Source organism: Dendrobates tinctorius, unplaced genomic scaffold (assembly GCF_039654945.1).
Source record: "Dendrobates tinctorius isolate UK_male_01 unplaced genomic scaffold, ASM3965494v1 ptg000020l, whole genome shotgun sequence".
NCBI classification, from domain to species: Eukaryota; Metazoa; Chordata; class Amphibia; order Anura; family Dendrobatidae; genus Dendrobates; species Dendrobates tinctorius.
Window position 1 is genome coordinate 5,218,161 of NW_027361688.1, and position 72,089 is coordinate 5,290,249.

Sequence of the window (72,089 nt, forward strand, 5' to 3'; positions counted from 1 at the left end):
GTGCCACCTAGTGTCCAGATAACAGCTCATACAGCCACCAGATAAACAGTGCCACCTAGTGTCCAGATAACTGCTCACACAGCAGCCAGATAAACACTGCCACCTAGTGTCCAGATAACTGTTCATACAGCAGCCAGATAAACAGTGCCACCTAGTGTCCAGATAACTGCTCATACAGCAGCCAGATAAACAGTGCCACCTCGTGTCCAGATAAATGTTCATACAGCAGCCAGATAAACAGTGCCACCTAGTGTCCAGATAACAGCTCATACAGCCACCACATAAACACTGCCACCTAGTGTCCAGATAACAGCTCATACAGCCACCAGATAAACAGTGCCACCTAGTGTCCAGATAACTGCTCATACAGCAGCCAGATAAACAGTGCCACCTAGTGTCCAGATAACTGTTCATACAGCAGCCAGATAAACAGTGCCACCTAGTGTTCAGATAACAGCTCATACAGCCACCAGATAAACAGTGCCACCTAGTGTCCAGATAACTGTTCATACAGCAGCCAGATAAACAGTGCCACCTAGTGTCCAGATAACAGCTCATACAGCCACCAGATAAACAGTGCCACCAAGTGTCCAGATAACAGCTCATACAGCCGCCAGATAAACACTGCCACCTAGTGTCCAGATAACTGCTCATACAGCAGCCAGATAAACAGTGCCACCTAGTGTCCAGATAAATGTTCATACAGCAGCCAGATAAACAGTGCCACCTAGTGTTCAAATAACAGCTCATACAGCCACCAGATAAACAGTGCCACCTAGTATCCAGATAACTGTTCATACAGCAGCCAGATAAACAGTGCCACCTAGTGTTCAGATAACAGCTCATACAGCCGCCAGATAAACAGTGCCACCTAGTGTCCAGATAACTGCTCATGCAGCAGCCAGATAAACAGTGCCACCTAGTGTCCAGATAACAGCTCATACAGCCACCAGATAGACACTGCCACCTAGTGTCCAGATAACTGCTCATACAGCAACCAGATAAACAGTGCCACCTAGTGTCCAGATAACAGCTCATACAGTCACCAGATAAACACTGCCACCTAGTGTCCAGATAACTGTTCATACAGCAGCCAGATAAACAGTGCCACCTAGTGTCCAGATAACAGCTCATACAGCAGCCAGATAAACAGTGCCACCTAGTGTCCAGATAACTGCTCATACAGCAGCCAAATAAACAGTGCCACCTAGTGTCCAGATAACAGTTCATACAGCAGCCAGATAAACAGTGCCACCTGGTGTTCAGATAACAGCTCATACAGCCACCAGATAAACACTGCCACCTAGTGTCCAGATGACAGCTCATACAGCCACCAGATAAACAGTGCCACCTACAGTCCAGATAACAGCTCATACAGCCACCAGATAAACAGTGCCACCTACAGTCCAGATAACAGCTCATATAGCAGCCAGATAAACAGTGCCACCTAGTGTCCAGATAACTGCTCATACAGCCGCCAGATAAACAGTGCCACCTAGTGTCCAGATAACAGCTCATACAGCAGCCAGATAAACACTGCACCTAGTGTCCAGATAACAGCTCATACAGCAGCCAGATAAACAGTGCCACCTAGTGTCCAGATAACTGTTCATACAGCAGCCAGATAAACAGTCCCACCTAGTTTCCAGAAAACTGCTCATACAGCAGCAAGATAAACAGTGCCACCTAGTGTCCAGAAAACAGCTCATACAGCAGCCTGATAAACAGTGCCACCTAGTGTCCAGATAACTGTTCATACAGCCACCAGATAAACAGTGCCACCTAGTGTCCAGATAACAGCTCATACAGCCACCAGATAAACAGTGCCACCAAGTGTCCAGATAACTGCTCATACAGCAGCTAGATAAACAGTGACACCTAGTGTTCAGATAACAGCTCATACAGCCACCAGATAAACAGTGCCACCTAGTGTCCAGATAACTGTTCATACAGCAGCCAGATAAACAGTGCCACCTAGTGTCCAGATAACAGCTCATAGAGCCATCAGATAAACAGTGCCACCTAGTGTCCAGATAACTGCTCATACAGCAGCCAGATAAACACTGCCACCTAGTGTCCAGATAACAGCTCATACAGCCGCCAGACAAACAGTGCCACCAAGTGTCCAGATAACAGCTCAAACAGCCACCAGATAAACAGTGCCACCTAGTGTCCAGATAACAGCTCATAGAGCCACCAGATAAACAGTGCCACCTAGTGTCCAGATAACTGCTCATACAGCAGCCAGATAAACACTGCCACCTAGTGTCCAGATAACTGCTCATACAGCAGCCAGATAAACACTGCCACCTAGTGTCCAGATAACTGCTCATACAGCCACCAGATAAACACTGCCACCTAGTGTCCAGATAACTGCTCATACAGCAGCCAGATAAACACTGCACCTAGTGTCCAGATAACAGCTGATACAGCCACCAGATAAACAGTGCCACCTAGTGTCCAGATAACTGCTCATACAGCAGCCAGCTAAACAGTGCCACCTAGTGTCCAGATAACAGCTCATAGAGCCACCAGATAAACAGTGCCACCTAGTGTCCAGATAACTGCTCATACAGCAGCCAGATAAACACTGCCACCTAGTGTCCAGATAACAGCTCATACAGCCACCAGATAAACACTGCCACCTAGTGTCCAGATAACTGCTCATACAGCAGCCAGATAAACACTGCACCTAGTGTCCAGATAACAGCTGATACAGCCACCAGATAAACAGTGCCACCTAGTGTCCAGATAACTGCTCATACAGCAGCCAGCTAAACAGTGCCACCTAGTGTCCAGATAACTGTCCATACAGCAGCCAGATAAACACTGCCACCTAGTGTCCAGATAACTGTTCATACAGGAGCCAGATAAACAGTGCCACCTAGTGTCCAGATAACAGCTCATACAGCAGCCAGATAAACAGTGCCACCTAGTGTCCAGATAACTGTTCATACAGCAGCCAGATAAACAGTGCCACCTAGTGTCCAGATAACTGTTCATACAGCAGCCAGATAAACACTGCCACCTAGTGTCCAGATAACTGTCCATACAGCAGCCAGATAAACACTGCCACCTAGTGTCCAGATAACAGCTCATACAGGAGCCAGATAAACAGTGCCACCTAGTGTCCAGATAACAGCTCACACAGCAGCCAGATAAACACTGCCACCTAGTGTCCAGATAACTGCTCATACAGCAGCCAGATAAACAGTGCCACCTAGTGTCCAGATAACAGCTCATACAGCCACCAGATAAACAGTGCCACCTAGTGTCCAGATAACTGCTCACACAGCAGCCAGATAAACACTGCCACCTAGTGTCCAGATAACTGTTCATACAGCAGCCAGATAAACAGTGCCACCTAGTGTCCAGATAACTGCTCATACAGCAGCCAGATAAACAGTGCCACCTCGTGTCCAGATAAATGTTCATACAGCAGCCAGATAAACAGTGCCACCTAGTGTCCAGATAACAGCTCATACAGCCACCACATAAACACTGCCACCTAGTGTCCAGATAACAGCTCATACAGCCACCAGATAAACAGTGCCACCTAGTGTCCAGATAACTGCTCATACAGCAGCCAGATAAACAGTGCCACCTAGTGTCCAGATAACTGTTCATACAGCAGCCAGATAAACAGTGCCACCTAGTGTTCAGATAACAGCTCATACATCCACCAGATAAACAGTGCCACCTAGTGTCCAGATAACTGTTCATACAGCAGCCAGATAAACAGTGCCACCTAGTGTCCAGATAACAGCTCATACAGCCACCAGATAAACAGTGCCACCAAGTGTCCAGATAACAGCTCATACAGCCGCCAGATAAACACTGCCACCTAGTGTCCAGATAACTGCTCATACAGCAGCCAGATAAACAGTGCCACCTAGTGTCCAGATAAATGTTCATACAGCAGCCAGATAAACAGTGCCACCTAGTGTTCAAATAACAGCTCATACAGCCACCAGATAAACAGTGCCACCTAGTATCCAGATAACTGTTCATACAGCAGCCAGATAAACAGTGCCACCTAGTGTTCAGATAACAGCTCATACAGCCGCCAGATAAACAGTGCCACCTAGTGTCCAGATAACTGCTCATGCAGCAGCCAGATAAACAGTGCCACCTAGTGTCCAGATAACAGCTCATACAGCCACCAGATAAACAGTGCCACCTAGTGTCCAGATAACAGCTCATACAGTCACCAGATAAACACTGCCACCTAGTGTCCAGATAACTGTTCATACAGCAGCCAGATAAACAGTGCCACCTAGTGTCCAGATAACAGCTCATACAGCAGCCAGATAAACAGTGCCACCTAGTGTCCAGATAACTGCTCATACAGCAGCCAGATAAACAGTGCCACCTAGTGTCCAGATAACAGTTCATACAGCAGCCAGATAAACAGTGCCACCTGGTGTTCAGATAACAGCTCATACAGCCACCAGATAAACACTGCCACCTAGTGTCCAGATGACAGCTCATACAGCCACCAGATAAACAGTGCCACCTACAGTCCAGATAACAGCTCATACAGCCACCAGATAAACAGTGCCACCTACAGTCCAGATAACAGCTCATACAGCCACCAGATAAACAGTGCCACCTACAGTCCAGATAACAGCTCATATAGCAGCCAGATAAACAGTGCCACCTAGTGTCCAGATAACTGCTCATACAGCCGCCAGATAAACAGTGCCACCTAGTGTCCAGATAACAGCTCATACAGCAGCCAGATAAACACTGCACCTAGTGTCCAGATAACAGCTCATACAGCAGCCAGATAAACAGTGCCACCTAGTGTCCAGATAACTGTTCATACAGCAGCCAGATAAACAGTCCCACCTAGTTTCCAGAAAACTGCTCATACAGCAGCAAGATAAACAGTGCCACCTAGTGTCCAGAAAACAGCTCATACAGCAGCCTGATAAACACTGCCACCTAGTGTCCAGATAACTGTTCATACAGCAGCCAGATAAACAGTGCCACCTAGTGTCCAGATAACTGTTCATACAGCCACCAGATAAACAGTGCCACCTAGTGTCCAGATAACAGCTCATACAGCCACCAGATAAACAGTGCCACCAAGTGTCCAGATAACTGCTCATACAGCAGCTAGATAAACAGTGACACCTATGGCCAGATAACAGCTCATAGAGCCATCAGATAAACAGTGCCACCTAGTGTCCAGATAACTGCTCATACAGCAGCCAGATAAACACTGCCACCTAGTGTCCAGATAACAGCTCATACAGCCGCCAGACAAACAGTGCCACCAAGTGTCCAGATAACAGCTCAAACAGCCACCAGATAAACAGTGCCACCTAGTGTCCAGATAACAGCTCATAGAGCCACCAGATAAACAGTGCCACCTAGTGTCCAGATAACTGCTCATACAGCAGCCAGATAAACACTGCCACCTAGTGTCCAGATAACTGCTCATACAGCAGCCAGATAAACACTGCCACCTAGTGTCCAGATAACTGCTCATACAGCCACCAGATAAACACTGCCACCTAGTGTCCAGATAACTGCTCATACAGCAGCCAGATAAACACTGCACCTAGTGTCCAGATAACAGCTGATACAGCCACCAGATAAACAGTGCCACCTAGTGTCCAGATAACTGCTCATACAGCAGCCAGCTAAACAGTGCCACCTAGTGTCCAGATAACAGCTCATAGAGCCACCAGATAAACAGTGCCACCTAGTGTCCAGATAACTGCTCATACAGCAGCCAGATAAACACTGCCACCTAGTGTCCAGATAACAGCTCATACAGCCACCAGATAAACACTGCCACCTAGTGTCCAGATAACTGCTCATACAGCAGCCAGATAAACACTGCACCTAGTGTCCAGATAACAGCTGATACAGCCACCAGATAAACAGTGCCACCTAGTGTCCAGATAACTGCTCATACAGCAGCCAGCTAAACAGTGCCACCTAGTGTCCAGATAATTGCTCATACAGCCGCCAGATAAATACTGCCACCTAGTGTCCAGATAACTGCTCATACAGCCGCCAGATAAACAGTGCCACCTAGTGTCCAGATAACTGCTCATACAGCCGCCAGATAAACAGTGCCACCTAGTGTCCAGATAACTGCTCATACAGCAGCCAGATAAACAGTGCCACCTAGTGTTCAGATAACAGACTCATACAGCAGCCAGATAAACAGTGCCTCCTAGTGTCCAGTTAACAGACTCATACAGCCGCCAGATAAACAGTGCCACCTAGTGTCCAGATAACTGCTCATACAGTAGCCAGATAAACAGTGCCACCTAGTGTCCAGATAACTGCTCATACAGCCGCCAAATAAACAGCGCCACCTAGTGTAAAAGTTTAGACATGTAGGTGTTAAATTAAGGGGTTAATTTGTTGAAAAAAATTGCATGGGCTCCCGCGGTAATTTCTCCACCAGAGAGGGAAAGCCAGTGAGTGAGGGCAGATATTAATAACCTACAGAGGGACCATTGTTTTGCCCCCTCTCCAACCAAAAAAAATCTGCCCCCACCACCCCAGAAAAGGCGCATCTATAAGATGGCCTTTTCAGGCACTTAACCTCTGTATTCCCATGGCCTTTAGAGGTGGCTCATGGTTTAATAATAATGGTTTAATGTCACCTTTCTATTGAAAGGTGACATTAAGCCAGATTAATAATGGAGAGGTGTCAACAAAGGGTTAAAAAAAGACACACACACACACACACACACACACAGACACACACACACACACACACACTAATTAAAAATTCTTTTAATGAAATAATCACACAAAGTTTTTGGACCACATTTATTAATCTGCTAAATGAAAAAAAGCCCTTGTTCTGTAAAAAAAATAAAATAAAAAAACAACAATATACATACCTCTCTGCTGGTCTGTCAGGTCCTCCGCTGCAATCCATCACAAGGGGTTAACTGGTTTCCAGCGGGGACCAGCGCTGATGCGACCAGCCCCACTGTAAACTACTGGTGAATGAATCAATTCATCTCTGCGCAGCCTCCCCGGCTGACCGGAGATGAACTAATAAGCGTGGGAAAGTTTCTGAACTTTTTCCCACGCTCATCAATTCACCTCAGGTCAGCCAGGGACTCCGCGCAGCCTCAGTGACCTGGGGGTCCGGTCCGGCGCCTCCCATCTTCATACGATGCTGTCCTCTTCTTTCCTTCCTCTCCCGGCGCCTGTGCACTGCAGGACTCTGCTCTCCCCTCAACAGGGCAGAGCAGTGCGCCTGCGCAGGAGCCACGACAGGAAGGAAAGAAGAAGACGGCATCGTATGATGATGGGAGGATCCGGACCGGACCCCAGGGTGAGTATAATATAACTCTTTTTTCTTATCTTTCAGGTTTTCGGGGCCTTATCTACAGCATTGCAGAATGCTGTAGATAAGCCCCTGATGGCAGTGCTGGCAGCTCATATTCGAAAAAAAGGGTGACAGATTCCCATTAAACCTAAAGTAAATGCACTAGGCTGATAAGGTCCCCCCTAGTGGACAATTACAATAATGCAACGATGAATGTAATAAGTTTAAAAACACCGCCTATTGGATATCTACATAGGAAGCTGATCAACTCCCCCTAGTGGACATTTACGTAATAGGTTCATAAGCTCCCCATAGTGGTCATTTCATAGCAACCTCATAAGCTCCCCCTAGTGGAAATTTCATTGAAAGCTTATAAGCTTCCCCAGTGGTGATTTACATAATAGGCTCATTAGCTCCCCCTTGTGGACACTTACATAGTAGGCTCATAAGCTCCCCCTAGTGGACATTTACATAGGAAGCTCATAAGCTCCCCTTAGGGGACACATACATAGTAGGCTCAAAAGCATTCCATAATGGGTACTTTTAGGAATGCAGTGATGAATGTAGTACGCTCATAGGTTCTTACGTAAATGCTATCAGGCATTCAAAAATATATATAAAAAAATTCTGATCTCTCTAGCCACCACTAAGGGGAGCTCACTGTTCTCAGTGAAGAAAGCTCATAAGCTCCATCTAGTGGTGACCTACAATAATGCAGCGATAAATGTAATAAGCTAATAAGCTCCCTCTAGTGGTCATGTACAGTAATGCAGTAATGAATGTAAAAGGCTAAAGGTCTCCCCTTAGTGGACACTTACGGTAGTGGAGTGATGAGCGTAATAAGTTCATGGTTTCGTCATTCACAGCTTTTTTTCCACCCCGGCAATTCCCATTCAATGAGTAAAATGAGTAAATCACTCCTTACATGTCTAGAAAAAAAGAAGTAACTATAAATCTATTTAGCAGAATAGTTGAAAAACCTAAAAAAAGTTCCCGTCCTCTATCATTTCCGCACATTTACCATCATTATTTGCCAGATTGTGCAATCAGCGCCACCTAGTGGTTGATTGCAGTTTTCAGTGGTGTTATTACCAGGGAGAACCGAGGACCCAATTTTCTGGCCATTAGGCGGCTTTTGTCTCGAGGTCTCTGAGTGAAGCCAATACGTTTTCCCTTTTTAGAAGGAAAATGAAAACACATTTATCTGTCCTGGCGCCTTCCCCTGCGGCCGGAATACTAATCGGGCTGCTTAATGCACATCGCGGAATCATTGTATGGCGGTATTTTTTATTTTGCACATCTTAATGCATTCCCCTTGTCACCGCGCCCCGTGTGTGAGAGTCCGGGATAATATGTATGTATGACAGATGTGACTCGATTTCCTCCCCGGCCGGAATGTTAAATAACGAGGCATAGGGAGCCGCTCTACTCGTCTCATTTCCCACCAATAAATAATAGCGGTACATTTTATCTACATGCAGAATCCATAGGGCGGTGTTATAGATTTTTTTTCTGTTCAGGGCGTCAGTATTAGTTGAGTACAAGTATTACCGTATATTGGATGTACTATTATTACTATTATTATTTGGCACTATATGGCGGTATTATGGGGGACGGTATATGGTACTGATATCTTAGCACTATGGCGGTGTTACCTGTGGGCTGTATATGTAGGTACGTCACCTTAAGCCACTATCAGCACTATTTTGGCGGCATAGTACGGTATTACGTGGCGACCATATGGCGCTGTATTTGCAGTATACTGTATGACAGCAGCACAGTATGGCGGCTTGTCTTAACTGCTCCATGGAGCTATAATGTGGGGGCAATACAGTACTGATTCCAGGCTCTGTATACTGCTATTATCTGTGCACTGTATGGCAGTATAATGTGAGCATTGTACTATACTGTTACACGGCACTTTAAGGTGGTGTTATGTGGGCGCTATATGATCATGTTCCTTAGCTGTATGATGCCATTATGCCAGTATGAGTAGGGCACTATATAATACTACTGCATAACTTGACTTTTTGTATTGGTATTTATCAGTTCTTATTTGGTACTGTTTGCTCTGTATGATGCTATTATTTGTGCACACTTCGGCACTATATTGTGGGCAATGCATATTACTGGGACTCAGCTCTTTATGGAGAGATTATTTGTGCACTGTATGGCAGTATGTTGTTGGTATTGTGCAGTACTCTTACTCAGCTCTTTATGGAGGTGTTATATGTGCACTGTATGGCAGTATGTTGGGGGTATTGTGCAGTACTCTTACTCGGCTCTTTATGGTGGTTTTATTTGTGCACTGTATGGCAGTATGTTGTGAGTATTGTGCAGTACTCTTACTCTGCTCTTTATGGAGGTATTATTTGTGCACTGTATGGCAGTATGTTGTGGGTATTGTGCAGTACTCTTACTCAGCTCTTTATGGAGGTGTTATATGTGCACTGTATGGCAGTATGTTGGGGGTATTGTGCAGTACTCTTACTCGGCTCTGTATGGAGGTGTTATATGTGCACTGTATGGCAGTATGTTGTGAGTATTGTGCAGTACTCTTACTCAGCTCTTTATGGAGGTGTTATATGTGCACTGTATGGCAGTATGTTGTGGGTATTGTGCAGTACTCTTACTCGGCTCTTTATGGAGGTGTTATATGTGCACTGTATGGCAGTATGTTGGGGGTATTGTGCAGTACTCTTACTCGGCTCTTTATGGTGGTATTACTTGTGCACTGTATGGCAGTATGTTGTGAGTAATGTGCAGTACTCTTACTCAGCTCTTTATGGAGGTGTTATATGTGCACTGTATGGCAGTATGTTGGGGGTATTGTGCAGTACTCTTACTCGGCTCTTTATGGAGGTGTTATATGTGCACTGTATGGCAGTATGTTGGGGGTATTGTGCAGTACTCTTACTCGGCTCTTTATGGTGGTATTATATGTGCACTTTATGGCAGTATGTTGTGAGTATTGTGCAGTACTCTTACTCGGCTCTTTATGGAGGTGTTATATGTGCACTGTATGGCAGTATGTTGTGGGTATTGTGCAGTACTCTTACTCAGCTCTTTATGGAGGTGTTATATGTGCACTGTATGGCAGTATGTTGGAGGTATTGTGCAGTACTCTTACTCGGCTCTTTATGGTGGTATTACTTGTGCACTGTATGGCAGTATGTTGTGAGTAATGTGCAGTACTCTTACTCAGCTCTTTATGGAGGTGTTATATGTGCACTGTATGGCAGTATGTTGGGGGTATTGTGCAGTACTCTTACTCGGCTCTTTATGGAGGTGTTATATGTGCACTGTATGGCAGTATGTTGGTGGTATTGTGCAGTACTCTTACTCGGCTCTTTATGGTGGTATTATTTGTGCACTGTATGGCAGTATGTTGTAGGTATTGTGCAGTACTCTTACTCAGCTCTTTATGGAGGTGTTATATGTGCACTGTATGGCAGTATGTTGGGGGTATTGTGCAGTACTCTTACTCAGCTCTTTATGGAGGTGTTATATGTGCACTGTATGGCAGTATGTTGGGGGTATTGTGCAGTACTCTTACTCGGCTCTTTATGGAGGTGTTATATGTGCACTGTATGGCAGTATGTTGGGGGTATTGTGCAGTACTCTTACTCGGCTCTTTATGGTGGTATTATTTGTGCACTGTATGGCAGTATGTTGTGGGTATTGTGCAGTACTCTTACTTGGCTCTTTATGGAGGTATTATTTGTGCACTGTATGGCAGTATGTAGTGAGTATTGTGCAGTACTCTTACTCAGCTCTTTATGGAGGTGTTATATGTGCACTGTATGGCAGTATGTTGTGGGTATTGTGCAGTACTCTTACTCGGCTCTTTATGGTGGTATTATATGTGCACTGTATGGCAGTATGTTGTGAGTATTGTGCAGTACTCTTACTCGGCTCTTTATGGAGGTGTTATATGTGCACTGTATGGCAGTATGTTGGGGGTATTGTGCAGTACTCTTACTCGGCTCTTTATGGAGGTATTATTTGTGCACGGTATGGCGGTATGTTGTGGGTATTGTGCAGTATTCTTACTTGCCTATTTATGGAGGTTTTAGTTGTGCACTGTATGGCGGTATGTTGTGAGTATTGTGCAGTACTGTTACTCGGCTCTTTATGGTGGTATTATATGTGCACTATATGGCAGTATGTTGTGGGTATTGTGCAGTACTCTTACTCTGCTCTTTATGGAGGTATTAGTTGTGCACTGTATGGCAGTATGTTATGGGTATTGTGCAGTACTGTTACTCGGCTCTTTATGGAGGTATTATTTGTGCACTGTATGGCGGTATGTTGTGGGTATTGTGCAGTACTCTTACCCGGCTCTTTATGGAGGTATTATTTGTGCACTGTATGGCAGTATGTTGTGGGTATTGTGCAGTACTCTTACTTGGCTCTTTATGGTGGTATTCTATGTGCACTGTAAGGCGGTATGTTGTGGGTATTGTGCAGTACTCTTACTCGGCTCTTTATGGAGGTATTATTTGTGCACTGTATGGCAGTATGTTGTGGGTATTGAGCAGTATTCTTACTTGCCTCTTTATGGAGGTATTAGTTGTGCACTATATGGCGGTATGTTGTGGGCATTGTGCAGTACTCTTACTCGGCTCTTTATGGAGGTATTATATGTGCACTGTATGGCAGTATGTTGTGGGTATTGTGCAGTACTCTTACTCGGCTCTTTATGGAGGTATTATTTGTGCACTGTATGGCAGTATGTTGTGGGTATTGAGCAGTATTCTTACTTGCCTCTTTATGGAGGTATTAGTTGTGCACTATATGGCGGTATGTTGTGGGCATTGTGCAGTACTCTTACTCGGCTCTTTATGGAGGTATTATATGTGCACTGTATGGCGGTATGTTGTGGGCATTGTGCAGTACTCTTACTCGGCTCTTTATGGAGGTATTATATGTGCACTGTATGGCAGTATGTTGTGGGTATTGTGCAGTACTGTTACTTGGCTCTTTATGGCGGTATTATATCTGCACTGTATGGCAGTATGTTGTGGGTATTGTGCAGTACTCTTCCGCGGCTCTTTATGGCGGTATTATATGTGCACTGCATGGCAGTATTTTGTGGGTATTGTGCAGTACTCTTACTTGGCTCTTTATGGTGGTATTATATGTGCACGGTATGGCAGTATGTTGTGGGTATTGTGCAGTACTCTTACTTGGCTCTTTATGGAGGTATTAGTTGTGCACTGTATGGCAGTATGTTGTGGGTATTGTGCAGTACTGTTAGGCCGGGGTCACACTGGCGAGGAATACGGCCGAGTGAGAGGCGCTAAAACCACGCATTAGACACGGACCAATGATTCTCTATGGGGTCCCTCGCACCAGCCGTGTATTTCTCATCCGTATTCTACACTCCGTGCCAATCGCAGCATGCTGGGACTGTCAGCGTACTACGCCCGTAATACGCCAATGCCAGTCTATGGGTGCGCAAAAAATACGGATTACACACGGACCACACATGTGACTTGCGAGAAATACGCACCCGGTGTCTTTTAGAAAAGCCGGCAATTCAGTGCACGATACAGTAAACTCACACTGACAGGTTTAATAAAGACACGAAAGAATAGCTATATACACATAGAATACATATATATATATCTATACACACACACACATATATATATGCATTCTATGTGTCTATATCTAGTCTTTGGTTTCTGTTATAAACCCTGTCATAGGGCTCCATTATATTTATATGTCCATTTTGCAAGCCTGCGAGAAAATGTCGCCATACGGATTACATACGGATGCTGACATGCGCAAAATACGCGACCACACCTTGATTACGGATGACATACGGAGCACTGTTTAGGGCCATTCATCCGTATTACGCATGTAAAATAATGACCGTATTTGGCGTTGGTTAGTGTGACCCCGGCCTTACTCGGCTCTTTATGGCGGTATTATATGTGCACTGTATGGCAGTATTTTGTGGGTATTGTGCAGTACTCTTACGCGGCTCTTTATGGCGGTATTATATGTGCACTGCATGGCAGTATTTTGTGGGTATTGTGCAGTACTCTTACTTGGCTCTTTATGGTGGTATTATATGTACACTGTAAGGCAGTATGTTGTGAGTATTGTGCAGTACTATTACTCAGCTCTTTATGGCGGTATTATATGTGCACTGTATGGCAGTATGTTGTGGGTATTGTGCAGTACTGTTCCTTGGCTCTTTATGGTGGTATTATATGTGCACTATATGGCAGTATGTTGTGGGTATTGTGCAGTACTGTTCCTTGGCTCTTTATGGTGGAATTATATGTGCACTGTATGGCGGTATGTTGTGGGTATTGTGCAGTACTGTTCCTCGGCTCTTTATGGCGGTATTAAATGTGCACTGTATGGCAGTATGTTGTGGGCATTGTGCAGTACTCTAACCTTGGCTCTTTATGGCGGTATTATATGTGCACTGTGGGGCAGTATGTTGTGGGTATTGTGCAGTACTATTACTCAGCTCTTTATGGCGGTATTATATGTGCACTGTATGGCAGTATGTTGTGGGCATTGTGCAGTACTCTTACTCAGCACTTTATAGTGGCATTATTTGGGCACGATCTAGGCGGTATTACACTCCGGTTTTGCCTAGACGCCACAGACTTGACTCCATGTGTAATTGCAGCTCAGGAGATAAATCGGGGGCAATTTCCTTTTCGATTTCATTTCTTCATTCCCATGGGATGAAAGAAGAAAGAAAAAAAACAAGCACCATTCCTGTGATAATGGAGCGGTGGTTATTGCGGTGCAGGCTCTGCCGTATTGTCTCCATACATCACTGCCATTACCGCCCTGGCCCCACACACCGCCATCCCCATAGGCGGCTTTGCAGCGGGACACCTACATCTTGTTTAATAGGAAGAGGTCGGGGCCGCATGGGGCGGACATCGCTGACCTCCCTTTGTTCCTACCTTGCAGAACTCGATAAAATCAGAACTTTCTCTGGGTTTTCATTTCCTTTTGCCCAGGCGGACCTCGTCTCATTGTTTGGTTTTCATACATTTGCACTTGTTTATACTTAAAGGGCCGGCGCCATTTAAATCCAAACAAGCATCAACTAGGTTTTTCATCCTCAATTTACCTTAATAATTGGCCAATTCCATGAGAAAACTTACATCCTGATCTTCCCGCAGCATTTATTTTACTTAAATAAGTCTACTGATCATTAGAGATCTCATCGATCAGCTGTAATTGCTGCTCTATTTGCCAGCAGCGCCCCCACAGGAGAAAAAAGGTATTACACCTTTCTGATTGAAATGCATGGAGGGGTTGAGCCCTCCAGAGCTGCCCTGCATTCTAGATAACAGACGAGGAACCTAAATGGGGTATTCAAGGGTGCACGGGCCATAAACCGGGACAAGTGGTCCACTTTGCAAACTTTAGGGGGAAGCATTTTTGCAATTTTGGCCAGAAGAATCTTTTTTTCTCTTAAAAGGGGTTACCTGATAATTAGAAATCACATCGATCAGCTGTAATTCCTGCTCAATTTTCCTACACTGCCTCCACAGGAGAAATAAGGTATTACACCTCTCTCTCTCTGTCAATAAGCAGGGCTGAATAGGGGTGACAGCACCTTGGAGCGAGGAATAGCAGAGATGAATGGGTGGATGGCACCTTGGGTGAGGAATAGCAGAGCTAAATAGGATGGACGACACCTTGAAATGCAGAATAGCAGAGCTGGATATGCAGGATGGTACCTTGGTTGTGGATCTGCGGCAGAGCTGAGTATGCAAAATGACACCTTGGATTCGAATGTGTAGACAGGCACTTGGAACAGTAGAGGCGAATATGAGGACTGGCATCTTGGAACAGCACGGTATCACAATAAGCGCCTTGGAAAGGCAGAGCCGAGTATGTATACAGGTGCCTTGAAACAGCAGAGCTGAGAATGCAGACTGGCAAGGATAAGTTTATCAGGAGATTCACTTTGGGAAATATGAAGCAGATCACAGCAGAAAAGCAGAGCTGGGTTTGTCTTGTGACACTCAGAACAAAGTTCAGAGAATTGATGCCGGACTACCTGAATACTCAGGCTGCGCGCCGCTGCATGCGCCTCTGAAATTGACATCAAAGGGGCTGGCACAGAATGGGGAAGAAGGCTGAATGCTGGACCCAGGCAGGTCAGTAATGGCACCTGGGAGAGAGGAATAGTAGAGCTGAGTGGGCTGGATGGCACCTTGGAACGAGGAATAGCAGAGGTGAATGTGTGGATAGCACCATGCATGAGGAACAGCAGAGCTGGATAGGCTGGACAGCACATTGGTATGAGGAACAGCAGAGCTGGATAGGCTGGACAGCACATTGGTATGAGGAATAGCAGAGCTGAATATGCGGATGACACTATTGCTCCTCATCCGAACCACTATGGCCTGGACTCTGCCATATGTGAGCTCCTATTTTACACCCATCACCATTAATGGCTGTCATTCTGGCAGTAAGGAGCAGGCGGTATACGCGGCTCGTGATGTGTCGCCCATACGCCGATTGTAATTGCTGCCAATTCTGTCATTTACGTAAACTGCTAACCGGTGATCGATCGCGAGTCCGCCTGATCCGTCACTGATGAGATGTCAATCTAGAGGCAGTAAAAAGCCACAGACGGCGCCTCCGATCACTGGATCCGAGGACTACACTAGACCACCAGGGATGTCAACATTAACATATTACTCATTATTCAATCTAGACTACCAGGGATGTCTACCAAATATACTAGACTACTAGGGATATCTCCAATAATCAATTCATCACCCTAGACCACCAGGGATGTATCCAATGATCCCTTCATTATCCTAGACCACCAGAGATGTTTCCAATTATGCCTTCATTACCAGAGAAGTCTCCAATAATACCTTCATTAAGTAATTTATTCATTACCTTAGACCACCAAGGATGTGTCAAGTAATCCTTTTCTTACCCTAGACCACCAGGGATATCTACAATAATCCCCTAGACCTATGGATATTGCCAAAAATCCTTTCTTTACAAAATATCTCTGAAAAATCTCTTAATTACTCTAGACCATCAGGAATATCACCAATAATCCCTTAAACCACCAGGGATATCTCCTATAATAACTTCATTACCCTAGATTACCAGGGAAGTCTCTAATAATCAATTTATCACCCTAGACCACCAGGGATGTCTATAATAATCCACTAGACCACCAGGGATATCTCAAATAATCTCTTCATTTGCCTAGATCATCGGGGGAGGGAGCGTATGTGTCTCCAAAAATATCTTCATTGCCCCTAGATCACCAGGGAATGCCACAATTATCAATTATTCACCATATACCACCAGAGATGTCTCTAGTAATCCCTTCATTACTATAGATTACCAGGGAGGGAGGTCTCCAATAATCCGCTAGACTACTGGCGATGTCTCCTATAATTTCTTAATCACCATAGACCACCAGGGAGATCTTCTATAATCCCTTAATTACCCTAGACCAGTAGTGGTGTCTCCAAAAATCAATTCATAACCCTAGATAACCAGGGAAGTTTTCAATAATTCATTCATCTCCCTTGAACACCAGGGATGTCTACAGTAATCCATTCATTACCCTAGACCACCAGGGACATCTCTATTAAGCCCTTCAGTGCCCTAAATCATAATTGATGTCTTATTAACCCATTCAATGCTTTAAAAATAAAGATAAAAAAACCTCTAATAACCACCTTGTCACCAGGGATATCTCCATCCTTCATACATTCACCACCATGGATGACCAAGAATCTCTTGTCTAACCATTTTAGTGGCAGAGACCACATGTGATACTTTCATTGATCTCCATGATTCAATCTAGACCACCAGGGACTGCGGATCACTTGAAATGTCTCCATGAACGCATTATTGCTCACCCTAGACCACCAGGGGTGTCACCATTAACCGTAATGTGGTATTATGTCGCGCACAGCTGGATCTTTTGAATATTATGTGGTGTGAGCACTCTATGGTAGTATATATCATGTATACTGTGAGGCAGTATTAAATCAGTGGTCTATATCTTTTGGATATTATGTGGTGTGAGCACTCTATGGCAGTGTATATCATGTATACTATAAGGTGGTACTATGCGAGTGCTGCACAGATGGATCTTTTGGACTTTTTTCTTTTATGGGCACTATATGGAAGTATACTGGTGACACGGTATGGCGGTATTATTCAGGCAGTTGTGTGCTTATGGGTTTTACCTTTTGCCCCAAGTCCATTTACTCCTTAATCCTCCCCCCCCATGTTACAGGTGGAAGCCTCCTCTTTGGTGTGTGACCGCTATGAGCCGCGTATACCGCCATTGCGTGCCCTGCAGTCGGCAGGGATGCGGCCGTGTATCTTTTATGAATTATTATGTCTCATTGAGCTTTCTTTTGCCGGCGTCCCTATTCCATTCTTGCAGTGACATTAATCCCGGCCGCCGCTCCGGCGATGTTTGCGCACGCAGTCCATTAGATGGTACCTTGCGGTAATAAAGCCGCGTTGCCACATGCCGCTATACTGCCGCTCTGCTTCCCTACAATCATTAATCATGATCAGAGAAGCCCAGGAGCAGCAGCAATCTCCGGCTGGCCTCCTCCCGCGCTCCCCTGAGCCTCGCCACCGCTGTGAGAATGAGCCCGCTGTTTGGTATGCCAGCGCCGACCGCCGCCGACCGCCGTGCACCTCTGGAGAAGACGAGGTATGTGCAGAACAAGAACAGGAGAAAAAGGGGACGAAGGGGACAATATGGCAGCGCGGCTCCAGAACGGTGGGGGTCCGACCGCTAAGACCCCCGCCCAACAAGAAAATAGTGACCCCATATCCTCCTTGGTAAAGAGCAATGTGTGACCTCCGGGGTCAACGTAAGCATTAGCGCTCCCATAGAAGCTAAAGGGAGGTGGTCATACATACACCAACAATCCCAGAGAGCGGTAATGCGCATGTGTGACCACCGCCCCATTCACTTCTATGAAAGAAGCAATGTGCATGTGACCACCGCCCCATTCACTTCTATGATAGTAGTGAGCATGCGTGACATCCCCATTCACTTCTATGAAAGTAGTAATGAGCACGCGTGACCAACTCCACATTCACTTCTATGATAGTAGTAATGAGCATGCGCGACCACCTCCCCATTCACTTTTACGAAAGTAGTAATGAGCATGCATGACATCCCCAATCACTTCTATGATAGTAATGCGCATGCGTGACCACCTCCCTGTTCACTTCTATGGTAGTAGTGAGCGTGTATAACCACCTCCCCATTCACTTTTATGGGGGATAATACAAGTTCGTTACAGTGTGTCAGTGCACCTGAAGTGTATCAGTTGCATTTTTCAGCTTTTTTATTACCTCTGCTTACAGTCCAAAAGGCAGAAAATAAAAACAGACTTCTCACAGCTGAGAATTTGCTACAATTGAATCCATTCTAGCTATTATTCAGACTCAAGCGACAAGTTGCAGTTTCACTACTTTGGACTTTACCTGTGAGGCAAAAACCACGATACATCGGCATCACCATGTTTTTGCTATTTAATGCGAGAGCAGCATAATATAGGCCAAGAGACACTGATTCCGGCAATGTGTCACTTATTAGGCTGAGTGCTGCAGTTTTAATACAATCAGTGTTTTATCAGCAGGAGATTATCACTAGAAGACTAGGTCTCAGGTGCAGGAAAGTCTAGCTAATCTATAACTCCACGCCCACCACTGATTGGTAGCTTTCTGTGGACACTTCCAATCAGTGATGTGGGCGGGGTCATACAGAACTCAACATTCCGTTCATTGATACATTTACAGCAGAAAAAACAGGGATTCTATCAAAACTACAGCAAGCAGCCCAGTAAGTGACACATCGCTGGAATCAGTGTCTCTTGACCTATTTTATGCTACTGTCGTATCCCTTTACCCTAAGTAATCCAGTGCCACCATGTTATGAACCCTTCTAGAACACCCCTGCTGACCGGCGGGCTGATTGGGGACGAAATGTCAAAAGAAAACCCCGCCAAGTGTGACCAGCCCCCGATACGGCTCGCACACGTCTGTCCGCCCTCCATCTACCTGGCTCCTTATCTCATCGGCGGCCGCTCCACAATCCCAAGATCTGAGCGCCTGCAATTTACACTTTCTATTCAGGGTCTGGAGCATCCGCCGGAACAACGCAGGACACGTTATATCTAGGCAAATAGAAAGACAAAAAAAAGGGATTTTCACTACGGGCTCAAAAGAGATAAAGGAAATCTATGGCTTCAGATCAATCCGGTGACAAGGAGACAAAATGCAATTACCCCGTTAGTTACTCGTACATGTCAGTGCTCAGGAAATCCGAGACACACGGCCGGCTAGGCATCTGCTATAATCAGTGTCCATAGTGCAGCACAACTCTGCGGCCCCGAACTGACAATCTGCCATAAAATCCCCTGCCTAAAATCCTGGTCGCCAAGATAAGAGACGAGGCCCGGACTCCGGCCACCCTCATTAAGAGTCCGGGGAGATCCTGCCAGTTGGTCGGTGTGGCCGCTATGGATTGGTCTGGATTTCCAGCTCATTCTCTCGATCGATCGGGTTGAGACTTGAGGAATTAAGAGACAAAGCCGTCACCTTGATATTTGTCATGTTCTGATTTCCCGACCAAACATCCTGGAGAGAAGTGCTGCCATTAGAAGATCCCACCGCCACGAAGAGGGCAAAGAAAGTCTGTGCGATGAAAGGAGTCATCACCTCCATGGCAGGACACAAGGATCCCAGCAAACCATCTCACCACACTGCCCCGCCAGACCGTGCTTTCCATAGGATGCTCCGCATGTGCTGACACCTTTCTATCATACAGTTGTGGCCAAAAGTATTGACACCCCTGCAATTCTGTCAGATAATACTCAGTTTCTTCCTGAAAATGATTGCAAACACAAATTCTTTGTTATTATTATCTTCATTTAATTTGTCTTAAATGCAAAAACACAAAAAGAATTGTCCTAAAGCCAAAAAGGATATAATTCCACACCAAACATAAAAAAGAGGGTGGACACAAGTATTGGCACTGTTTGAAAAATCATGTGATGCTTCTCTAATTTGTGTAATTAACAGCACCTGTAACTTACCTGTGGTACCTAACAGGTGTTGGCAATAACTAAATCACACTTGCAGCCAGTTGACATGGATTAAAGTTGACTCAACCTCTGTCCTGTGTCCTTGTGTGTACCACATTGAGCATGGAGAAAAGAAAGAAGACCAAAGAACTGTCTGAGGACTTGAGAAACCAAATTGTGAGGAAGCATGAGCAATCTCAAGGCTACAAGTCCTTCTCCAAAGACCTGAATGTTCCTGTGTCTACCGTGCGCAGTGTCATCAAGAAGTGTAAAGCCCATGGCACTGTGGCTAACCTCCCTAGATGTGGGCGGAAAAGAAAAATTGACAAGAGATTTCAACGCAAGATTGTGCGGATGTTGGATAAAGAACCTCGACTAACATCCAAACAAGTTCAAGCTGCCCTGCAGTCCGAGGGTACAACAGTGTCAACCCGTACTATCCGTCGGCGTCTGAATGAAAATGGACTGTATGGTAGGAGACCTAAGAAGACCCCACTTCTTACCCCAAGACATAAAAAAGCCAGGCTGGAGTTTGCCAAAACTTACCTGAAAAAGCCTAAAATGTTTTGGAAGAATGTTCTCTGGTCAGATGAGACAAAAGTAGAGCTTTTTGGGCAAAGGCATCAACATAGAGTTTACAGGAGAAAAAAAAGAGGCATTCAAAGAAAAGAACACGGTCCCTACAGTCAAACATGGCGGAGGTTTCCTGATGTTTTGGGGTTGCTTTGCTGCCTCTGGCACTGGACTGCTTGATCGTGTGCATGGCATTATGAAGTCTGAAGACTACCAACAAATTTTGCAGCATAATGTAGGGCCCAGTGTGAGAAAGCTGGGTCTCCCTCAGAGGTCATGGGTCTTCCAGCAGGACAATGACCCAAAACACACTTCAAAAAGCACTAGAAAATGGTTTGAGAGAAAGCACTGGAGACTTCTAAGGTGGCCAGCAATGAGTCCAGACCTGAATCCCATAGAACACCTGTGGAGAGATCTAAAAATGGCAGTTTGGAGAAGGCACCCTTCAAATACCAGGGACCTGGAGCAGTTTGCCAAAGAAGAATGGTCTAAAATTCCAGCAGAGCATTGTAAGAAACTCATTGATGGTTACCGGAAGCGGTTGGTCGCAGTTATTATGGCTAAAGGTTGTGCAATGTAAAACAGCAAAAAGGTTTACCCGTACAGGCCTCCAGACAAATGCACTATCAGGAAAATATCAGCTAATACTCCACATTTTTTAATGTGTTTTTAGCAGTTTTTTTCAGGGTGCAGTTGGGCCCATTTGGTCTTGTAAACTGCGGTGTCTGTTCACATGGCATGCATTTTGATACCGCTGGGCAGCCCGCCTGAGCTAATAGAAGGGTGTCACTACTAGGCTGGCCTGGATGCTGTGCATGGCCATAGTGTGAACAGCGCCGCATACAAGTGTTTTGTTGTGCATTAATATATCAGGCAGCCGCCCCCTCCATGTATTGGTCGGCTGCGAGCGGTTGTTTCATCGGTATTTTTGCACCTGTGTTGTCATCGTAATTATATGGGTCCACTGCCTCCTGATAGTGCATTTGTCTGGAGGCCTGGACGGGTAAACCTTTTTGCTCTGTTGCGGTTTTATATTATTGGTGGACTTTCAAGTCCTCTTTCTGTGCTCTATCAGTGTAAAGGTTGTGCAACCAAGTATTAGGCTGAGGGTGCCAATACTTTTGTCTGGCCCATTTTTGGAGTTTTGTGTGAAATGATCAATGTTTTGCTTCATTCTCTTTTGTGTTTTTTCATTTAATACAAATTAAATGAAGATAATAATACCAAAGAATTTGTGTTTGCAATCATTTTCAGGAAGAAACTGAGTATTATCTGACAAAATTGCGGGGGTGTCAATACTTTTGGTCACAACTGTAGCTGCGATGCTGTGTCCTGACATCTTTCTATCATAGCCGCGATGCTGTGTCCTGACCCTTCTATCATAGCCGCAAAGCTGTGTCCTGACACCTATCATAGCCGTGATGCTGTGTCCTGACCCTTCTATCATAGCCGCAAAGCTGTGTCCTGACACCTATCATAGCTGCGATGCTGTGTCCTGACCGCTTTCTATTATAGCTGCAATGCTGTGTGTTCTGAACGCTTTCTACCATAGCTGCGATGCTGTGTGTTCTGACCCCTTTCTATCATAGCTGCGATGCTCTGCATTTTCTGACCCCTTTCTATTACACCAGCGATGCTGTGTCCTGACCCTTCTATCATAGCCGCGATGCTGTGTCCTGACCCTTCTATCATAGCCGCAAAGCTGTGTCCTGACACCTATCATAGCCATGATGCTGTGTCCTGACCCTTCTATCATAGCCGCAAAGCTGTGTCCTGACACCTATCATAGCTGCGATGCTGTGTCCTGACCGCTTTCTATTATAGCTGCAATGCTGTGTGTTCTGAACGCTTTCTACCATAGCTGCGATGCTGTGTGTTCTGACCCTTCTATCATAGCTGCGATGCTGTGTGTTCTGACCCTTCTATCATAGCTGCGATGCTCTGCATTTTCTGACCCCTTTCTATTACACCAGCGATGCTGTGTCCTGACCTCTTTCTATCATAGCTGCGATGCTGGTGTCCTGACCCTTCTATCATAGCCGCATGACCCTTCTATCATAGCCGCGATGCTGGTGTCCTGACCCTTCTATCATAGCCGCGATGCTGGTGTCCTGACCCTTCTATCATAGCTGCGATGCTGTGTCCTGACACCTATCATAGCTGCGATGCTGTGTCCTGACCGCTTTCTATTATAGCTGCAATGCTGTGTGTTCTGAACCCTTTCTACCATAGCTGCGATGCTGTGTCCTGACCTCTATCATAGCTGCGATGCTGTGTTCTGACCCCTTTTTATTACACCAGCGATGCTGTGTCCTGACCTCTATCATAGCTGCGATGCTGTGTCCTGACCTCTTTCTATCATAGCTGCGATGCTGTGAGTTCTGACCCCTTTCTATTACACCAGTGATGCTGTGTCCTGACCTCTTTCTATCATAGCTGCGATGCTGTGTCCTGACCTCTTTCTATCATAGCTGCGATGCTGTGTCCTGACCTCTTTCTATCATAGCTGCGATGCTGTGTCCTGACCTCTTTCTATCATAGCTGCGATGCTGTGTGTTCTGACCCCTTTCGATCTGAGCTGCGATGCTCTGCATTTTCTGACCCCTATTACACCAGCGATGCTGTGTCCTGACACCTTTCTAACATGGTTGCAATGGTCTGCATGTCCCAACACCTCTTTTATATCTGCGATGCTCACCCTTGAACAGGACTACACTGCAATAGCAGACACAGCCCCGGACAAGAGTGGCGCTAGAATACCTAATACACAGCCATAAAGTCACCACTAGGGGGAGCGGAAGATTAAAGGCTGCTGTGTATCACGTGTAGATTAGCTCCCCCTAGTGGTGACTGCATACAGCCAGAAATTAATATTTCAATACAGTGTATGTTGACAGGGAAGATTCAATGAGGCTAGGCTGCAATACTAGAAGTATCCATATGGACAAGGACGGCGCTACTTTAACCTGTTAATCACAATTAAATCTTACAAGTGTTTTTCCAGGCTTACTATATTGATATATAACGTTGGATAGGGCATCAAAATCAGATCAGTGGGGTCCAACAACCCCTATCAAGCAGCTGTTTAAAGCTAGGGACCCCTGTAAACCGTGAATGGAGCTGATCACTGTATAGTGGCCATTCACAGGTACTGCAGCTCAGCGCCTATTCACTTCGACAGGAGCCGAGCTGCAGTACCAGTAAATGGCCACTCCTCGGTGAATGGCGCTCAGCTCCATTTTTTGCCTGATGGGTGGAAACGCCACTTGTCAGAATCCCACTGTGGACAGCTCTTCAATGTATTAAATCCCTTTAATTTTTTTTTTTTTTTTTTTTTTTTTTAAACCCCTCCTTATACATTAAGACACCACATAGATATTAATATTTATTGTACTTTTTTCCTTCGAACTTCCAGATGAAGGTAAAAGTTTTACAAACAGAATAGAACCACAGAACCAAAAAGTAGTGTAAAGAGACAGAAGAAATGAAGTTATTAGTGAGAAGGTTGGGGAGAGGGGAAGAAATAGGAAACGAAAAGTCACCGGCTTAAAGCAAGCAAAGCAAAATGAGAACCCAAAAAAAAGTTGGGGGTCAAGAAGGAAGCTGCAACTCTTGAATCCAGTCTCTTACTATGAAGCTTTTTTTCTCTTTGGGGGTCTAAGGCCTCGTAAGAATGACCCTGCGTAAATCCGGCAACACATCGATGACAGGCCCCCTGCATTCACCAGGGGGGGCCCCACGCACATAATACATTCATCACTTAGAATCAACATCAGACATCATATAGAAAAGTACTAGGCGTCATTCGCTGGGAGGTATTTTAAGCAGCTAAAGTCCTGGAGCGACAGGAAGTTTGTGCCATTTAGAAGTGCAAAGTCGTCTTCCGAGGGGTGGGAATGGTCTAAATAAACATTGCTGGTTTTAGAGAAATCTGCAAAGTCAATGACGCGAACCGTCAACGCTGCCCCCACCGGATCGTAAAAAGTGCTTAAGTGGAAAGGAGGCCGAGGCCTCGTCGCTGGTAACGATCATGACGAACCAAAAAAAAAAAAAAAAAAAAAAAAAAATAAAAAAAAGGGGGAAAGGCCCACTACAGCATAGAGATCAGGCAGCAAGTCACTAGCCGTGAAGTAGAACAAGATCCCAACACTCCCACAATGCAATACCATGCAAGAGTTTAGAACATACGGAGGCAGTTTCTGGGATTTCCTTCTACTCGTGTCTTGGCTCCTGCTGCAGGCTGTAGGTTTAGTGAGCTTCACCCTGTGAAAAAATCTCTTGGCTTTCTACCTACACACACTCCCTCTGCCACGCAAGCAGCTATCTGAAGACTATTCCCCTGCCCTCCTAGGGGATGTGCACACGTTGCGGATTCGTGTGCGGAATTTTCCATGCGGAATCTGCTTATTTTGGCAGAATCCGCAGGTAAAAATCTGCATGTTTTTCCTGTGGATTTCCCCTGCGTCTTTACACCTGCGGATTCCTATATTGGAATGGGTGCAAAATCGCTGCGGAATCCGCACAAAGAATTGACATGCCGCGGAAAATAAACTGCTGCGTTTCTGCGCGGATTTTTCTGCAGCATGTGCAGTGGTTTTTTTTACCCCCCATAGAATCTGCAGCGGATCCGCAGCGTGCACGGGGGTCAGTAAGGATCTCTCGCTCTACCAACGTGTGAATCGGAGAATCTGCGCGCTCAACTTTTGAAACCTTCTACTAAAAGTGGTACAGTTTGTCAACTAATTAAATCAGCCTGTCCCAGTTTATTTTAATCACCCAGGGGGAGGCAGGGCATGCTGGGAATTGTAGTTTTACCTGCTAAGAATAGGAACTGGTTAACAAAGAAAAAAAAAAAAAAAAAAGAAAAAGTGGATTTAGCAGTTCGGAAAATAAAAGCAAAAAAATAAAAATGGTACATTCAATGAATTTTAAGAGTCATTGGGCAAAAAAAAAAAAAAAAGGATTACGCATACATACAGAAGCATGTGTCCCGTCTCTGTGAGGAGACATTACTACAGTCCTAATGCTGATGAGGTCCCCTCCAGATCACAGATACCAAAATACACTATAAAAAAAAAAAAAAAAAAAGCAGCCAACGACGATCACTGCAGGATTTAATGCAAGTTCTAAGTCAGCGGAAGCAAAGGAGGGGTGAAAAAAAAAAAAAATGAAAGTTCCCACCAACTGTAGCATATAAAGGAAAGTTTCACGACTACAGAAAGTGCTTTAAAGGAAAACTTCACTTTTGACCATTATTTGTGGTACAGATATTCAGCCCAGATCTTAAAGGGGTTGTCCGATACCAAAACATTTTTTTTTTTCACCCTCTCAAGGTATTAATATTTTGAAACCAATTGGAGGCATATTTTACCTTTAAGTACCCTCCCCGACGAAGATCCAGCTCTTGAATCTTTGCTCTGCTTGAAAGTTACCAGGACCGCTGCGGCCTGCGATTGCCTGCAGAGTTCAGATGACTAAATGAGTATAGAAACCTGACCGCTGCCACCAGTCAGTGGCTGCAGCCGTCTTGGTAACTTCTAAACAGAGCAGACTTTGCTAACGGATGAGCGAATATATATATTTATTTTAAAGCCATCAATGCCTAGGAAAAAAAAAAAAAAAAAAAAAAAAAAAGTCAAAATCCGGACAAGAAAGCTAAAATACCTGCAAATCCTGTGGATTTTATCTGCAATATGGTTATAAAAAAGGATTTTTTAAGCACATTTTGGGGTTTTGCTGGTATTTCTGCCGTTCTATGCTCTGCGGCATGGAGCGCGGTTTCGCGCCTTTGGGTCAGGAAATCGTCTAAAAAAGATACAAAAACTTTATTAACCCGCGTGGGATGAAACGTTTTATTAAACAGTATAGAACAATGTGTTAATCCCAGGGTGAACGTCCCCGAGCACAATCCCTACGGATGGGGAACTTGGGGATTGGTACTAGGTCTAACCCCGGGCGACACGCCGCCCGTCACAGCGGTACATTCACTAATCTTCGAAAAAAAAAGCATAAACCTAGCGCTTGGGTATTTGGTGGAGCGGAGACGGCTGACAATCCCCTCGGATTTAAAAGATGGCAGAAAAAAAAAAAACAGAAAAATAGGAAAAAAAATAAACTAAAATAAAAATAAGACAGCAGTGAGAGGCAAATGTCGCAGACAAGCTCCAGTCCCATCAATGAAGCAGGTCCTTAATAGACTGGTTGTCTGTGGATTCCAAGGCACTCAGTCCGTCGGGTCCTTTTACGTTCTTGTCAGCTCCCTGCCGAAAATAAAAAAAAACAAACAGTAAGTGACGACGATACGTGGGTGAGGAGGCTTGTAATAAGGAGTGCAAACAAAAGTAAAAGACAAGAGCTCTTTTTCAGGACGCCATCACAGACTGCCGGCGGCATATAGATGATTAGACAGCAGTGATTGGAGCCAGCTCCGGTCGCTGCTGGCAGGTTCCCAGCAGTATAAGACACCTGTACTCTTACATCAATATAGGGAAGGGGGATAAACCTTTTAAAAATAATTTAATTTTAAAGAATTGCAGTACTTTATTAAAGTTAAATGTTCCTTAATTTGAGACCCCTCCATAGCAAAATTGTGACTAATCAGTGAAAAAAATAAAATAAAACCAGAGCATGAGCTGGGATTTGTACCGTGATCCGGTTGTGGTATACAATACTTGTAAATTAAGCCACAGATTCTTTTTTTATTAGTTACAGGAAATATCTTCAAGGACAAGAAGGAAAAAAATAAAATAAAAAAAAAAAGTTAAATAAAAACAGTGGTTAATGCCGTTGCCATTTTCTGGTGTCTTGCGCCGGGGAGTTTTATTGCTTTTTTTTTTGAACAGTAATTAGTTTCAGCAGCACTTTACATTGCGGTGGTGCTGTGTGTTTATCGGTTCGCAGACCTCAGAGGGGGTCGGATTGTGCTCGTAGATCTAATGTCGGCTCTAGGATGTAATAAAACAGGAATGTGAATTTCAGCTCCATACCATCCAGTCTCTCGTGAGTTAGAAAAAAAAAAATGAGCATGTGTTATGGGAAAACACAAGGGGAGTTTGTCGCCTTCATTACTGCTTTCCGGCAGCAGACTGACATTGGGCTTCATCGTCATGTTCAAGTCTTAACCCTTTCCTGCGTCAGGTGCCCATGAATGAAGGAGGCTCAGGAGTTGAACTCTCACCACACCCGTCACACAGGCACGTGAAATGTCGGCGCGTGCCCGTCGCCCCTCCCGTGAAATGTCGGCGCGTGCCCGTCGCCCCTCCCTAAAAATGTCGGCGCGTGCCCGTCGCCCCTCCCTAAAAATGTCGGCGCGTGCCCGTCGCCCCTCCCTAAAAATGTCGGCGCGTGCCCGTCGCCCCTCCCTAAAAATGTCGGCGCGTGCCCGTCGCCCCTCCCTAAAAATGTCGGCGCGTGCCCGTCGCCCCTCCCTAAAAATGTCGGCGCGTGCCCGTCGCCCCTCCCTAAAAATGTCGGCGCGTGCCCGTCGCCCCTCCCTAAAAATGTCGGCGCGTGCCCGTCGCCCCTCCCTAAAAATGTCGGCGCGTGCCCGTCGCCCCTCCCTAAAAATGTCGGCGCGTGCCCGTCGCCCCTCCCTAAAAATGTCGGCGCGTGCCCGTCGCCCCTCCCTAAAAATGTCGGCGCGTGCCCGTCGCCCCTCCCTAAAAATGTCGGCGCGTGCCCGTCGCCCCTCCCTAAAAATGTCGGCGCGTGCCCGTCGCCCCTCCCTAAAAATGTCGGCGCGTGCCCGTCGCCCCTCCCTAAAAATGTCGGCGCGTGCCCGTCGCCCCTCCCTAAAAATGTCGGCGCGTGCCCGTCGCCCCTCCCTAAAAATGTCGGCGCGTGCCCGTCGCCCCTCCCTAAAAATGTCGGCGCGTGCCCGTCGCCCCTCCCTAAAAATGTCGGCGCGTGCCCGTCGCCCCTCCCTAAAAATGTCGGCGCGTGCCCGTCGCCCCTCCCTAAAAATGTCGGCGCGTGCCCGTCGCCCCTCCCTAAAAATGTCGGCGCGTGCCCGTCGCCCCTCCCTAAAAATGTCGGCGCGTGCCCGTCGCCCCTCCCTAAAAATGTCGGCGCGTGCCCGTCGCCCCTCCCTAAAAATGTCGGCGCGTGCCCGTCGCCCCTCCCTAAAAATGTCGGCGCGTGCCCGTCGCCCCTCCCTAAAATGTCGGCGCCTGCCCGTCGCCCCTCCCTAGAATGTCGGCGCCTGCCCGTCGCTCCTCCCTAGAATGTCGGCGCCTGCCCGTCGCTCCTCCCTAGAATGTCGGCGCCTGCCCGTCGCTCCTCCCTAGAATGTCGGCGCCTGCCCGTCGCTCCTCCCTAGAATGTCGGCGCCTGCCCGTCGCTCCTCCCTAGAATGTCGGCGCCTGCCCGTCGCTCCTCCCTAGAATGTCGGCGCCTGCCCGTCGCTCCTCCCTAGAATGTCGGCGCGTGCCCGTCGCTCCTCCCTAGAATGTCGGCGTGTGCCCGTCGCTCCTCCCTAGAATGTCCCATAAAAAGCGATGGTTCATTAGGTCACTGCTCACCGAGGGCTGGATGCTATAGACACATTAGTAGGCCAAGACACAGGAGCACGTCGCCTGTTATCGGCGATGTCAGAACTCACAACAGGTGGAACAAAGACGACAGGTTCACACTAGCCCGATATCGACAGGAAAAAGAAAGCAGACTGCAGGCGATGCAGGGATATCAGATCACCCATGTCAGAAAGCTTATGGCTGCCACAAGGCAGATCAATAAATAAAACAGAACTTTCTTGGTGTTTATCACGCTCCTCCTCTCTGTCTGATAAGCCCGGCACAGCTGAAGGGCCCTTTTCAAGATCTAAGACAGATTTCTAGCCTCCTCATCTTGATCTTTAAAAAGGGATGTTGGGGGTGGGGATTGACTCGGGGAATATCTGTACTACTTTGGTAAGGATTCGACTGGCAACTAATTACAAAAAAAAAAAAAAAAAAAAAAAAAGCCTTTGAATGAAGAAAAACCAAGCGGAGCAGGATCGCGCAACATTTGAAGGACATTGGTGATAAAACTACAGACAAGCCGGGAGTAAGATTGACGGCGCCGCGTCCTGAACGCCACCGGATTAATCAGTGAAGAAATAATAAAAAAAAGCGATGAAAGACACTAATTATTTCTTGCACTTCATTACTTTATTCTGGTGGGGGGGGGGGAGGGCTACGGACGTCAGTGACATCGTCGCTGCTCCTTCTGTCAACAAGAGCGTTAAATTGTCACCTCGACGCGCGCCAGAAACACCCAAAAACGCTTCCGCCAAATGAATCTAGCTGTCACCCATTTGTTAGACCAACTTGGATCCTAGTGGGGCATTGTCAGGCTTTTCACAGACCCCAAAACTGCTTTCTTTAGCTCCGCCTCACTTTTGTTACGGTAAGATTGCAGTGTTTCCACGTAGGGTGTCCGTACTTTGCGTTTGCCTATACTTCGGCCATAGGCGCTGAATCAGCTGACGAAGGCCAGAAAAGCATTCCTTTGGCCACCATTGCTAGTTTCTCCAAAAGAGGTCACGGTAATCCGCCGACTCTACCGACCATAATCGATTGCCAAGAGCTGCGCGTAGATACTCAGGGGTCATTTGACTGCACTTGTGAATGCTTGCCCAACGGGGAGAGGGGACAAGACTTCTCCTACGATCAGGTGGATGAAGTTTGACGAGTCAATGTCAGAGAAGATGGAAGGCCTCATACACCTCTGATCCCTCCGAAATAGTGTTCTTCTACCAGCCCATAGCCCTGGAGGAATCCAGCAGACATCACCTTCCATTACGAGCTCTTGTCACGTCCCGATGACGGACATTAGGATTTGCCTCACGTTCCTGCTCCGCGCCGTCCTCTCCTTATCTGCTAGGCTGCAGCTCTGCGAGCATCCACCATCATCATCTACGAGATCTGCCAGTCAGACGCTTTCCATGAAACGCCGGTCAGGACGCTCACCCTCCCCCCTCCTCCTCCGCTCCGGCCGTCCATCCGTCTGCTGCCGCCTTCCTGGAAAGATGAACTGTTTCCCGCGTGTTGTGATCTTATCGTCGCCTGCAGCGTCTCCACCGCCAGACACGTCGTTTGTAATGTGCTGCTAAAATAAATGGGGGCTAATGTACACGCCGGAGGAGATAGAGGGGCTTCATCCGGCCGGTAACCTCTTACTGGCAGATCACTGGATCCAGACTCTTCACAAAAGGCATAGCTAACAAAAAAAAGAATAAACTATCCCCAAAGTTCTGATAGATATGCCTGCTCCGTCTAGGCTTATAGAAGGATCAGTGCTGTTATCGTGGAAACGCATCGGATCTGCGTAGGAGCTGCGGACTCAAAACCATGGGAAATTTTTTCATTGAAGCTCTGCTTCATTTTTTTATCCATTTTGGGATGCACCAAGAAAATAGAAACAATTTCAGGTTGTGGACAACTGGATTTAAAAGAGGACCTGTTATTTTCCATGAATATGTTTCCCCCCTGGTGTAGATGCCGCTGTTCTCCTGAATCCGGCGATGTTTTTCTTGTGTTCCTGCGACTCTCCATTCCTGAGATACGGCCCCTTCTTTCCTGTATAGAAGTCTAGTCTTCTTAGCCAAGTGGGTGTGATCATCAATTTTCTTTAGTAATCTTTTTCAAGGCCACACCTACTTGGCTTTAAAATGTTACATTTATATACAGAGAAGACGGGGCCATATCTCAGGAACGGAGAGGCGCAGGAACAAAAGAAAACCATCCCCGGATTCAGGAGAACAGCGGCATTCACACCAGCGGAAAAAAAAAATAAAGATTTTTGGCATGTGACAAGTCCTTTAAGCTACACTTGTTGCCTGTGGAGATAGGAAAAAAAAACCCTCAGTGCTAGAGAATCCAATTGACCTAGAATATCGCAGCTGAATTAGATGTGGACATTGCATTCGTGAACCAGGAGGCTCAGGATGAATAATGTTACAAAAGGAGCAGCCTAGAGAGGAGCGTGATAAATTTATGTTTAATCGTTAGCGGCTGCGATCTCACAACGCGAGGGGAGAATTCGGCCCTAATCTGAGCACAAAAGCAGGACGCCCGGGTTACGCCGCTTTTATCCAAGCATAAAAGGAGACAAATCTGAAGGACAGATGCCAGGCAGCGTACGGCAAGATTCTCGAAATATGCTAAGCCACTAATTCCAGCAGAGACGCTTGGAAAAAAGAGACGAGGACATAGCGGTACAGCGGTGAGATAAGTGGCGGAGGACACCGGCACCGCTGGCACATTGTCACTTGTAGGTTACAAAGCAGCAGAGAGAATTAGAAGAAGGGTCACGTCGTGCTCCACTGGGCCGCGCAGAACAGCAGAGACCAACGTGCGGGTAAAGGGAAGGAGAAACACGACGACGGCGGTTATGCGCCAAGTAAACATTTAATTAGATTTTTTGGAAACGTGCGGCGTACGGAGAATGCAGAGGAGGAGACGCGGATATTGGAGTACGGAGCAAGAGAGAGGAGATGGTCACCAGGGAAAAACAACAAGAATAATTCTAATGAAAACAGGAAGGTCGCGCATCGGAATGACGAGGGCAAAGTGGATTTCACAAAACTAATTAAGGGTTTTGCACAACTGTCTGGAAGCAGCTCACCAGCAGCGAGCGGTGCCGATCGCGTTACTGCCTCCCCTATACCGCCACACCTGCCGGGGGGTGCAGGACACACATTAGGGGCTGATCGCCGGCGGCCTGACAGCTGGGACCCCCATGATGGAGAGGAGAGTGCTGAAATGCGCTACAAGAATGGGGAGGCAGCCATGTCTGTGCAAGGTGGGGGGCTCCTTCACCTGTGCGAAGGTGGGAGAGGGGGCGAGAGGCAGCCAGCAGCGTGCAGGGAGAGGGGGCGAGAGGCAGTCAGCAGCGTGCAGGGAGAGGGGGCGAGAGGCAGTCAGCAGCGTGCAGGGAGAGGGGGCGAGAGGCAGTCAGCAGCGTGCAGGGAGAGGGGGCGAGAGGCAGTCAGCAGCGTGCAGGGAGAGGGGGCGAGAGGCAGTCAGCAGCGTGCAGGGAGAGGGGGCGAGAGGCAGTCAGCAGCGTGCAGGGAGAGGGGGCGAGAGGCAGTCAGCAATGTGCAGGGAGGCGAGGGGGCGGAGAGGCAGTCAGCAACGTGCAGGGAGGCGAGGGGGCGGAGAGGCAGTCAGCAACGTGCAGGGAGGCAGTCAGCCACGTACAGGGAGGCGGGGGGAGAGAGGCAGTCAGCCACGTGCAGGGATACGGCGGGGTGGGGGGGAGAGAGGCATCCAGCAACGTGCAGGGAGGGGAGAGAGAGAGGCATCCAGCAACGTGCAGGGAGGGGGGGGGGGAGAGAGAGAGGCATCCAGCAACGTGCAGGGAGGGGGGGGGGGGGAGAGAGAGGCATCCAGCAACGTGCAGGGAGGGGGGGGGGGGGGGAGAGAGAGAGGCATCCAGCAACGTGCAGGGAGGGGGGGGGGAAGAGAGAGGCATCCAGCAACGTGCAGGGAGGGGGGGGGAGAGAGAGAGAGAGAGAGAGAGAGGCATCCAGCAACGTGCAGGGAGGGGGGGGGGGGGGGGGGGAGAGAGAGAGAGAGGCATCCAGCAACGTGCAGGGAGGGGGGGGGGGGGGGGAAGAGAGAGAGAGGCATCCAGCAACGTGCAGGGAGGGGGGGGGGGAGAGAGAGAGAGGCATCCAGCAACGTGCAGGGAGGGGGGGGGGGGGGGGAGGAGAGAGAGAGAGAGAGGCATCCAGCAACGTGCAGGGAGGGGGGGGGGGGGGGGGAGAGAGGCATCCAGCAACGTGCAGGGAGGCGGGGGGGAGAGAGAGAGGCATCCAGCAACGTGCAGGGAGGCGGGGGGGGAGAGAGAGAGGCATCCAGCAACGTGCAGGGAGGCGGGGGGGAGAGAGAGGCATCCAGCAACGTGCAGGGAGGCGGGGGGGGGAGAGAGAGGCATCCAGCAACGTGCAGGGAGGCGGGGGGGGGAGAGAGAGGCATCCAGCAACGTGCAGGGAGGCGGGGGGGGGGGAGAGAGAGGCATCCAGCAACGTGCAGGGAGGCGGGGGGGGGGGGGAGAGAGAGGCATCCAGCAACGTGCAGGGAGGCGGGGGGGAGAGAGAGGCATCCAGCAACGTGCAGGGAGGCGGGGGGGGGGGAAAGAGAGGCATCCAGCAACGTGCAGGGAGGCGGGGGGGGGGGGGGAGAGAGAGAGGCATCCAGCAACGTGCAGGGAGGCGGGGGGAGAGAGAGGCATCCAGCAACGTGCAGGGAGGCGGGGGGGAGAGAGAGGCAGTCAGCATATTTCTGCATGAAGGGGATCATGATGGGGCATTTGGCACGTCGTCATAATTGGGTTTTAGGTTGCAGTTTGGGCACGCAGTCTCAGAAAGGTTCGCCCTCACTGCACCAGCACGGTATGATGCCCCAACTGTACGCCCCACACGGTATAATGCCCCCCCCCCCCAGCACCCCATACTGTATAATTGTTGATCTCACTTTTTAATGGTGCAAAATGGGGAGGGGCAATATGAACTTTAAAAAAACACTTATCTTCTCCCCCCCTTTATACTGTAATCTGTTAGTCTCCTTAGGGGACTTCAATCTGCAATAATCTGACCGCTTGAACTATATACAGCAATGCCACAGTATCGCTGTACACAGCAAAAATCACGGTCTACGAACGCCAGCCACAGAAGGTCATGACAAGGCACAGGGGTCTTCCGCAGACCCCCGCAGTCGTCTTAGCAACCCATCGGCACCCTGCGATCACGATGAGGGAGCCAGTGGGCACATGGACTGTGGCACACCCCCTGCCGATGCATTGTAAATGCTGCTGTCCGACATTGACAGTGGTCTTTTACAGGTTAATGCCCACAGATGAAAGCAGATGATGGCTGAATAACACAGCCATCATCTGCTGGGAAAGAAGCGGCTTCAGTTCCTGAGCCTGCAATGAAATCAGGGAGTCACCATATGACGTAACGGAGTTATAGATCAGTAAGGGGTTGAATGTATAAAGAATTTGTTTACAACGTCTAGAGACACGATCAACCAATCAGCTGCTTGGAATCAATGAACGCATTCTAGAATTCTTGCTCCAGAGAATTAACTTTTTTTTGTGATTGCTGATTAGAATGGATTAAAAGCACTGAAATTCTTTTAGTCCGCATTGTTTCTGCAAATAAAAAAATAATGTATTTTTCCCCCCCATCAGTTTTTTACTTCCTGGGGAAAGGCTTTTGGAAAGAATCAATCTCCTACACCCTCTGGCATCTTACAGAATCAGTCTCCTCCTCCCTCTGGCAGCTTCCCTTCTCTGGAGAAGTAGTCTCCTCAGCTTTACTGCTCGCACAGAAAGCTATTTCTGTTGGTTGCCCGACCACCAGATGGCGTCACGCTAAATAAATGTCAACTTTTTAACAGCGTTTACAGAATGAACAATATAAATATAAACATTTAATTCTGGGACAACCTTTAGTTAATAGTTCCTCCCCCCCCACCCCACCCCAAGTTAAAGGGGATGTCTCACCCCCACAGCAGCCCCTGTCCGGATGCATCCTGGCAGCCATAGTATCGTATAGACACTCACCTTTTCCAAAAGCAGCTTGACAGTTTTGAAGTGACCCTCGTAGCAGGCGGACAGAAGAGGGGTGATCCCATGTTTATCTGCAGCCTAAAAAAACCACAAAAACATCCATGTCAGTGTGACATCAATGGGGGCGCTCTACTAAGTCTCCAGTAGGGCTCCCTCTAGTGGTGGCTGGAAGCAGACAGAATTTTACTGGAAAGGGTATGGCAGCGACACCTACATTAATATCGGCTCCCTTTGCCAAGAGATATTCGACGGTCTCGTCCTGCCCGCAGTCTGCGGCGTAATGTAGAGGCTTTCGTCCTCCCTCCAGCGTCCGGTTGACGTCCACACCCTGTCCAAAAAAAAAGCCAAAACGGCATGAGTCAACACCGTGTGGTTTCCTGAATAAAGGTCGCTTGTCTACAGTTAGCTCCCCCTAGTGGTGGCTGCTGGCAGCCATTGTTTTATCAGGTTCTATAAATTTGGCAAATAATGGGACATTGGGCGATTCATGGAGGAGGCCGTTTATTTATTATATGCTGCTTTCCTAAAGCAGAGGAGCGACGCCGCGAAACTGCTCCTATGTCATAACAGATGCTGCAATCAATTTCCCATTCAGGCAGTGACGCGACCAGCGAAGAGGAGGCAAACGGGCAGAGAAGTGGAGCAGCCGTGAGTCTTTGACCGATCTGCGCAGGTCGCGGCTCGTTCAGCTGCAGGACAATCTCAACTGCACAGCAAGAGGAGAGACCCCGACCCTGCGACTCCAAAATGTGAAAGTGAGAGCAAGTCCCCACTGCACCACAAAGCCACCACGACCGAGCAAGCGGTGACCGTGGCGAAACACAGCCCTCCCCGAGAAACATACACAACGTGTCACCACTTCCTGAAAAAGTCAGCACACTCCTCTCCTCAAATACTCTGTGCTGCTGGAGACCACACCGAGTCCAGCGTGTGACCCCCTCTACCCCCACCCGTATTCCTTTCATCAATGGTTCCACAGGATCAGCACACTCCTCTCCTGAAATACTCTGTGCTGCTGGAGACACTAACTCTTGGGTCTGTGGTCTCAACTCACATACATCACTGCCCCCATCACAAGCAAACAGGTCTCTGCCCTCCACAAGGTTTGTGCACTCATCTCCAGCTGCTGTCACACCGGCAGTTCTAACCTCGGGCAAATTATGTACGACACATTCTAGAAAGTGATGTAAACCGCGAGTCCTGACAAATCTACGAGGAGCGGCGAGCGACAGTCCGGCCGATAGCGATCGTGGGAAAAGGACTGAACATTGCTGAGGTCAGGGGGATTCACTACTATGCAAGATAGGTGCGGCCTCGGGGGGGGAAATGGCTGGAGACTGAGCAGGGGAGCTACAAACGGGGCACCAAAGACTGCACATACTGATCATCCTGAGCTCCCGGGTTCATGTGCACAGATGAGCCCCCATCAGAAAAGTAATTGAGGCACCCACCCCTTACTGCAGGGCACATGAGGACTACATACAATGGGCCAAATAGCCCGGATTTTCCATATTTTGCCCCTCATCCAGCTCCCAGTAATCACGCAACAGGGTAGCCTGCCCCTCGCATCGCCCCCCGTAGCCACACGGCACGGGAGCCTGCCCCCCACGCAGCCACACGGCACGGGAGCCTGCCCCCCACGCAGCCACACGGCACGGGAGCCTGCCCCCCACGCAGCCACACGGCACGGGAGCCTGCCCCCCACGCAGCCACACGGCACGGGAGCCTGCCCCCCACGCAGCCACACGGCACGGGAGCCTGCCCCCCACGCAGCCACACGGCACGGGAGCCTGCCCCCCACGCAGCCACACGGCACGGGAGCCTGCCCCCCACGCAGCGCCCCCTGTAGCCACACGGCACGGGAGCCTGCCCCCCACGCAGCGCCCCCTGTAGCCACACGGCACGGGAGCCTGCCCCCCACGCAGCGCCCCCTGTAGCCACACGGCACGGGAGCCAGCCCCCCACGCAGCGCCCCCTGTAGCCACACGGCACGGGAGCCTGCCCCCCACGCAGCGCCCCCTGTAGCCACACGGCACGGGAGCCTGCCCCCCACGCAGCGCCCCCTGTAGCCACACGGCACGGGAGCCAGCCCCCCACGCAGCGCCCCCTGTAGCCAGGGCTGTGGAGTCGGTAAGCCAAACCTGCGACTCCGACTCCTCAATTTCACTTACACCGACTCCGACTCCAACTCCGACTCCACCTCCCACACATATTGCTTATATTTAAATGAAAAATGTATTGTAGTACAATGTGAACCTCAGACATTTAATCATTTTTATGATCCAATAATCAAGATATTTAGATAGAACAGAATATATATTGGTGTACTACCCAGTTTTCATTCTTTTTGGTACAGATACGATATGGATAGACAGATATGGATAAATGGATAGATAGAGCAGATTTCTAATCTGCTTTTGCTATTGAAAACATTATCTATGAGCTCAAAAACCTTTCAGGTGATGCAGTTTTTTAAAAAGATGATCAGCTTTTGCAGCTGAAAAACGTATCCTCAAAAAACACAGGAAAAACGCTGTGTGTGAATGTAGCCTTAGATCAGGAATAGAACAGCCATTTATAGGACATTTCATAACTTTCCCAAACTCCTATGAAAAAATATTCAGCACATCCTGCATTGAATTACTGTACCCAATTTATTAAATATTTTAGGAGTCGGAGTCGGTCCATTTTATACCGACTCCAACTCCGACTCCACCAAAATGAGCACCGACTCCGACTCCACGACTCCGACTCCACAGCCCTGCCTGTAGCCACACGGCACGGGAGCCTGCCACCCTCGCAGCGCCCCCTGTAGCCACACGGCACGGGAGCCTGCCACCCTCGCAGCGCCCCCTGTAGCCACACGGCACGGGAGCCTGCCACCCTCGCAGCGCCCCCTGTAGCCACACGGCACGGGAGCCTGCCACCCTCGCAGCGCCCCCTGTAGCCACACGGCACGGGAGCCTGCCACCCTCGCAGCGCCCCCTGTAGCCACACGGCACGGGAGCCTGCCACCCTCGCAGCGCCCCCTGTAGCCACACGGCACGGGAGCCTGCCACCCTCGCAGCGCCCCCTGTAGCCACACGGCACGGGAGCCTGCCACCCTCGCAGCGCCCCCTGTAGCCACACGGCACGGGAGCCTGCCCCTCGCAGCGCCCCCTATAGCCACACGGCACGGGAGCCTGCCCCTCGCAGCGCCCCCTGTAGCCACACGGCACGGGAGCCTGCCCTATGCAGATTCCCCAGTAGTCACAGCAGGTTCCAGTTTTTCGATTCCCCCACTCCAGTCTAGATGTTTTCACACACACATCATTGACATGAGGATTACAGGGATCCGTTATCTCCCCCCTGCAAAATGTTCAAGGTTCAACAATGGCCAGAGGGATCCAAAGTCACTCCCCGCCATCGCCCTGCTACCTGCAGGTTTCAGCTTGAGTTCCGCAGTTTACATGACAATTATTGCAGACAGATCTCTGTTTGCGGTCAGTGAATAAGAACCCTGCGCTGACATACAGTGTGTGACAATCCATGAGGGTTGTGGGCCGATCACAGAGGTGCAATACCTCCATTAAAACATGAAATTAACCCTTTACTGGTTGCCCACTTCCCCGCCTTATTTATGAACTTGGAGTATCACTTTAAAAAACTCTACATTAACAGGAGGATGAAAGACGTCCCCCATCATCACTCATCATCTCGTCCCCCATCATCATCACCACTTTTTTTTTTTTTTTTTAGCCCAACATGTCACCATTTCCAGGAATAGACACATTACTGATCCAAATGTAGGACTGGTGAAGTCACACACAAGCAATGACCGTGCCAGATTAATTGTGAAAGACTCATCAAATGACTGCACCGAGACCGGAGGCGCTCCGCATCCAGAGCGTGCATACGTCAGCTCCATTCAAGACGAGTATACACATGGGCCATGCACACAGTGAACAAGTCTGTAGGACAATGTTCACAGCACCAAAAGACTGAAACCGACAAAAACACAGTATAATAAACGTACAGACAGACTCTGCTGTAAAAAAGTGACAGTAAACAGCAAGTGCTAGTAAAAAGATGATAGCAAAACAGGGTATTTGGTTGATATGTTTTTTGCAAAAAATGTATACTAAGCCGCTCAACCAACGTCAAGGTATACCCATATCAGAGCAGTCCCTAACCGATGTATTTAAAACCCTGATCGTGTGTATGGTACCTATATGAGCAGGATTCAGAGAGGTAATGTCTGATGAGGAAACGCTGCAGAAGATGGCTTATATGTACATGGCCCACATGGGAGGGCAGGAGACCTCCCTAATCTTGCAAAAACAAGAAACCAATTGAATGTAAACACATGGGCCATTCACACAGTGAACATTACCTTCCTGAATCCTGCTCATATAGGTACTATACACATGATTAGGGTTTTAAATGTATCGGTTAGGGACTGCACTGATGGCTTACCTTGACGTTTGCTAGAGCGGCTTAGTGTACATTTTTTGCAGGAAGCGTGTCAACCGAATACCCTGTTATGTCATCATCTTTTTACTAGCACTTGCTGTTTACTGTTACTTTTTTACAACAGAGTATTTTCATACGTTTGTTACACTGTGTTTTTCTGTGCTCCATTCAAGACGAGGCAGCAGAGCCCCAACCATGGGATAATTGGGGTCCCAGCGATGAGCAAATCCATAGGAAGCAGGACGTCCCTACAACAGCAACATGTAAAGAGCAGTCAGGACTGGAAGTGATAGCAGGGGACTGACTACACACGACTTACAGAATGCAATTCTTGCTTCTTGTGTATTATACCCCAGAGCTGCACTCACTATTCTGCTGGTGCAGTCACTGTGTACATAGATTACATTACTGATCCTGAGTTACCTCCTGTATTATACTCCAGAGCTGCACTCACTATTCTGCTGGTGCAGTCACTGTGTACATACATTACTGATCCTGAATTACATTCTGTATTATACTCCAGAGCTGCACTCACTATTCTGCTGTTGCAGTGACTGCAGTCACTGTGTACATACATTACTGATCCTGAGTTACATCCTGTATTATACTCCAGAGCTGCACTCACTATTTTGCTGGTGCAGTCACTGTGTACATACATTTCTGATCCTGAGTTACATCCTGTATTATACTCCAGAGCTGCACTCACTATTCTGCTGGTGCAGTCACTGTGTACATACATTACTGATCCTGAGTTACATCCTGTATTATACTCCAGAGCTGCACTCACTATTCTGCTGGTGCAGTCACTGTGTACATACATTACTGATCCTGAGTTACATCCTGTATTATACTCCAGAGCTGCACTCACTATTCTGCTGGTGCAGTCACTGTGTACATACATTACTGATCCTGAGTTACATCCTGTATTATACTCCAGAGCTGCACTCACTATTCTGCTGGTGCAGTCACTGTGTACATACATTACTGATCCTGAGTTACATCCTGTATTATACTCCAGAGCTGCACTCACTATTCTGCTGGTGCAGTCACTGTGTACATACATTACTGATCCTGAGTTACATCTTGTATTATACCCCAGAGCTGCACTCACTATTCTGCTGTTGCAGTGACTGCAGTCACTGTGTACATTACATTATTGATCCTGAGTTACCTCCTGTATTATACTCCAGAGCTGCACTCACTATTCTGCTGTTGCAGTGACTGCAGTCACTGTGTACATTACATTACTGATCCTGAGTTACATCCTGTATTATACTCCAGAGCTGCACTCACTATTCTGCTGGTGCAGTCACTGTGTACATACATTACTGATCCTGAGTTACATCCTGTATTATACCCCAGAGCTGCACTCACTATTCTGCTGGTGCAGTCACTGTGTACATACATTACATTACTGATCCTGAGTTACATCCTGCATTATACTCCAGAGCTGCACTCACTATTCTGCTGGTGCAGTCACTGTGTACATACATTACTGATCCTGAGTTACATCCTGTATTATACCCCAGAGCTGCACTCACTATTCTGCTGGTGCAGTCACTGTGTACATACATTACTGATCCTGAGTTACATCCTGTATTATACCCCAGAGCTGCACTCACTATTCTGCTGGTGCAGTCACTGTGTACATACATTACTGATCCTGAGTTACATCCTGTATTATACCCCAGAGCTGCACTCACTATTCTGCTGGTGCAGTCACTGTGTACATACATTACTGATCCTGAGTTACATCCTGTATTATACCCCAGAGCTGCACTCACTATTCTGCTGGTGCAGTCACTGTGTACATACATTACTGATCCTGAGTTACATCCTGTATTATACCCCAGAGCTGCACTCACTATTCTGCTGGTGCAGTCACTGTGTACATACATTACTGATCCTGAGTTACATCCTGTATTATACCCCAGAGCTGCACTCACTATTCTGCTGGTGCAGTCACTGTGTACATACATTACTGATCCTGAGTTACCTGCTGTATACTCCAGAGCTGTGTTCACTATTGCTGTCTCTCCACTACTTGTATCATTAACTCCTGTGCACAAACGCCGCGGCCGCAGGTAATCCCTCGGTGAGAGAACACATAATCCTCCTGAGCTGCGCTCTGAACTTTAGCTCCTCTATTAATAGTCGAGGTTTATGGGACAATTGCATAACTAGCCCTTCCCTAACACCAGACACCTTTATCCTCCAGGCGAGGGTCGGTCGTTGCCATCTGGAGCTGAACTCTGCAGCCGCCCGCACGCCCCGTCACTCACAGGGAGGCCCCTGACACCTCCGCTCGTCACGTTGTCATCTGGGATTATTACAATTACTTCTGTAACAATTCCTCAGTCCAGAGCTGCGTTCAGGCTTCAGAGCTCAACTCTTACAGCAGCATTCACCCCGGGGTTTGGTGATTTCAGCTGTGAAGCACAATTATTAACGAAGCTCAAGACACAAAACAAGCAGCTCCTCTTACATAAAGGGCCTTATCCTATGGACAATCCCTGTAAGAACATGTAGAAAAAAAATCCTCTCATATAATCCCCCTCCAAATATTGGGGGCGAGTGGGCGGGGCCGTGACTACTCCATATAAGGAGAAAGGGCGGGGCTAGAAAGTGTCATCACGTGACAGCAGGGCCCGGTGGTCTGCCCTCTCCCCGGCACACACCGCCCGCGGCTCCTCACCCCGGAGATAAACTCCTTCACCGCGTCCAGGTCTCCGTTATTCAGCGCCCACATCAGCTCCTTGTCGCACATGGCGGACGGTGAGGGCGGCGGCGTCTGAGGCGGGAGGAGAAGACACAGCGCGGCCTGGCAGTGACGGCAGCCTCCGGGGCCTCTATCTACTTCCCCCTCACACAGGGACCGCGGAGAGCCACGCCTTCACGCTGCGTCCTGACGTCACCGCGCACCGCTCACGTGACTGGCCGACGCAGACCGCAACGCGTCTCCTAGCAACCGGCGGCCATAAGTTGCCTGTAGCGGCCGGCGGCGTGACGTGACCCCTCTGTGCCGCTGATTCTGCCGCTCCTGCTCCTGGTGTGCGGGAAGGGCGTGTCATTATCTGATTACCTTCCTCAGTCCGCCATCCTAGGCAGGATCTCTGCTGGCTGTGCACAGTCTGTGTCATTAGAGGCGAGAAGGGAAACCCCCCAAAACAGATACAGACCCCCCCCGGAACTATAGACCCCAGAGCAGACCCCTAAACCAATGCAGACCCCAGAGCAGACCCCTCAACTAATACAGACCCCAAACCAGACCCCTAAACTAATAAAGACCCCAGACCAGACCCCTCAACTAATACAGTCTCCAGACCAGACCCCTCAACTAATACAGACCCCAAACCAGACCCCTAAACCAATGCAGACCCCAGACCAGACCCCTAAACTAATACAGACCCCAGACCAGACCCGAAAACTAATACAGTCTCCAGACCAGACCCCTAAACCAATGCAGACCCCAGACCAGACCCCTCAATTAATACAGACCCCAGACCAGACCCCAAAACTAATACAGACCCCAGACCAGACCCCTCAACTAATACAGTCTCCAGACCAGACCCCTAAACCAATGCAGACCCCAGACCAGACCTCTCAACTAATACAGACTCCAGACCAGACCCCTAAACTAATACAGACCCCAGACCAGACCCCTAAACCAATGCAGACCCCAGACCAGACCTCTCAACTAATACAGACTCCAGACCAGACCCCTAAACTAATACAGACACCAGACCCCTCAACTAATACAGACCCCAAACCAGACCCCTAAACCAATGCAGACCCCAGACCAGACCCCTAAACTAATACAGACTCCAGACCAGACCCCTGAACTAATACAGACTCCAGACCAGACCCCTAAACTAATACAGACCCCAGACCAGACCCCTGAACTAATACAGACCCCAAACCAGACCCCTAAACTAATACAGACTCCAGACCAGACCCCTAAACCAATGCAGACCCCAGACCAGACCTCTCAACTAATACAGACTCCAGACCAGACCCCTAAACCAATGCAGACCCCAGCCCAGACCCCTGAACTAATACAGACCCCAGCCCAGACCCCTAAACTAATACAGACCCCAGACCAGACCCCTCAACTAATACAGACCCCAAACCAGACCCCTAAACCAATGCAGACCCCAGACCAGACCCCTAAACTAATACAGACTCCAGACCAGACCCCTGAACTAATACAGACTCCAGACCAGACCCCTAAACTAATACAGACTCCAGACCAGACCTCTCAACTAATACAGACTCCAGACCAGACCCCTAAACCAATGCAAACCCCAGACCAGACCCCTGAACTAATACAGACCCCAGCCCAGACCCCTAAACTAATACAGACCCCAGACCAGACCCCTCAACTAATACAGACCCCAAACCAGACCCCTAAACCAATGCAGACCCCAGACCAGACCCCTCAACTAATACAGACTCCAGACCAGACCACAAAACTAATACAGACCCCATACCAGACCCCTAAACCAATGCAGACCCCAGACCAGACCCCTCAACTAATACAGACTCCAGACCAGACCCCAAAACTAATACAGACCCCAAACCAGACCCCTAAACTAATACAGACCCCAGACCAGACCCCAAAACTAATACAGACTCCAGACCAGACCCCTAAACTAATACAGACTCCAGACCAGACCCCCAAACTAATATAGACTCCAGACCTCTAAACTAATACAGACCCCAGATCAGACCCCTCAACTAATACAGACCCCTCAACTAATACAGACCCCAGACCAGACCCCTCAACTAATACAGACTCCAGACCACAAAACTAATAGACACCAGACCAGACCCCCAAACTAATACAGACTCCAGACCCCTAAACTAATACAGACCCCAGACCAGACCCCTAAACTAATACAGACTCCAGACCAGACCCCTGAACTAATAAGACTCCAGACCAGACCCCTAAACTAATACAGACCCCAGACCAGACCCCTGAACTAATACAGACCCCAAACCAGACCCCTAAACTAATACAGACTCCAGACCAGACCCCAAAACTAATACAGACCCCAGACCAGACCCCTAATAATAATAATAATAATAATAATAATAATCTTTATTTATATAGCGCCAACATATTCCGCAGCGCTTTACAGTTGAACAGTTTCAAACACAACAGTCATAAGTAACAACGTTAACAATACAATAATTAAAGCGAAATAAGACGACCCTGCTCGTGGAGCTTACAATCTACAATGAGGTGGGGGGGATACAAAGCACAGGTTTGTATTTACAATGATGTATTTACAATGACGGTCCAGCCATTTTCAGGGGGTGGGGGTTAGATGGAGCGCTAACCACTGAGCCACCGTGCCCGCCCACCGACCCCTGAACTAATACAGACCCCAAACCAGACCCCTAAACTAATACAGACTCCAGACCAGACCCCTAAACTAATACAGACCCCAGACCAGACCCCTAAACTAATAGACCCCAGACCAGACCCCTAAACTAATACAGACTCCAGACCAGACCCCTAGACTAATAGACCCCAGACCAGACCCCTAAACTAATACAGACCCCAGACTAGACCCCAAAACTAATACAGACCCCAAACCAGACCCCTAAACTAATACAGACTCCAGACCAGACCCCTAAACTAATACAGACTCCAGACCAGACCCCTAAACTAATACAGACTCCAGACCAGACCCCTAAACTAATAGACCCCAGACCAGACCCCTAAACTAATACAGACCCCAGACCAGACCCCAAAACTAATACAGACCCCAAACCAGACCCCTAAACTAATACAGACTCCAGACCAGACCCCTAAACTAATACAGACTCCAGACCAGACCCCTAAACTAATACAGACTCCAGACCCCTAAACTAATACAGACCCTAGACCAGACCACAAAACTAATACAGACCCCATACCAGACCCCTAAACCAATGCAGACCCCAGACCAGACCCCTCAACTAATACAGACTCCAGACCAGACCCCAAAACTAATACAGACCCCAAACCAGACCCCTAAACTAATACAGACCCCAGACCAGACCCCAAAACTAATACAGACTCCAGACCAGACCCCTAAACTAATACAGACTCCAGACCTCTAAACTAATACAGACCCCAGATCAGACCCCTCAACTAATACAGACCCCAGACCCCTCAACTAATACAGACCCCAGACCAGACCCCTCAACTAATACAGACTCCAGACCAGACCACAAAACTAATACAGACACCAGACCAGACCCCCAAACTAATATAGACTCCAGACCTCTAAACTAATACAGACCCCAGATCAGACCCCTCAACTAATACAGACTCCAGACCAGACCCCAAAACTAATACAGACTCCAGACCAGACCCCTAAACTAATACAGATCCCAAACCAGACCCCTAACCTAATGCAGACCCCAGACCAGACCTCTAAACTAATACAGACTCCAGTCCCCTAAACTAATACAGACCCCTAAACTAATACAGACCCCAGACCCCTAAACTAATACAGACACCAGACCGGACCCCTAAACTAATACAGACACCAGACCGGACCCCTAAACTAATACAGACTCCAGACCAGACCCCTAAACTAATAGACCCCAGACCAGACCCCTAAACTAATACAGACCCCAGACCAGACCCCAAAACTAATACAGACCCCAAACCAGACCCCTAAACTAATACAGACTCCAGACCCCTAAACTAATACAGACTCCAGACCAGACCCCTAAACTAATACAGACTCCAGACCCCTAAACTAATACAGACCCTAGACCAGACCACAAAACTAATACAGACCCCATACCAGACCCCTAAACCAATGCAGACCCCAGACCAGACCCCTCAACTAATACAGACTCCAGACCAGACCCCAAAACTAATACAGACCCCAAACCAGACCCCTAAACTAATACAGACCCCAGACCAGACCCCAAAACTAATACAGACTCCAGACCAGACCCCTAAACTAATACAGACTCCAGACCTCTAAACTAATACAGACCCCAGATCAGACCCCTCAACTAATACAGACCCCAGACCCCTCAACTAATACAGACCCCAGACCAGACCCCTCAACTAATACAGACTCCAGACCAGACCACAAAACTAATACAGACACCAGACCAGACCCCCAAACTAATATAGACTCCAGACCTCTAAACTAATACAGACCCCAGATCAGACCCCTCAACTAATACAGACTCCAGACCAGACCCCTAAACTAATACAGACTCCAGACCAGACCCCTAAACTAATACAGACTCCAGACCAGACCCCTAAACTAATAGACCCCAGACCAGACCCCTAAACTAATACAGACCCCAGACCAGACCCCAAAACTAATACAGACCCCAAACCAGACCCCTAAACTAATACAGACTCCAGACCAGACCCCTAAACTAATACAGACTCCAGACCAGACCCCTAAACTAATACAGACTCCAGACCCCTAAACTAATACAGACCCTAGACCAGACCACAAAACTAATACAGACCCCATACCAGACCCCTAAACCAATGCAGACCCCAGACCAGACCCCTCAACTAATACAGACTCCAGACCAGACCCCAAAACTAATACAGACCCCAAACCAGACCCCTAAACTAATACAGACCCCAGACCAGACCCCAAAACTAATACAGACTCCAGACCAGACCCCTAAACTAATACAGACTCCAGACCTCTAAACTAATACAGACCCCAGATCAGACCCCTCAACTAATACAGACCCCAGACCCCTCAACTAATACAGACCCCAGACCAGACCCCTCAACTAATACAGACTCCAGACCAGACCACAAAACTAATACAGACACCAGACCAGACCCCCAAACTAATATAGACTCCAGACCTCTAAACTAATACAGACCCCAGATCAGACCCCTCAACTAATACAGACTCCAGACCAGACCCCAAAACTAATACAGACTCCAGACCAGACCCCTAAACTAATACAGATCCCAAACCAGACCCCTAACCTAATGCAGACCCCAGACCAGACCTCTAAACTAATACAGACTCCAGTCCCCTAAACTAATACAGACCCCTAAACTAATACAGACCCCAGACCCCTAAACTAATACAGACACCAGACCGGACCCCTAAACTAATACAGACACCAGACCGGACCCCTAAACTAATACAGATCCCAAACCAGACCCCTGAACTAAAACAGACTCCAGACCCCTAAGATAATACAAACCCCAGACCAGAGCCCTAAACTAATACAGACCCCAGACCAGACCCCTAAACTAATACAGACCCCAGACCAGACCCCTAAACTAATACAGACTCCAGACCAGACCCCAAAACTAATACAGACCCATATCAGACCCTCTAAATAGATACAGACCCCAGACCAGACCCCTGAACTAATACAGACTCCAGACCAGACCCCTACACTAATACAGACCCCAGATCAGACCTCTAAACTAATACAGACTCCAGACCCCTAAACTAATACAGATCCCAAACCAGACACCTGAACTAATACAGACCCCAGACCAGACCTCTAAACTAATACAGACCCCTGTCCCCTAAACTAATACAGACCCCTAAATAATACAGACCCCAGATCAGACCCCTGAACTAATACAGACTCCAGTCCCCTAAACTAATACAGACCCCTAAACTAATACAGACCCCAGATCAGACCCCTGAACTAATACAGACCCCAGACCAGACCCCTAAACTAATACAGACACCAGACTCCTAAACTAATACAGACCCCAGACCCCTAAACTAATACAGACACCAGACCGGACCCCTAAACTAATACAGACACCAGACCGGACCCCTAAACTAATACAGATCCCAAACAAGACCCCTGAACTAATACAGACCCCAGACCCCTGAACTAAAACAGACTCCAGACCCCTAAGATAATACAAACCCCAGACCAGAGCCCTAAACTAATACAGACACCAGACCCCTAAACTAATACAGACTCCAGACCAGACCCCTAAACTAATGCAGACCCCAAACCAGACCCCTAAACTAATACAGATCCCAGGCCAGACCCCTAAACTAATACAGACCCCAGATCAGACCTCTAAACTAATACAGACTCCAGACCCCTAAACTAATACTCCAGACCAGACCCCTAAACTAATGCAGGCCCCAGACCAGACCCCTAAACTAATACAGACACCAGACCCCTAAACTAATACAGACTCCAGACCATACCTCTAAACTAATACAGACTCCAGACCCCTAAACTAATACTCCAGACCAGACCCCTAAACTAATGCAGGTCCCAGACCAGACCCCTAAACTAATACAGACACCAGACCCCTAAACTAATACAGACCCCAGACCATACCCCTAAACTAATACAGACTCCAGACCATACCCCTAAACTAATACAGACACCAGACCCCTAAACTAATACAGACACAGACCCCTAAACTAATACAGACCCCAGACCATACCCCTAAACTAATACAGACACCAGCCCCTAAACTAATACAGACTCCAGACCAGACCCCTGAACTAATACAGACTCCAGACCAGACCCCTAAACTAATACAGACTCCAGACCAGACCTCTCAACTAATACAGACTCCAGACCAGACCCCTAAACCAATGCAAACCCCAGACCAGACCCCTGAACTAATACAGACCCCAGACCCCTCAACTAATACAGACCCCAAACCAGACCCCTAAACCAATGCAGACCCCAGACCAGACCCCTAAACTAATACAGACTCCAGACCAGACCCCTGAACTAATACAGACTCCAGACCAGACCCCTAAACTAATACAGACCCCAGACCAGACCCCTGAACTAATACAGACCCCAAACCAGACCCCTAAACTAATACAGACTCCAGGCCAGACCCCAAAACCAATACAGACCCCAGACCAGACCCCTGAACTAATACAGACCCCAAACCAGACCCCTAAACTAATACAGACTCCAGACCAGACCCCTAAACTAATACAGACACCAGACCCCTAAACTAATAGACCCCAGACCAGACCCCTAAACTAATACAGACCCCGGACCAGACCCCAAAACTAATACAGACTCCAGACCAGACCCCTAGACTAATAGACCCCAGACCAGACCCCTAAACTAATACAGACCCCAGACTAGACCCCAAAACTAATACAGACCCCAAACCAGACCCCTAAACTAATACAGACTCCAGACCAGACCCCTAAACTAATACAGACTCCAGACCAGACCCCTAAACTAATAGACCCCAGACCAGACCCCTAAACTAATACAGACCCCAGACCAGACCCTAAACTAATACAGACCCCAGACCAGACCCCAAAACTAATACAGACCCCAAACCAGACCCCTAAACTAATACAGACTCCAGACCAGACCCCTAAACTAATACAGACTCCAGACCAGACCCCTAAACTAATACAGACTCCAGACCCCTAAACTAATACAGACCCCAGACCAGACCACAAAACTAATACAGACCCCATACCAGACCCCTAAACCAATGCAGACCCCAGACCAGACCCCTCAACTAATACAGACTCCAGACCAGACCCCAAAACTAATACAGACCCCAAACCAGAACCCTAAACTAATACAGACCCCAGACCAGACCCCAAAACTAATACAGACTCCAGACCAGACCCCTAAACTAATACAGACTCCAGACCAGACCCCCAAACTAATATAGACTCCAGACCTCTAAACTAATACAGACCCCAGATCAGACCCCTCAACTAATACAGACCCCTCAACTAATACAGACCCCAGACCAGACCCCTCAACTAATACAGACTCCAGACCAGACCACAAAACTAATAGACACCAGACCAGACCCCCAAACTAATACAGACTCCAGACCCCTAAACTAATACAGACCCCAGACCAGACCCCTAAACTAATACAGACTCCAGACCAGACCCCTGAACTAATAAGACTCCAGACCAGACCCCTAAACTAATACAGACCCCAGACCAGACCCCTGAACTAATACAGACCCCAAACCAGACCCCTAAACTAATACAGACTCCAGACCAGACCCCAAAACTAATACAGACCCCAGACCAGACTCCTGAACTAATACAGACCCCAAACCAGTCCCCTAAACTAATACAGACTCCAGACCAGACCCCTAAACTAATACAGACCCCAGACCAGACCCCTAAACTAATAGACCCCAGACCAGACCCCTAAACTAATACAGACCCCGGACCAGACCCCAAAACTAATACAGACTCCAGACCAGACCCCTAGACTAATAGACCCCAGACCAGACCCCTAAACTAATACAGACCCCAGACTAGACCCCAAAACTAATACAGACCCCAAACCAGACCCCTAAACTAATACAGACTCAAGACCAGACCCCTAAACTAATACAGACTCCAGACCAGACCCCTAAACTAATACAGACTCCAGACCAGACCCCTAAACTAATAGACCCCAGACCAGACCCCTAAACTAATACAGACCCCAGACCAGACCCCAAAACTAATACAGACCCCAAACCAGACCCCTAAACTAATACAGACTCCAGACCAGACCCCTAAACTAATACAGACTCCAGACCAGACCCCTAAACTAATACAGACTCCAGACCCCTAAACTAATACAGACCCCAGACCAGACCACAAAACTAATACAGACCCCATACCAGACCCCTAAACCAATGCAGACCCCAGACCAGACCCCTCAACTAATACAGACTCCAGACCAGACCCCAAAACTAATACAGACCCCAAACCAGACCCCTAAACTAATACAGACCCCAGACCAGACCCCAAAACTAATACAGACTCCAGACCAGACCCCTAAACTAATACAGGCTCCAGACCTCTAAACTAATACAGACCCCAGATCAGACCCCTCAACTAATACAGACCCCAGACCCCTCAACTAATACAGACCCCAGACCAGACCCCTCAACTAATACAGACTCCAGACCAGACCACAAAACTAATACAGACACCAGACCAGACCCCCAAACTAATATAGACTCCAGACCTCTAAACTAATACAGACCCCAGATCAGACCCCTCAACTAATACAGACTCCAGACCAGACCCCAAAACTAATACAGACTCCAGACCAGACCCCTAAACTAATACAGATCCCAAACCAGACCCCTAACCTAATGCAGACCCCAGACCAGACCTCTAAACTAATACAGACTCCAGTCCCCTAAACTAATACAGACCCCTAAACTAATACAGACCCCAGACCCCTAAACTAATACAGACACCAGACCGGACCCCTAAACTAATACAGACACCAGACCGGACCCCTAAACTAATACAGATCCCAAACCAGACCCCTGAACTAAAACAGACTCCAGACCCCTAAGATAATACAAACCCCAGACCAGAGCCCTAAACTAATACAGACCCCAGACCAGACCCCTAAACTAATACAGACCCCAGACCAGACCCCTAAACTAATACAGACTCCAGACCAGACCCCAAAACTAATACAGACCCATATCAGACCCTCTAAATAGATACAGACCCCAGACCAGACCCCTGAACTAATACAGACTCCAGACCAGACCCCTACACTAATACAGACCCCAGATCAGACCTCTAAACTAATACAGACTCCAGACCCCTAAACTAATACAGATCCCAAACCAGACACCTGAACTAATACAGACCCCAGACCAGACCTCTAAACTAATACAGACCCCTGTCCCTAAACTAATACAGACCCCTAAATAATACAGACCCCAGATCAGACCCCTGAACTAATACAGACTCCAGTCCCCTAAACTAATACAGACCCCTAAACTAATACAGACCCCAGATCAGACCCCTGAACTAATACAGACCCCAGACCAGACCCCTAAACTAATACAGACACCAGACTCCTAAACTAATACAGACCCCAGACCCCTAAACTAATACAGACACCAGACCGGACCCCTAAACTAATACAGATCCCAAACCAGACCCCTGAACTAATACAGACCCCAGACCCCTGAACTAAAACAGACTCCAGACCCCTAAGATAATACAAACCCCAGACCAGAGCCCTAAACTAATACAGACACCAGACCCCTAAACTAATACAGACTCCAGACCAGACCCCTAAACTAATGCAGACCCCAAACCAGACCCCTAAACTAATACAGATCCCAGGCCAGACCCCTAAACTAATACAGACCCCAGATCAGACCTCTAAACTAATACAGACTCCAGACCCCTAAACTAATACTCCAGACCAGACCCCTAAACTAATGCAGGCCCCAGACCAGACCCCTAAACTAATACAGACACCAGACCCCTAAACTAATACAGACTCCAGACCATACCTCTAAACTAATACAGACTCCAGACCCCTAAACTAATACTCCAGACCAGACCCCTAAACTAATGCAGGTCCCAGACCAGACCCCTAAACTAATACAGACACCAGACCCCGAAACTAATACAGACCCCAGACCATACCCCTAAACTAATACAGACTCCAGACCATACCCCTAAACTAATACAGACACCAGACCCCTAAACTAATACAGACCCCAGACCAGACCCCTAAACTAATACAGACCCCAGACCATACCCCTAAACTAATACAGACACCAGACCCCTAAACTAATACAGACCCCAGACCAGACCCCTAAACTAATACAGACCCCAGACCATACCCCTAAACTAATACAGACCCCAGACCACACCCCTAAACTAATACAGATCCCAGACCCCTGAACTAATACAGACTCCAGACCAGACCCTTAAACTAATACAGATCCCAGACCAGACCCCTAAATTAATACAGACCCCAGACCACTAAACTAATACAGACTCCAGACCCCTAAACTAGACCAGGCCCCTAAATAATTATGGACACCTGACCAGACCCCTAAATCAATAAAGACCGTAGACCAGACCCTGGATCATACTCTTAGGCTATGTGCACACGGTGCGTATTCTGCTTTGGAATTTTCCGCGCAGAATTTGCTAAATCCGCAGGTCAAATGACCTGCTTTTTTCCTGCGGATTTAGTGCATTTTTCCTGCGGATTTACTGCCGTTTTTGTGCGGTTTTCCACCTGCGGATTTCTAGAATGGAGCAGGTGGAGAACTGCAGCAAAACCGCACAAAAAAGTGACACGCTGCAGTTTTCAATCCGCACCAAATCTGCGCGGAAAAAACGCAGCATGTGCACTGCGGGTTTTGTTTTATATAGCCTTTAATGCTACTGTACATCACATGCAGCTCTGCTGCGAATCCGCACTGTGTGCACAGAGCCTTAAAACTAATACAGACCCCAGGTCGTGTCCCCTAACTAATAATAACTCAGGCCTGGCCCCCTAAACCAATACAGACCCCAGACCACACCAAGAAACTAATACGACCCCTAAATAAATACAAATTCTTCCTTTTACCCTAAATTAAATGAGAGCCTAGAGCAGACCTGACTATGGATCCCAGACCGGACCCTCAAAACAGTGGAGAAGAGTCAGGTTATATCTGGAGGTACACGCTCAGGGTGAGATCTGATTCTGCCATTTTTATAACCAGTCTGAGCCCTTTGAAAAATACTGTTCCTGATTGTTATCCTCTGGACGTTCCCTTTAAATCGCCATCAGAATCCATGCCTCGCCTTGCTGTTACTTTTGGCATTACTAGGCCTAGCTCTAGCTCTGATTTAACGCTTGGTGTAAGTCATCGCTTTCTGTTATCAGCCGCGGTGTGCTTACAAGTCTAGTAAGGCTGATTTTCAGCTACTCCCGTCCCCCAATGAGCCCCCCATCCTGCCATTAGTCCTCTCCTTATTAAACTGATTGCGTGGAGCCAGACATCTGTCGGCGGCGCCGCTCCCAGTGATCGCACCGCCTCGCACGCAGTTGGCGTAATCCATTTTTGCCAGATTATTGCTTCGGATAAACCTTTAACCATCGAGAAAATCTGTCGATTTGTGCGAAAACTTTTCCGCACAGTCGCTTTCCAGAAAATCACAGCTCAATGGGGTCTGACGCAGCGAGAGATCGGGCCACGCTTCACTGCCGAAACGGCGCCTGGTGCGAATATAAAGCAGGTGAAATACAGAGTATCCTTCCACGAGCGGGGAGGTGGGGTACGCTCCACAGCCAGAATCCAAATTTAAAGGGGAATTTCCTGGATATTGGAGATCCTAGTTTCAGCACAATGTTAGGGTCTATTCACATTGTATGTGACGCGTACGTATTTATAGAGGATTCGCCAACGTATACCGATGCCTCTAATGTGTGTCACTGTTTGATTATCACAACTACTGCACCCAGTAAACTAAGTGACACATCACTGGAATCAGTGTCTCTGTCCCCTCATCACGCTGCTCCTAGACGATACAGCAAAAAACCTCATTACAGATTCCCTTTAAAGGATGATCTGGGATAAGATGTTATCTGAGCATGCTCAGGTGGTAAGTGAGTATCGGGCATGCTTGAATAATATGTTCGAGTCCCCACGGCTGCATGTCTCTAACAAACAGGCCATCCCTGCATGTGTTACGGCTGTCGAACAGCCGCGACGACTCGAAAATATTTTTCGAGCATACGGAAGACACTCGGTTCGCACCTGAGCATGCTCAGATAACACCTTATCCCAGCATGCTCGCTCCTCACTAGTGACCACATATTGATGACGCCCTCACAGGATAGGTCGTCAATATCAAATTGGTGGAAGGGATGTCCTAAGCTCCGCACCCCCACTAGTCAGGTGGAGCTTGATCGACTGCAGCTCCTGTTCAATGATAGGTCATCAATATGTCATGAATGGACAACCCCTTTAACCCCTTCACAACCTATGATGTATAGATACATCATAGGTCGTGTCTCCCCCTTTGATGCGGGCTCTGACACTAAGCCCGCATCTTTCCCTTTGATCAGCTGCCATGTGCCCCTAACAGCCGCAGGTGGAATCGTGATCCACCCGCTGCTGGTAACGTGTTAAATGCCGCTGTTAATCTATGACATGTTTGGTGTCTGTGAACTCGTAATGACCTGGAGAATCATACTGGCAGGTCAGATTTAGGATTTAGTGAACATGGTAAAAAAACAAAACAAAGCAAAACACAAAAAAAATTGTGGAATTGCACTATTTTTGCAATTTCACTGCACTTTTTCCCCCACTTTTCGGTAAAATCAATGGTGATATTCAAAAGTACAACTTGTCCCTAAAAAAAAAGCCCTCACATGACCATATTGACGGAAAGATTAAAAAGTTACAGCTCTGGGAAGAAGGTGGAGAAAAAAACAAAAAATCTCAAGGTCATGAAGGGGTTAAAGGTGGTGTCTACCCTCTACGTTAGTCATCAGTGGCACAACCAGTCAGAGACCTTGGAGGTCAGTTGACCGTAGGACGGGAGGTCGCGGCTTCCTGTCCGTGTGAAGATCACATCTGCCTGACCCAAACTCACCTGCTGGCCTGGCCATAAAGCTGTTGAGCTCAGGTCAGGAAACCTGCGGCCAGCCCAGAAATCATTGTCTGTGCACTGGACAAAAAAACAGAGGTCTGAAGGTGGCCCCTCGATCAGTAGGCTCTGTAGCCCACAGGGTGACCCAAAGGTGCTGCGATGACCCAATATGACTCTGCTTATCAATACAGGATCCATCCTTGTGTAATTGATGACCTAGACTTGGGTGTATGCCACCATTATCATATTAGATTGGGGTAAGACATCCAGCACTGCCACCCATCACGTTTTCAGTGACGTAAACTGACCGGAGCCAGAACATCACAGCCCCGGAGCTAAAAACAGCTCATCGATGGGGGTGCCGGACCCCCACTGATCTAACAAAAAATGATCGTTAGGATAGCACATCAATATCTGGAGACCGGACAAATCCTTTATCTTCTGTAGAGACCAAGCACTGGTGTCATGATCCAGTCCAGGTTTTGAGTTCTGTCCCGGGCTGATCATGTCAAGGATTAACTTTGCCTGGCAAAATTTGGGATTCAGGTTTGCTATTTCTTCCTGCTGCGTCCTGCAGGCCATGTCCGTTATAGTTCTGCCTACGGTGTGAGTAGCTGACTCTGTTACACCCTGATTTGTCCTGCTGTTATTCCTGACTCGACCCGTGTCTGTGTAATTCCCTACTCCCTGTCCTGACTCTGTGTTTCCCCTTTGTGTCTGGACTTCTTGGTACTTGAACTCGGCTTGGACCCTGACCTGCTTTCGTCTCTTGTCTTTGGCATATCCGCTCCTGACCGTTACTGATCCCCCCCCCGGCTTGTCTCTGACCCTGAGTTTGCTTATTCCTTTGGTACTGCACTGCAGGCTAGGATTTGACCCGGCTTGTTTGACTTCTCTGCTGCCATCTGGTGGTAGCTTCGCTGCTGGACGGCAGGTCTGCTTAATCTCTATCGCCACCTAGCAAAGCTAGCTTCTACCTGCATTGCAGCAGCATGATATTTGGATCCTCGTTAGTCCTCCAGGCTTATTTAGCTGCCTATCAATAATGAGTTCTGTTCTGTTTTTTTTTTCTCTAGTGGAGTTCCCCTATAAGTCGACACAATATGTCCTTTCTCAAAGGCAATTTACTTCCACTGATTACCTTTTGATCTCCTGCGCTGTCTACAGTATTGCAAGACTCCTAGATAAATTAGAGAAGTAAAATGGAACCAGTGAGTCCGAAGCGACAAGTCAATTACAGTGCCTTCTCGGTTTTTGTGTAAAAGTGACCAGAATACAGTCATTTAGACGTGAAGGCTTCAGCGGCGACCTTGAATCGTGTGCACTCCACAACACAGAGATGGTGGCGATAGGCTCTCCGTGTCATAGGAACCCTGGTGATGATGAATGCCGACTGCAGATGGCACCGAATACAAACTAGTTCTTTTCTCCGTGACAAGTATCAAAAGGACAAGCAAGCAGAAATTGGCTGACAGCACTTCCAGGATCAAGGGATGCACGCTCTAAGTCCAGGGACCCAGTTGGACATCAACAGTCACAAAAAATGAAGAAGAGCAGCATCCAATCCGGGTGAATCAAAAGGAGTCCGCTCCTGGCATTTTATATCACTTAGCTGCTGCTCGGAAGAGGACGTGAAGGAGCGCGCTGACAAGGGACATGCCAATGTTATTGATAAAAAAGAATATTTAGCTCAGTACGAGCTTACGCCTAGAGAGCGGCAAGAAAAAGCCAAAATTAGAAAACTATCTGCTCACTATTTTTTCTGCATTTTTATCAAACACTCTCATGGATAACATCATGGATATCCCACCGCTGCCACCAGTTTGTCAGGGGATGCAACTTCGCTGCCTCCAATCATCAGGACAATTCTGCAATTGACTGACGAGTGATGGTCGAGGCAGCGGCTGCTTCCCATACTAGGCCAGTTATTGGGGAACTCACAGTGAGCGTATGGTACATACACCTCCAATGTATAGAATGTATACCCCGATACGATCACAGCCAACTCTACAATAACAAAAGGAGCTACCAGCTGCCACCACCAATCATTTATACAGGCAGAATGGACACCCGTTACAGGTAGCATATGACTTCAGGGGTGCGGTTTACAGAGCAAGAGGAACCGAGCTATTAAATTTCATATATTTAATCTGGAAAGCTAGGCAGTGTTTATAAAAAATATGCAAAAGATGTTACAAAATGGGAACAAACAATACGGTATAGGGATAGCAAACAATAAGTACTAAACCTGATGTCACGGAAATGGCTCAGAGTTTGGCAGAGGGAGTTACTCCTTAGGAAAACAGACAGAATCCACAGCAAGCTTTACCTTTTAGAGCTAACGAATGATCAAAACACAAACTCTGATTTTATTCGATCAAGGTTACGCCCATATACCTTCCCTTGGTGAGATCATATGGGGCCTGGTTGTGGGATGTGCTAGGCCTTTCAGAAGTGTATGAGATCTCCAACTTTCACGATATCTTCGCCCCTGGAGGTCCCAGGCAGTAGATATTGTGGTCATGTTTCCTAATGTGATTTTACCTTTTCATAGAGATGAAACATGGTCTGGATAGCATCATCCATTGGTCCAATATTAAGTTGTAGGTGTTAGAATGGCCTTACGGTAATATGAGTGAATGCGTTATGTTTGTCCCTAACACCAAAATTATATCTCCCTTTTATATTGGATAGATGCAAACCCCAATATTCATAACTGACCACTGGATCTAAAAGGTCTGCGATTAGTGCTTTGAACAGAGGAAGCTCTTTCCTTGGAAGTGTACTTCTCCGTCTCTGAATACACGAGTCACAGGCGTAGTGTCTGGCTCTTAGAGCAGATCTCCTGTTGTAATTACCTGGGTCGTGTCTACGCCCGCCCATCCAATTTGTCCAAAGTACCTGCGTTTTGTATGGCACAAAATTCTATTCTAGTGTCTGAGTGGAGTAATGTTTCTGGCATCACACACACTACTCAGAGACGTGCATCTCTTAATATATTCGGCGTCTTGTACTCCAGCAAAACTGGCATAGCTCGAGCGTGCGCTGCACCAGACTTGATGATTCGGCCCCTATCTTTTGTGCTATTAATGAAAACACATATTTAGTGCCGCTCAGTAAATTTGTTTTTTATTTTTTTTTTTCCTATTAACCCCCCAAAATAATAAAAGTACAAGTGAAAATTAAGAAACTTTGCAATAAAATGTTTTTCTTTCTCCACTTATTAGCCACTTCATCCACTTTCCCCACCCCCCGTCTCCTAACCTCATCATTCAGTCTGAAAAAAGAGCTCAACTTCGTCTTGCTCAAAAGAAAAAAAGCCTGACTGCTAGGCCACTGAGAGATCAGATTACAACTACCATTATACTCTGTGGAGAGGGGAAGGAGAGTGAGGAGCAGAGTGAGAAAACAAGCAGAGAAAGACAAAGAAAGATTGTGCTGAGCTTTCTAGAAAGTCTTTTACCTTACCCCCAGAGCTGGATTCACAGTTACACAGCTCAGTACTGCCGTATAATATCATCCATGCTTCTGCTGCTCCTGTCTGTTTACTTCCAGCCTCTGGTGGAGCTAATAAGAGCTGATCGGTTGGGGTCCTTAATATTGACAGGTCAACAATATCAAAGTAGTAGATAACCAGTTTAGGTCTATTCAGTAAGTTATACGGACCCCAAAATGCAACTATTGAAAAATTTGACCCGTAAAGGTTCGTCGATGGAGAAATGAAAAAGTTATGGCTCTTGAAAAGCAGCAATGACAGTACTTAAAAAAAAAAAAAAAGAAAAAAGTAACACTGGGGATTTTGTATCTTCCTGCTAGAGATTTTACAATCTTCATTTTTTAATTTTTTTTATTGGATATTTCACAGATGAGAGAAATTAAAAAACACACTAATATATCTGAAGTGCCTTTTGAAATTGCAGATTACTTTAAAGATCACAACAAGTCTTTAGAGAACAAAAAAAAAAAAAAGTGAAAAAAAAAAAGATTATAAGAAACAGATGAAATTTCTGCCGGCTCTCATGAGATGCGAGGACAGGTGACGGAAGACTTAGAAAACTGAAGATGAAACTTTGCAGATAAGTAAACTTTGAAGTCTGAATATGGCACCGCAATAGGCTCATGAAGAAACTTAAAGGGGTCCATACGGTGCGTTCGTGTGCCTCTGATTTTCTGCTCGGGTACAAGGAGGCCTTTTCTCTCCCCAGTTCACAACGACTCTGTTATGTCTTACCTGGTAAGGTGGCTCCTTGAAGCCTTTGATCACAAGTTGTCGCACAGCACGGGCACATGATGTTGGCGCAGCAGGGATAGCCATAAGGAACTACGGAAACCGGTGGCGGTTTGGCACCAGGAGGAGCAAGCGGGAGTCTCGGAATCCGATGAGGCAGAGTTGTGATAATGGCAACCGGTGTAACCCACAAGCAAGACTCATCGATGGGGAAACTACGGTACAGAGAGGAGTTGTCTCAGAGATACAGTAAGGTTAGGTTTGTCACAGAGTCCAGTGCAGAGCTAGTATATAGCTGAGCTAGGTTTGTCACAGTCTTTTGGAGAGCTAGCAGTGATATGGAAGAGATGACTCAGCGATGTAGCAGATCTGACTTTATCACAGGGTCAAAGGCAGTATTCAGCAGCGATATAGCAGAGTTTTCAGCATATAGCAGAGCTGAGTTTGTCACTGGGTCCAAGGCAGTACTGACCAGACCAGCAATCCAGCAGAGCTGAGGTTGTCACAGGGTCAATCGGCAGTACTGACCAGCGATGCAGCAGAGTTCCCAGCGTATAGCAAGAGCTAAGGTTGTCACAGGGTCAATCATCAGGACTGGCCAGTCATGCACCAGAGCTGAGGTTGACACAGGGTCAAACAGCATAATGACCAGTGATGCAGCAGAGTTCCCAGCATATAGTAGAGCATAGAATTGTCATAGGGTCGATTGGCAGAACTGACCAGCGACCAGCAGAGTTCCCAGTGTGTAACATTGCTGAAGTTTTCCCAGGATCAGGGAAAACTTTAAAGATCACAACTATGTGATATAGAAGTTCATAGTAGCAGCAAGGATGCCAACTACCTGAATACTCACCTGAGCCATCCTATACAGCCTGGGAACAACTTGACACTAAAACGATCAGAGGGAGCTGAAGGATGCAAAGCCCGGCACTGGAGCCAGGACACGTGAGTAACAATCTATACCATCACATTTTCTCTTGCAGTAGTTTTCACAAAAATGGAGAATACAACTTTATACTACAGAAGATTAGGGACATCATGTGCTGCTAGACAGTGACCATACAGCAAAGTCAAAGCTGAATATTTACAGTATGGTGCTGTCATCCGCAGGTCGTCCATGCTCACACCTGTCTTCTCCCGAAAGTGTCTACATTGGGAAAATGAGCATCAGCACTGGACAATGGAGCAATGAAAGAAGGCAGCCTGGTCTGATGAATCAAGGGTTTCCTTTTATCGAATGCATGAGTGGGTCACAATACTATAATGAAGAGTCGAGATGCTCAAGGCAAGATGGAAGAAACAGTGCAATACTCTGGACAATGTTCTGCTTTGGCTCCTGAGATGTTGATTTGAGACGTACCACCTCTCAAATCAAAATGATAGCTGGGCAGGAATGGTCTGAGGACAAGAGATCAAGGTGATGACTTGTCTCCAAATTCCCAGATTTCTGTTCTTGTGGATCTCTTGTAGGATTTCATAGAATGTTAGAGTTGGAAGGGACCTCCAGAGACATCGTGTCCGACCCCCTGCTCAATGCAGGATTCACTAAACTGAGACAGATGTCTGTCCAGCCTCCATTTGAAGACCTCCATTGCTCGAAAGCAAGCCCCATCTGTTAGGGCTGGAGGAACGTACCAAATTATAAAATAATAGTAGGTGCGTTCGCAGCCCGGGGTCCACCGTGCAGAGGTGGTACACTGCTGCTAAGTAATGGCGGAAGAATTAAGCGGTGTGAAACCAGTCACACGTGGGTTACGTCACCCAATGTGAACAGGGGCGAACTCTGTTAATGCACAGAGCCGCACAACCGCTGAACGTAAATGCCGGAGCCTGTTAAGCTCACAGAGCCCGGCCAAAAGAGCGCACAGTGTACGGCCACAGAACTCTACCCCAAGGACACGGGGTTACAGTCCTTCTAGGCCCACTGAACGTGCGGCGTCGCTGCTGCGAACGCCGCTATAGACGCTGGCTATGGAGCACGTGCAGTGAGGCGTGCCGAGTCCCTGGTGAGGACTGATGCCTGACTCAACCTCTGTCCTACCTACGCCTAAGCCTGGACGCTAGCAGGCTAGGCTGCACAACACATGCGTACCAAGGGTAGGGGTTTCTTAATGAGTCATTCACTAGAGACATTCATGCGTGCATACATCACTCACTCCACATAGTCTGTAAATACAGTCTATCCTAGCGCATGGCCGAGCGGCCATGCAAACCTTTTATAGCCGCGAGCGTCCGGGACCTTCCTGGCTTCTCGGATGGGCCAATCCGAACAGGAGCAGGACCTGAGCACGTGACCTTCGATCTCCAATGGGAGATCACTCCACGGGCATGCTCAGTGGCCCGACATGGGGACTTAGTCCCTGGAGAATCTCCAGAGGTGGCAGCAGCAAGCAAACCCACGGCGCTGGTCTGGGCAGAGCGCCGGGACCGACGAGTTTGCTGAGCAACCTTCTCTGCGGCTGGAGAGGAATGGGAGACCGCCGGAAGCAAGGCTCGGGATTCTCGCTGTGCAGCGACAGAAAACCGACGGCTAACACCATCAAAGGAGGCCACACCAAGCAACACACAAGATTTGCTGCTGATGTCTTGGTGCCACAGGACAACTTCAGATGTCTAGGCCATGTTGGGCAGTCGTTGTTTTGGTCGAGTGAGGGGAAGTTATACGTTACTAGGCACATTTATTTTTAATTTACAGTCAAATCTGAGTAAAAATAACTGTGAATATCCTCAACATTCAGTAGCTAAGTGCCAGGAAACCTAACTAGACACATTTCCACAATTCACTTAAATTTACCTTAATTTTTTGACTTCTCAGTGATGATAATTCAACCAAATTGGTCAGAAGTTAAAAATCTTTTTATTCCGGAAGGCGGCTCCAGTCACTGCGAGGATTATATGATGAAGGTTTAGAGTCCAAACTTTGATTCCCATCTAAAACATTTACATACGAAGCCATGAATCCTCATCTGGAACATGTTACCGAGAATTGTCCCTGGCATTTCACTGTAGGATCTGGATGATGACTCAGCCTCCGGAACAAATGGAATTTCCAATGAGTTTTTCTTTGTTTTTACAAAACCGTAAAGTTACTGGAGAAATGGGATTTAAAAGGGCAATCGTCATCTCTCGGTTTAAAATCTACTCCTTTCTCATCGCTCATCATAATATATAGATTTATACTGTGCCAATGTGTTTATATGCAACATGCTCTTTGGAAAAGTCCCATTCACTGGCAGAGGCATGACGTGATCCAATCGCCTTATATATCATTGTGGCCTGCCAAGGTATTCCCGGGAAGAGAAAGTCCCCGACCCAGTTTGTGGAGGAACATTGAACAAGACTCTCCATTTTGACAGGCTTTGCAAAAACCCTAAGTCCAACAGAGGGTAGTTAGTTTGGCAAGCAGACAAAACTTAGTTCTCCTTGCCATCGAATAAGGGTCATGTGGTTCTATGAGCCCAAGGGTCTGCAATGTAAAATTCAACAAGATCCACTTTAATATGAGATGAGCTGCAGCACTGTCACGCTGTGATGGGCTTCAGTAAGGAAGAGGTTACTCAAACTGTTCTTGGAGCTGGGACCCTAACTATCACTGTCCTGGGGATACTCTTAAAGATAGAAAGGCCTGAGTCTCCAACCTTACTGTGCTCCTGTAAAAAAACCTAATCTGTCGTTTCTCCCACCCCAAGAGGCATGGGACAGAAATAAAAGGTAAACCTGATACAAAGACAAAACAGGGTTAACAGAAAAAAGCTATCATACAAAAGCACTGTGGACACACGGGGAGTCGGCAGGCCCCCCGGTCCGCTAGCCGAAAGCGCATGGACCAGGGATCGTCCCACTGAACACCCGCTCTCCCTTTAACGTGGGCATAACGCTAATCAGACAACACAGGATGAGGGTAAAACAGTGTGACAATGCTTTATTGAACCACAAAACAGGCAGATAACATGTAGGAAAGTCCCAGCAAAATACCCCAAGATGGTGCACATTACAGAGTCTCACCCTTCCGCTGACCCACAGGGATACTGCAGAGCTTCCAGGGTTGACTACCCCACCTGTGGCACGCACACATTGAGGAGGTAATGATAAGCATAGGAAGATAACTGTCCATTCAGATATAAGGGCCAGTTGACCCGAGAGTCACAACCTGGCTTCATCTTCCAGGGTCGATTACCCGACCTGTGGCACGCACCCAGAGAGGAGGTAACCACAAGCTTAGGAGGATGACAGTCCATTGAGGTATAAGGCCAGTTGACCCGAGGGTCACAACCTGGCATCTCCGAATATATCCATGATTGAGTGATGGTCAATGGAGCCGATCTGTATTTTTGCAACCAGGGCCAAGGTCCACCAAGGTTGTTTCCTTTAGAATGATAGATCTGTGTCCCTCGTGATGGAGCCATGATGTACTGGATGTATGGATGTCTTGGCTGAATCTCAGGCTGTCTCTCTGTGATGAAGGAGTTAACTGCTCCTACCCCCCCAGGGCCTGTAAGCATATTGAAGAAAACAGGATTTAGTGCTTCAATGTTGAATAGCAAGGCCTTTTAGTATGATAATGAGATAAGGCCCAAAACAGAACTTCAAAGTTTGAGTAGGAGCCACGACAGCATGGGGCAGGAAGGGGCCTGGGGGCTTCAATTAGAATATACCTGTCAGCTAGACACAGAAATACACATCCATTGTCTCTCCCAGCCGCCCCGACTTCATCCTAGGATCATGGATTATGAGCACATCTTTTTCGAGCTATGGACTCATGGAAAATATCCGAGTGACCCTGAGGCAATCGCGCATCTGGCAGTGCGACTCCTGAGTCGGTGAGGGCTCTGGGACCTGAGATATAGAGATTGGCCCTCCACAGTGACCCAATGGGGCCATGTTTGCTCTCCACACGACAGGCAAAACAAACCGCATCCACTGGTACCTCTCATGTCCTGATTTGATCATGCTGTTGAAAGTTACCCCCTTTCTTTGATATTGGGAATCATTTCTGCAGAGAGCTAAAGGGTGGAGATTATTAGCCCACCCTCTGACACAGGGGGAGGGACCCAGCATGCTTAAGAACAGCAGCACATGGCAGAGACACTCTCTCTCACAGAAGAACCAGATGATGATGATCTAAGAAGGAACTGGGGACAGATCTGCCAAGGGAGCAGTGGCCCATGCTTTGGGGTCTGTCCGGCAACTAAGATTCTTGTACCTGTGGACTGCAGAGCTCCCGGCACCCACATGCAACCTACAATCTGGTAAATTGACCTCCAGCTTAATATCTCTAAGTCTTGTACCCTTATTGTTATATTTTACTCTGACTGCAAATCCACTGTAATTCCATTGTATAGCTTACTGTAGATTTCTGTAATTATCTCGTGCGCCCTTAAGGCAATTAAACCATAAAATTAATCTTGGGCTGATGCTTTTACTCTGATTACGAATCTTAGAATACCCAGCGGGTAACAGGACATCCTCCCTGTCGGCCATTTGCTCTAGGTGCAGTTCCCTTACTGACCTGAGAGACAAAGGTGGCGCCGGAGAGCTGTGCCTGTGTAGTTACGTCACATTGGTGACGTGGGAAGAACGGGTCCTGTTCCTCCACAATCTCTCTGTCTCATAGAGGCGTATTTCACCTCTTTTTATGTTTAACAAGTGTCCTTCAGTCCAGCATCACAGATAAGGGGAAGTATAGTGACGGCCAAGTCGCCTTGTTTGATTATGTAACTTATTTGCATAGATTTTCCTCTGTTTTAAAAATCAACAAACAATCCGTAGCGCCCGGACTGGATGGCGCAAGCAAGGAATGTGGCCCCACTGTGCCACAAACCAGACTAACACTGGAGGGGTGTGACTAAGCAGCTACCTTGGTGCTCACTGGAGCCTCTAGTGGTGAGATCAGGCTTGTGCGACAGGTAGCTGCCAGGTACCTCTCCAGGGTGGCATCTAGCAGTAGCAGCTGACCCCACAGGTGCAGGCGAGTACTGTAGATGGCTGACGTTTAGAGTAGCAAATACTGGTGGGCACGGATGATGTACAGGCGGGCCCGGCTGACATTCTGGCAGGCAGGCGGGCACAGTTCAGACTGGAGGAGCAGGAACTGTTGCTGGAAAGGCAGGAACCCTGGCAGGTACGAGTGGGATATGAGAACAGGTAGGAACCAGTTCAGACTGGAGACAGTTTCTGGAAGGACTGGGACACAGGCAAGTACGAGTGGGATGTGGGGACAGGTAGGACCCAGTTCAGACTGGACAAGCAAGGAGCAGCTGAGGTGGAGAGGGAGCAGAGCAGAGCCGCAGAGAGGGTGCAGAGCAGGGCCACAGATGCGGAGAGGGAGCAGACAGAACCAGATTCACACAAGTACTTAAAGTGATGTAACAAGTGTACACCAGGGGCACCAACATTGTACAGCGACAACCGGATAGAGACAGGTGCAGGTACCGAAAAGACGTTAAGGCGTAGGAACAAGGATAGACACATCAGGGTTGGGACGATTCCAGACTAAGATACAAACAGGAATAGGAATTAGTTCGGACAAGGTGAAACACGGGTACTAGTTCAAGATAAAAAAAGAAATATTGTCGAGTCCCAAAAATAGATAAAATCCTCAAATTTATTTCACATTTTTTAAAAGATCATATAGGTTGGCGACACATCTCAACGCGTTTCTGGCAAAAGCCCTGAGATACAGATTCCTTATGATACATGGTATAAAAACAAATAGTAACCAACCATTGATCAATGAACACACATAATAATAATAATAATAATCTTTATTTATATAGCGCCAACATATTCCGCAGCGCTTTACAGTTTAACAGTTTCAAAACACAAGTCATAAGTAACAACATTAACAATACAATAATTAAAGCAAAATAAGACGAAATAAGACGACCCTGCTCGTGAGAGCTTACAATCTACCATGAGGTGAGGGAGATACAGAGTACAGGTGTGTATTTACAATTGTGTATTTACAATGAAGGTCCAGCCATCTTGAGGGAGTGAAGGATGGATGGAGATAGTGAATGGGCTACACACGCACACTTACACATAGAATGACTTTGATTAGTAAACGTGATAGGCCGCTCTGAACAAGTGTGTTTTGAGGGAGCGCCTAAAACTATGCAGATTGTGGTTAGTCCTAATTTCTTGGGGTAGAGCATTCCAGAGGATAGGAGCAGCACGGGAGAAGTCTTGGAGTCGGGAGTGGGAATCATAGAATCATAGAATCATAGAATCGTAGAGTTGGAAGGGACCTCCTGGGCCATCTGGTCCAACCCCCTGCTCAAAGCAGGATTCGCTAAATCATCCCAGTCAGATGTCTGCCCAGCCTCTGTTTGAAGACTTCCATTGAAGGAGAACTCACCACTTCTCGTGGCAGCCTGTTCCACTCATTGATCACTCTAACTGTCAAAAAGTTTTTTCTAATATCTAATCTGTGTCTCCTCCCATTCAGTTTCATCCCATTGCTTCTAGTCTTTCCTTGTGCAAATGAGAATAAAGTTGATCCTTCTACAATGTGACAGCCCTTTAGATATTTGTAGACAGCTATTAAGTCTCCTCTCAGTCTTCTCTTTTGCAAACTAAACATTCCCAAATCCTGCAACCTTTCCTCATAAGACACGGTTTGCAGACCGGTCACCATTCTGGTCGCTCTTTTCTGAACTTGCTCCAGTTTGTTCATGTCTTTTTTAAAATGTGGTGCCCAAAACTGGACACAATATTCCAGATGAGGTCTGACCAAAGAGGAGTAGAGGGAAATAATGACTTCACGTGATCTAGACTGCATGCTTCTGTTAATACATCCTAGAATTGCATTTGCCTTTTTTGCTGCTGCATCACACTGTTGACTCATATTCAGTCTGTGATCTATTAGTATACCCAAGTCTTTTTCACATGTGCTGTCACTTAGCCCTATTCCTCCCATTCTATATATGCTTTTTCCATTTTTATTGCCCAGATGTAGTACTTTGCATTTCTCCCTGTTAAAAACCATTCTGTTTGTTGCTGCCCACTTCTCCAGTTTATTTAAATCTTTTTGAATCCTCTCTCTCTCTTCTCTAGTATTAGCTATCCCTCCTAGCTTTGTGTCATCAGCAAATTTAATCAGTTTACCCTCAATGCCTTCATCTAAATCGTTGATAAAGATGTTGAACAATACAGGGCCCAGGACAGAGCCCTGTGGTACCCCACTTGAGACATTCTTCCAACTGGATGTGCAGCCATTTACGACCACTCTTTGGGTCCGATCACTAAGCCAGTTATGAATCCACCTAACAGTTGCCTTGTCCATTCCATACTTAATCATTTTTTCAATAAGGATTGTATGAGAGACTTTGTCAAATGCTTTGCTGAAGTCAAGATATACTATATCTACAGCATTTCCTTGATCCACCCAATCAGTGATACCGTCATAGAAGGAAATTAAGTTAGTCTGACATGACTTATTAGTTACAAACCCATGCTGACTCTGTTTAATCACTTCATTCTTATCCAGGTATTGACATACATGTTGTTTAATAATTTGTTCAAAGATCTTTCCTGGTATAGAAGTCAGACTCACCGGCCTATAGTTACCTGGGTCCACCTTCTTCCCCTTTTTGAAGATAGGAACAACATTTGCTCTTCTCCAGTCTTCTGGCACTTCTCCTGTTCTCCAAGAATTTTCAAAGATTATAGAGAGGGGTTCAAAAATTTCTTCTGCTATCTCCTTCAGTACTCTGGGGTGTAATTCATCTGGACCTGGAGACTTGAATTCATTTAGGCTAGCTAAGTGTTTCCTCACTATCTTTCTGTTTATAGATATCCTGGATTCTTCTATTCCCTTAATAGGACAGTGAATAACAGTTGATGTTACATTTCCTTTCTGAGAGAAAACAGATGCAAAATAGGAATTTAAAAGTTCAGCCTTCTCAACATCCTGTCTTACCATTTCATCATTTTCATCCTGTAAAAATCCTATAGCATCTTTGACTTTTCTTTTACTTTTGACATATCCCCAAAATCCTTTATTATTGCTTTTGACATCTCTTGCAAGCCTCAATTCATTTTCAGCTTTAGCTAATCTGATTTGTGCCCTGCAGGTTCTGCAGACAGCATTATATTCTTCTTTAGATATGCCTCCCTCTTTCCATTTTATAAACATTTTTTTCTTCCTTTTTAGCATGTGCTTAAGTTCTGTGTTCATCCATCCTGGTTTCCTTAACTGCTTCCTATTCTTCCCTCTTTTCGGAATTGTTAACAACTGTGCTTTGAGAATTTCATTTTTCAAGATTTCCCATCCTTCCTGGACATTTTTGTCTTTAAGGATATCCAGCCATTGGATCCCTCCAATTCTCTTTCTGAATCCCTTAAAATCTGCCTTTCTGAAATCTAACCTTGACGTCTGAGTCTTCACAGGTCTTCCGCCTCTAGTTATCCAAAATTCTAAAATAGCATGGTCGCTACCTCCTAGGGTCCCAGCCACTTTTACCTCCTCAACCATTTCCTCCCTGTTTATAAGGATTAGATCCAAGGTAGCAGTTCCCCTTGTTTTCTCCCTTACCTTTTGGAAGATAAAGTTGTCAGCAAGAGAGGATAAGAATTTCCTTGACCTGTTAGTTTTGCCTGAGAGAGATTCCCAACAAATGTCTGGATAGTTGAAATCTCCCATGACAACTATGTCATATTTTTTGGAGAACTTGGCCATTTGATGCATAAAGAGTTCATCCAAAGCTTCAGCTTGCACAGGCGGCCTGTAGTAAATGCCTACAATAGTGTCCTTTCCATTGTTCTGTCCTTGTATTCTTACCCAAACAGTTTCCACAGAACTCCCAGTCTCTGAAGCTTCAATCTCTGTGCAGATATACATGTTTCTAACATACAATGCGACACCCCCTCCTCGTTTATCAAGTCTGTTTCTTGCAAATAAGTTGTATCCTTCTAGTCTTGTATTCCAATCATGTGTATTGTCCCACCAAGTTTCAGTGATTCCAATGACATCATATTTCTTTTCCTGTGTTAGTAGTTCCAATTCTCCTTGTTTGTTGCCCATGCTTTGTGCATTAGTATAGAAACATTTTAGTTTGTGATTGGTTTCTCTTTCTCCAATATTTTTATTAATTAGATTCTTTCGTCTTTGTTCTTCCTTTCCACTTCTAATAGCAGAGTTCTCAATAGCATTTGTTAGGTGTATGGCTTTTTCTGGTCTTTTGCTTCCCTTCCCATGTTGTTCTAGTTTAAAGCTCTCCTTACAAGTGTAGCAAGGCGACTTCCAAATACCTGCTTTCCAGTCTTCGTAAGGTGCACCCCATCTCTAGCAAGTAGTCCATCGTAAAGGTACCTCACTCCGTGATCCAGAAATCCAAATCGTTGCTGACGGCACCATCGACGTAGCCAGTTGTTCACCTGCAGAATCTTATTCCACCTCCTTGTTCCATGGCCATCCACTGGGAGGATGGAAGAGAAGACCACCTGCACTCCCAGTTCTTTCACTTTCTTACCTAAGTCTTCAAAGTCTCTGCAGATGGTTTCCAGGTCGTTTCTTGCGGTGTCATTTGTCCCCACATGTAGTATCAGGAATGGGTAGTCATCTGTAGGTCTGAAGAGTCCTGATATCCTGTCAGACACATCTTTAATTTTTGCACCTGGAAGACAACACATTTCTCTTGAAGTTATATCCGGTCTGCAGATAGCGGCCTCTGTTCCTCTCAACAGGGAATCCCCCATGACCACCACTCTCCGTTTCTTCTTCACAACATTTTTCTTTCTCCATCCAGGAGGACTCTGAAGGCGTACAAGGTTGCTGTTTGTTGGCAAAGTCTTATCCTGATGTATTTCTTCATTGTTTTCCTGCGTGAGAGCCTGGTACTGGTTTCTGAGCAGTATGGGTGCTGACTGCCTCCTGATCCTCCTGCTTCTCTGGGTCACATGTTTCCATTCCTCTGTTTCTTCAGGTGCACTTCGAATTTCTTCTCTTTCTGTAACATGAAGAGATAATTCTGCTCTGTCCAAGAACTCTTCACCTTCCTTAATGATCTTCAACGTAGCTAACCTCTCTTCGAGATTTTGCAACTTTTCCTCCAACAGGGACACAAGCTTGCATTTGTGGCATGTGAAGTTTGGCTTTTCCACTGGTAAGTCTGTGAACATGTAGCAAGAAATGCAGCTCACCAAATGGCTCCTGGCCTCTTCCATCTTGAGATTTCTTAAAAACGATGAAAGATGAGCCCAGGTTTTTCCGATTTCCTCTTTTCAGCTGCAACGGCCAAAACCCAGTGATCGTTGAGCTCGCGGAGACTCTTCACTTATCCCAGAAGGCACTGGGAATATGCAAATGATCTCCTCAAGACTCTTCCCCTGGGAGGTACGGATTAGAGCAGAAGTTAGTCGAAAATCGTTTGCAGAGCGCAGTGATCGGCTAGGCCGATAGACAGAAATGAGGGAGGAGATGTAGGGGGGTGCCGCACCGTGGAGAGCTTTGTGGGTAAGAACAAGTACTTTGAATTGGATCCTATAATGAATGGGCAGCCAATGTAAGGACTGGCGAAGAG

The 72,089-nt window shown here is 47.2% G+C and overlaps 1 protein-coding gene across 1 annotated transcript; it reads right to left on the reverse strand.

Moving 5' to 3' along the window:
* Nucleotides 1-26,800: 26,800 nt before the first annotated feature.
* MTPN (myotrophin) lies at nucleotides 26,801-42,950 on the reverse strand. The gene is made up of 4 exons (XM_073567531.1): nucleotides 42,680-42,950; nucleotides 35,747-35,860; nucleotides 35,527-35,610; nucleotides 26,801-27,236 (listed from the first exon to the last, which is right to left on the reverse strand). The coding sequence occupies exons 1-4, from the start codon at nucleotides 42,749-42,751 to the stop codon at nucleotides 27,150-27,152; spliced, it is 357 nt and encodes a 118-aa protein (XP_073423632.1). The 5' UTR covers nucleotides 42,752-42,950; the 3' UTR covers nucleotides 26,801-27,149.
* Nucleotides 42,951-72,089: the final 29,139 nt, after the last annotated feature.

What these genes read in the sequence shown, in the direction of transcription:
- MTPN (XM_073567531.1), bottom strand. Translation starts at nt 42,751, where the DNA reads ATGTGCGACAAGGAGCTGATGTGGGCGCTGAATAACGGAGACCTGGAC. An exon ending in TGAAGGAGTTTATCTCCGGG is followed by an intron (nt 35,861 to 42,679) that starts GTGAGGAGCCGC and finishes TTTTTTGGACAG; the next exon opens with GGTGTGGACGTCAACCGGAC. An exon ending in TCAAGCTGCTTTTGGAAAAG is followed by an intron (nt 27,237 to 35,526) that starts GTGAGTGTCTAT and finishes TATTTTCGGCAG; the next exon opens with GGAGCTGACAAGAACGTAAA.